General features: G+C 41.8%; 1 long non-coding RNA gene across 1 annotated transcript; it reads left to right on the top strand.

The window, feature by feature from the left end:
* The first annotated feature begins 55,159 nt into the window (after positions 1-55,159).
* Positions 55,160-66,736, top strand: LOC117519494. Its single transcript, XR_004563304.1, has 3 exons — positions 55,160-55,172; positions 66,455-66,464; positions 66,595-66,736. It is a non-coding gene; the product is annotated as an uncharacterized LOC117519494 (long non-coding RNA).
* The last annotated feature ends 5,353 nt before the right edge of the window (positions 66,737-72,089 follow it).

Here is a 72,089-nt window from a genome sequence, read left to right as displayed (position 1 = left end):
AACTCCATAATTAACTTTAGTCTGTGAAGAAGATTCCCCATTTACATGAACAAACTGTAATCTATTAGACAATATGATTCAAACCACCGCAGCGCAGTGCCTTTAATACCTATGACATGCTCTAACCTCTGTAATAAAATTTTATGGTCAACAGTATCAAAAGCAGCACTGAGGTCCAACAGAACAAGCACAGAGATAAGTCCACTGTCCGAAGCCATAAGAAGATCATTTGTAACCTTCACTAATGCTGTTTTCTGTACTATGATGAATTCTAAAACCTGACTGAAACTCTTCAAATAGACCATTCCTCTGCAGGTGATCAGTTAGCTGTTTTACAACTACCCTCTCAAGAATCTTTGAGAGAAAAGGAAGGTTGGAAATTGGCCTATAATTAGCTAAGATAGCTGGGTCAAGTGATGGCTTTTTAAGTAATGGTTTAATACTGCCACCTTAAAGGCCTGTGGTACATAACCAACTAACAAAGATAGATTGATCATATTTAAGATTGAGCATTAAATAATGGTAGGACTTCCTTGAGCAGCCTGGCAGGAATGGGGTCCAATAAACATGCCGATGGTTTGGACGAAGCACCAATGAAAATAACTCAGACAGAACAACCGGAGAGAAAGAGTCTAACCAAATACCGGCATCACTGAAAGCAGCCAAAGATAACGATACATCTTTGGGATGGTTATGAGTAATTTTTTCTCTAATAGTCAAAATTTTGTTAGCAAAGAAAGTCATGAAGTCATTACTAGTTAAGTTAATGGAATACTCCAGCTCAATAGAGCTCTGACTCTTTGTCAGCCTAGCTACAGTGCTGAAAAGAAACCTGAGGTTATACTTATTTGTCTTCAATTAGTGATGAGTAGAAAGATGTCCTAGCTTTACGGAGGGCTTTTTTATAGAGCAACAAACTCTTTTCCAGGCTAAGTGAAGATCTTCTAATTAGTGAGACGCCATTTCCTCTCCAACTACGGGTTATCTGCTTTAAGCTACGAGTTTGTGAGTTATACCACGGAGTCAGACACTTCTGATTTAAAGCTCTCTTTTTCAGAGGAGCTACAGCATCCAAAGTTGTCTTCAAAGAGGATGTAAAACTATGGACGAGATACTCTAACTCCCTTACAGAGTTTAGGTAGCTACTCTGCTCTGTGTTGGTATATGACATTAGAGAACATAACGAAGGAATCATATCCTTAAACCTAGTTACAGCGCTTTCTGAAAGACTTCTAGTGTAATGAAACTTATTCCCCACTGCAGGTAGTCCATCAGGGTAAATGTAAATGTTATTAAAAATGATCAGACAGAAGGGAGTTTTCAGGGGAATACTGTTAAGTCTTCTATTTCCATACCATAAGTCAGACAAGATCTAAGATATGATTAAAGTGGGGGTGGACTCATTTACTTTTGAGCAAAGCCGATAGAGTCTAATAATAGATTAAATGCAGTGTTGAGGCTGTCATTCTCAGCATCTGTGTGGATATTAAAATCGCCCACTATAATTATCTTATCTGAGCTAAGCACTAAGTCAGACAAAAGGTCTGAAAATTCACAGAGAAACTCACAGTAACGACCAGGTGGACGATAGATAATAACAAATAAAACTGGTTTTTGGGACTTCCAATTTGGATGGACAAGACTAAGAGTCAAGCTTTCAAATGAATTAAAGCTCTGTCTAGGTTTTGATTAATTAATAAGCTGGAATGGAAGATTGCTGCTAATCCTCCGCCACGGCCCGTGCTACGAGCATTCTGACAGTTAGTGTGACTCGGGGGTGTTGACTCATTTAAACTAACATATTCATCCTGCTGTAACCAGGTTTCTGTTAGGCAGAATAAATCAATACGTTGATCAATTATTATATCATTACCAACAGGGACTTAGAAGAGAGAGACCTAATGTTTAATAGACCACATTTAACTGTTTTAGTCTGTGGTGCAATTGAAGGTGCTATATTATTTTTTCTTTTGAATTTTTATGCTTAAATAGATTTTTGCTGGTTATTGGTGGTCTGGGAGCAGGCACCGTCTCTACGGGGATGGGTAATGAGGGGATGGCAGGGGAGAGAAGCTGCAGAGAGGTGTATAAGACCACAGCTCTGCCTCCTGGTCCCAACGCTGGACAGTCACAGTTTGGAGGATCCAAGAAAATTGGCCAGATTTCTAGAAATGAGAGCTGCTCCATCTAAAGTGGGATGGATGCCGTCTCTCCTAACAAGACCAGGTTTTCCCCAGAAGCTTTGCCAATTATCAATGAAGCCCACCTCATTTTTTGGACACCACTCAGTCAGCCAGCATTCAAGGAGAACATGCGGCTAAACATGTCACTCCGGTCTGATTGGGGAGGGGCCCAGAGAAACCAACAGAGTCCGACATTGTTTTTGCAAAGTTACACACCGATTTAATGTTAATTTTAGTGACCTCCGATTGGCGTAACCGAGTGTCATTACTGCCGACGTGAATTACAATCTTACCAAATTTACGCTTAGCCTTAGCCAGCAATTTCAAATGTCCTTCGATGTCGCCTGCTCTGGCCCCCGGAAGACAATTGACAATGGTTGCTGGTGTCGCTAACTTCACATTTCTCAAAACAGAGTCGCCAATAACCAGAGTTTGATCCTCGGCGAGTGTATCGTCGAGTGGGGAAAAATGGTTAGAGATGTGAACGGGTTGACGGTGTACACGGGGCTTCTGTTTAGGGCTACGCTTCCTCCTCACAGTCACCCAGTCAGCCTGCTTTCCCGACTGCCCGGGATCTGCCAGGGGGGAACTAGCGGCAGCTAAGCTACCTTGGTCCGCACCGACAACAGGGGCCTGGCTAGCTGTAGAATTTTCCACGGTGCGGAGCCGAGTCTCCAATTCGCCCAGCCTGGCCTCCAAAGCTACGAATAAGTTGCACTTATTACAAGTACCGTTACTGCTAAAGGAGGCCGAGGAATAACTAAACATTTCACACCCAGAGCAGAAAAGTGCGGGAGAGACAGGAGAAGCCGCCATGCTAAATCGGCTAAGAGCTAGTAGCTACGCAACCTAGCGGATTCCTAAAAACACACAAAGTGAATAATGTGTAAATAATTTAAAGGTGATTCAGCAGAAGGAGTGCCCCAATCAAGGCACCAAACAGGCCATGAAGCAGCACAGGCAACGCACGACAACAGCGAACGCACGACAACGGTGCTAAAATAAAATAAAAATCAACTAAACACGCTGTGGAGCAGCACAGATACTGATTCAGACACTTTAGTGTCTGAAACAACAAAATACAACTACAGCAATGGCCCAATTTTAAATGAGTTGTTTACATTTCAAAACTTTATAGCGTCTGATTAACATTTTGAAAAATACCTTTATGTATGTACAGTGTGTGTAAGCACTTTCATCATCAGATGGAGCAGCACATGACTTTGTAGTTATGAAAGATCTGCATCTTTACTTGGATCCAATCTAAAAAAAAAAAAAAAAAAAAAAATATGTATATATATATATATATATATATATATATGTATATATATATATATGTATATATATATATATAATATTTGATAATGCTCTATAGAAGTTGACATTTTCAAAGAAGCTAGACCAAGTTAGAGGCAGAAAATTTCAAAAGTTATATTACTGAATCTGGCCTGTCAACTACATGGAAAACTCATAATAATAAAGCAAAACTGAAAAATCAAGGTTCGGGTTTGTTGATGTGAATGTTGAAAGATTCAGAAAATGATGGTATCGACATTTATCTACTCAAGGATCAAGCTCTACCACAACACCAATGTACAACCAATTCCTGAGACTTTTATGGGAAAAAATTATACAGGCGACTCCCGTTATAACAAAGTCCTCGGGACCGGTGGTTTTCTTTCGTTGTATCAAAATTTCATAATAACCAAACAGTTAATGTACATAAAGATATATAGATAGTAATTTTGAAACCTGAATTTTTACTTTGTCAACAGGAAATTCATTATAACCGTGTTTGTTTTAACGGGGGGGGGGGGGGGGCTGTATTAAACTTAAGTGTGGAAAGCCTGTTTGATAATTATCTTTATGTAACTTTACCTACCTGTGAAATGTATGTCCATTCCCACGATGTTCACGAGTATCACGATTCGTGTGAAAGACACCATCTTGAACTTCTATCAGCTCATTTCCCACACGTAGATGTAAAACAAAGCTAAAATCAGTTAATATCATCAGCAACGAACTTGTGCGTGTGCTACAAGTGTCTTTTGCAATCAGCGTTCGATGTTTTGGGAGAAGCAAGATGGTGTTTTCTGTACCTCCGACGGCTTCACGCCTCAACGGCCAATCAACGTGCAGCGATCGATCAGGCCCATTCCACATAGTGTAGAGTTCAGTGCATTGGCTCCCCCTAGAATTTGATTCACCATTCCAGGTGCTGCCCTATTGTCATGACAGGCTATCTGCCCAGTCAGGGGCGGGACTTACAGTAGTGTTCAGAATAACAGTAGTGTTATGTGACTAAAAAGATCAATCCAGGTTTTGAGTAAATTTCTTATTGTTACATGGGAAACAAGGTACCAGTAGATTCTCACAAATCCAACAAGACCAAGCATTCATGATAAGCACACTCTTGAGGCTATGAAATTGGGCTATTAGTAAAAAAAGTAGAAAAGGGGGTGTTCACAATAATAGTAGCATCTGCTGTTCACATTACAAACTATTATGTTCAAACTGCTTTTTTAGCAATCCTGTGAATCACTAAACTAGTATTTAGTTGTATAACCACAGTTTTTCATGATTTCTTCACATCTGCGAGGCATTAATTTTGTTGGTTTGGAACCAACATTTTGCTCATTTATTAGTGTGCTTGGGGTCATTGTCTTGTTGAAACACCCATTTCAAGGGCATTGCCCTCTTCAGCATAAGGAACATGACCTCTTCAAGTATTTTGACATATCCAAACTGATCCATGATACCTGGTATGCGATATATAGGCCCAACGCCATAGTAGGAGAAACATGTCCATATCATGATGCTTGCACCACCATGCTTCACTGTGAACTGTGGCTTGAATTCAGAGTTTGGGGGTCGTCTCACAAACTGCCTGTGGCCCTTGGACCCAAAAGAACAATTTTACTCTCATCAGTCCACAAATATTCCTCCATTTCTCTTTAGGCCAGTTGATGTGTTCTTTGGCAAATTGTAACCTCTTCTGCACATGTCTTTTATTTAACAGAGGGACTTTGCGGGGGATTCTTGCAAATAAATTAGCTTCACACAGGCGTCTTCTAACTGTCACAGCACTTACAGGTAACTCCAGACTGTCTTTGATCATCCTGGAGCTGATCAATGGGTGAGCCTTTGCAATTCTGGTTATTCTATCCATTTTGATGGTTGTTTTCCGTTTCCTTCCACATGTCTCTTTTTTTTTTTTGTCCATTTTAAAGCATTGGAGATCATTGTAGATGAACAGCCTATAATTTTTTGCACCTGCGTATAAGTTTTCCCCTCTCCAATCAACTTTTTAATCAAACTATGCTGTTCTTCTGAACAATGTCTTGAACGTCCCATTTTCCTCAGGCTTTCAAAGAGAAAAGCATGTTCAACAGGTGCTGGCTTCATCCTTAAATAGGGGACACCTGATTCACACCTGTTTGTTCCACAAAATTGACGAACTCACTGACTGAATGCCACACTGCTATTATTGTGAACACCCCCTTTTCTTCTATTTTTTACTAATAGCCCAATTTCATAGCCTTAAGAGTGTGCATATCGTGAATGCTTGGTCTTGTTGGATTTGTGAGAATCTACTGGTACCTTGTTTCCCATGTAACAATAAGAAATATACTCAAAACCTGGATTAATCTTTTTAGTCACATAGCACTAGTATTATTCTGAACACTACTGTACATTTAACTCTTTGAAGACAAATTTATCAACTGTATATGTAGCAGCTCAAAAGCCACTATGTAATTTTGGTCATCTGGGATGGCTACTCTACTTAGAAAAAGTAACATACTTAGAAAATGATTAATTTTATCATCACTCTGATGACAAGACAATCTGACTTATGTCATGGTTACACTTGTTGTGTTTGACTCTTTGGGCTCTGATTCTGTTTTTATAATTATTACTTTCCTTCTTTTCACGTTCTTTGGTATTTCTCCTACATGATAATTAAATCCTTGGTCATTATTCTGTGTTATTCCTGGTGTGGATTATTCCTCGTGCTGTGCAGCATGTGCTTTCAATGGGATGTCCTCTTCGGATGCTCTTGGTGTAATTCTTCTCTGTGCTTTTACTTTCACAATTGCTTTTTATACATTTTTGGTTTCCTCTGTTTCCTGTTCAGTTTTCTGGGTTTTCATGTGTTCTGGTTTCCTCACTATTTTTTTCCCCAAACACTATTTAACTGTCATATTGTCTTGTTTTCGTGCCTACTTTCTCACATTCTTTCCTAGTGTTTGTCTTACAGTTGCTGACCCATGCTGCCTCTTTGTGTTTCCTGAGTTTAGCCTGCTGTGTCTTGGTTTGTTCACCTGGTATGTACATTTATTGTGTAGTGACCCTCAGCTTCTTTCTCTGGATAACTCCTTTGATGGTAAGTCTGGTAGTCTTCACCGCATGCTGGGGAGCGCTTGCTGGATGGTAGAAGGGTGAACTGTTCATGTGCTGGGTGTGGTGGTGGTGGTGGTGAGGTCTTTCATAATACTGATGGCTGTGTTGCAGCAGCGGGACGGGTGTAAGTTCTGAATGTATGGTTGGGCTGATCTGGTGATCTTCTCTGCTGCCATCACCACCCTCTGCAGGGCATTCTGTTCACCAACAGGGCAGCTCCCAGACTGGGAGGCTTAAGAGATGCACGTCAGGCTATGGAGAGGAGCTCTGAGAGGGTACTGCGTCACCACGAAGCAGCGAAGATGGAGAAGAATAAATCATGCTTCAGAGTTTAAGTAAACACTCATTTGACCCCAAGTCATTCCAGAGGTCCTCAAGGATCCTCTGAAGAACCAGAGTGCTAAAACCATCTAATCCTCATCTTAAGTCACTGGTTAACATCCAAGTTTCACAACCATACAGCATGACAGGAAGCACCAGGACCCTGAAGACTTGACCTTCATTCTCTTACAAAGATATTGGTATCACCAAACACTTCTGATCAGTGATCTCATTACTCCACAAGGTCTCCCCAGGTATCTCCCAATCTCAGAGCTCAAGGACCCAGACACATGAATGTCACTTGCTGCTGTGATACTGAATATAATATGGGAGGTGCACCTTCACCCAGATAAGCCTAAAAAAAAAAAAAAACAACAACAACAACAACCACACACACCAAGTTGTTTTGCTGATAAGTGGAAAAACACACACATTAACATACTTGTTTTTGGGTGGCATCTTAAAATCAGTGCAACTCCTAAGGTAGAGCACAGCGTTCGACAGCACCAACACTAATTTCCAATTCCACAAATTTTTACTTAGGAAAAATTTCAAGGTCAGCAGCCTGTTAGAAGTGACTTTCATAAACTAAATTAGATGTGATCAAATGTCAGGAGTATGTAGTTAGTTCATACACTTGCATCAAAGTTTTTTTTTTTTTTTGTCATCACGTTGTTTTTATTCTCAACTTTTTCTGAATTCTTTTTCAAATAATTTTCACAGAACATTGGTTATCTCTGCTATGCACAATTTGTTATTGCTTTGTGGCACTTGGTTTCCAACTGATAACTGGAAGATCGACAAACAGGCATAAAATTGGAACCTCCATCCAATTTGGTGGTGTAGGTAAATTCATAACAGAAAAATGAGAGTGAATGAGACAGTTCAGAGATATAATGCAAAATGTACACCAAATGGGCTTTTCAATATGAAATTCAAACGTCCATAAAATCCATAATCCGAATCAGATCCAGATCAAACTTTGTCAGGTGATAGTGAGTGCCAGCCTGCACCTCACTTTCAAATATGAGAGTGATTGGGGCAGGTTTGATTAAGATATAATGTAAAATATTCCTTAAAATGTATTTGTCAATGTTAAATTTAAATAGCCACAAAATCTGCAATCTGGATCAGATTCAAATCAAACTTTGCCAGTTGATAAAAGGATACCATCCTACATAACTCTCTCAATTATGAAATAAAATTTATCTATTTTAACAGAGTTATAAATTTTTTTAATTTGTTCAGTGTTAAAGATAGGGATTTAAATAGATAGTGATGAAAAATTCCAGGCTGTTCACAAACAGACAGACAAACAGGAGTGAAAACATAGCCTTATCCCATCCAATGTTGGTGGTGTAGGAAAATTCATAACAGAAAAAATGAGAGTGACTGGGGCATTTCTGATTGAGATATAATGCAAAATGTACACCAAATAGTGTCAGAAACCTGCACCCAAAAAGGCTGGACACAACTGTGAGACTCACACAGAAGCTTAGTGTGTAAAAATGGATTTACTGAGAAGACGGGCAAGGTTGTACACAGGTAGGCAAGCAAAATTAGTAATGGCATCCAAAAAAATGAGACTGAGTTGAGTTCAAAAACAGGCAAAAGGTTCAGTACATGGCTAGGCAAAAACAATAACTACAAGCAAAGGCTGGAACAAAGACACAAGGACCAACGACTTAATCAAGACAAGAGGGAAAACAGAGTGTTTAAATAACATGTGAGATTAGGGGAAATGAGACACAGGTGTGGGAGAACAACCAGGAAGAGGGTGTGGCAAACAAAAAGGGACCAGACACACCCAGACCAAACCCCAAACACAAGACAAGAGCTTGCAGTAAGAAAAACACAAAGCAGACAAAACCTGAATAGAAAGAAAAATTCAAACATGACTACAATGAAAATAGATTAGATTAGATATACTTTATTGATCTCACAATGGAGAAATTCCATTTACACTCCAGTTACCTCAGACAGCAATTAGTCCACAATTATTACTTGTTTACCGTAATAATGGCACACATCAGAATTAAAGACAGCACATAGAGATTTGACATTGTTTATGTGCACTAAGTTTGAAGAAGTCCATTATCCGAATTGAGGCAAGTGGGTGAACTTAGGCCACGCAGTAACCCTGAGTTGCGACGCCACACATGAAATGACAAATAGGCTTTTCAATATTAAATTCAAATATCCACAAAATCCACAATCTGGATCAGATCCGGATCAAATTTTGTCAGGTGAGTGCCAGTCTACACCTCACTTCAAATTTAAGAGTGACTGGAGCATGTTTGATAAAACACACATTAAATGGGGTTTTCAATGTTAAGTTAAATAGCCATAAAATTTGCAATCTGGATCACATCCGGATCACTCTCTGTTAGTTGACAAAGGATTACCATCCTACATAAGGCTATCAAATATGAAAGAAATTGTATGTTTTTTGATAGAGTTATGAATTTTTGAAAATTCATTCAATGTTAAAGATAGGGATTTTTCCCATTTTCCCCTCGATTTTTCCTGACTTTGCCCTTTAACCTATGACCTTGAAAATTGAATCAGTTCTTGCCTATTTGGATATGAATCCTCTGTAAAAATTGACGAATGATATATGAAGAATTGTGGGCTCCAGGCTGTTCACAAACAAACAGACAAACGAACAGGGGTGAAAACATCACCTCTGCCCAGCTTTGTTGGTGGAGGTAAATGTGGGAATCAGCTGGCAGACTTTGAGCATCCAAACTCTGGTTTAAAATCTTTGCTCTAGATCATTAACACTTGTTAATGAGCAGCTTCACTGAGCTGCCTGTTTGCACAGTGTACTCATCACATCGCACACACACCGTCCCAAATATCCAAACCACTGCCACTGCAGCCCACCAGATCACAGTGTTTACCCTGTGTTGTTTTTAGTCACAGCAAGCCTAAACTCGAGATGTAATTTTCCACTCTGCACACACCTAAACACAAACACAGACACATACAAAGACACACATACACATGTCCACACATACATACAGTACGGTACACTCAGATACAATTACCAACCCAATTAGAGATAATAACATGACCACTTCCTGACCCATCACCTGCAGCCTCGCCGTGACTCACTCAGCGTGGCTTTAGTCTCACAAACACGTGTGACCAGATGGTTTGTAAAGTCAGCGGTGGCTGCAAAAATCATTGGTTATTTTGTCTGGCTGTCACGCTTTGTGATCTTCTCTGTATCAAGCAGCAGGGGGGAAAAAAAACATTTCCCTCATTTTATGGAGATAAATATTGGCTTATTGCGGTTTCCTCGACATGTATGCTGCTGTCAAGGTGCACACGTGTGTACAATATGCACACGTTTCCTGGTAAGAAGTGTAATACGCTTTTCTGCCTCTTCCCACGTGGATACAGTCCTTACCCACGCTGCCCCAGTGCACTGGATTGGCACTGGATACACTTAAGTCTTTCCTTTTCCCCTGTTTGTCTTCCAAACCGAGCAGCCATGGTTGGATTTTATTTTCCACATCTCAGGCATCAGGACATTTACATTTAACACGGTGGATCTCATATTGTTAAATATCAGGATTGCAACCTGAGCCCGGGAATTAAATTTTATTCCTGCTGCAGCCATTTTCAACTTCAGTAACACTCAAGCTGAGAAGTTTGACCTAGAAGCAAAACTGGCATTACCATCTAAATAAAGCTAGATTAAACTGTTATTAAAATGCTTCCAGCAATAAAACATGTGTTTCTACACTGGTCCAAAATGTGGCTCTGTACAAATGAAATCCAGTGCATGTGATGCTATTTTAGTGACTCTCATATTTACCAGGGGGCACAGTGCCTTAGTGGCTGGTACTGTTGCCTCACAGCAAGAAATTCCTGGGATTGTTTCTCACCTCTTCCTTTCTGAGTGGAGTTTACATGTTAGATAAGATAAGATTAGCTAAAACTTTATTGATCCCTTGGGAAGACTCCGTCAGGGAAATTGAGGTTCCAGCAGCATTGCATAGCAGCACACAGAGTAAGAAATAGAGGTGGGCGGATCGATCCTAATATCAATAATATTGATACCAATGTTTGTATTGATATTGAACGATCATCATGTAAAAAGATTGATAGTCAAGCTTTTTTCTCTCCCGCACGCACTGACTGCTGCACATGCAGATTCTTCAAAGTCTACTCTCTGTCTGTAAGAGCAGCGCTGCGCTGTGTCACAAAACACGGAGCAGCGCACCCTTGTATTGTGGCTTGTCAGCCCTCTACCTCAGGAGATTTTGTTTTAAGGTGTGTTGAGTGATATTTTTTTAAACAAAAATGTTGATTGTGATAATAAAGTATTTTGTTGTCACGTACAATGTATGGTGAAATTCTATCCTAGGTCTTTTGGATCCTTTGGATCTATGAAGCTTAAATATGAAAAAGTATCGGTATCGATATCTATATCGATATCGGCGATACTGGGCCTGTATTTACTTGGTATCGGATCAATACCAAAATTCCCGGTATCACCCACCTCTAGTAAGAAGCACACAAGGTATCAAAAGTAAAAGTAAAAAACAATTTGACAATATAAATACACAAATATAAAAATACCAGAAATACTGCTCGCTACTGGTTTACTGGCTACTACTGTTCCTCTCTTTCCCCTCGTCTGTCTTCCTGTTACCCCTCCTTCCCTGAGGGACAAAGGAGTTTTTCAGTCTGTTGGTTCTGCACTTGGGAAGGAGCTGTCTGTGTCTGAAGAGGCTCCTCTGGCTGAGAATGACAGTGTGCAGAGGGTGATTGGCATCGTCCATAATGTCCAGCAGTTTGTCCAGTGTTCTCTTCTCTGCCACCATCACCAGAGAGTCCAGCTTCATGCCAACCACAGAGCCAGGCCACCTGATCACTTTGTTCAACCTGGATGTTTCCTTCTTGGATGTGCTGCCCCCCAGGACACCATGGTGTAAAAGAGGACAGTGGCTACCATGGACTGGTAGTACATCTACAGGAGTTTCCTGCAGATGTTAAACAACTAGAGCCTTCTCAGAAAGTACAGCCTGCTCCATCCCTTTCTGTACAGGTGGTTGGTGTAGGTTGTCCAGTCTAGTTTGCTGTCCAGCCACAGTGTGAGGTACTTGTAGGAATTATCCACAGCCTCCACCTCAACTCCCTCGATCAGAACTGGTCGCGGTGTTGGTCTTGTCTTCCCGAAGTCAGTCCTCCCCGTGTCTGCATGGGTTTCCTCTGATTGCTTCCTCACACTTCCAAGGACATGCAAGTGAATGTGTTTCTCTGTCTATATGTGACCCTGCGGTGGACTGGCATCCTGTCCAAGGTGTGTGCCTTGTAGAAGAATTTTTAGGTCCATATTTGAACTGTGATGAACTATCAAGTGTCCTGATCCGAACTGTATGTCCTCTGGTTGAACTAGCAGGTGTTCAACCCAAAAAAAGGGCTCTATTAGTCATTTAGTCTGTCAGGGGCTTTCCAAGGCCTTTTAGGTGCTTTCCCCGCAGGCCGCGGTGCAGGGGCCTCAGGCCAGCTGCACGTGTGGCTGAGGCCACGTGCGGAGGGGGCCTCAGGCCAGCTGCACCTGTGGCTGAAGGTCTTTTAAAAAAATCAGTTGTAAATCCTTCACGTTTTAATGGGAGCGTTTGTCACATTGAAATAATGGCCTAACACCTGCTTAGGGTTCACTAGAGGACGCTTCCAATAGAAACCATGTCTTAGGAATGAAATAAATAAAAAAGTTGAAGGAGGAGCGATGCCCGCGGGTCTCCAATAAATAGATGAGCGCGGTTGTCACTTATTCAGTCTCTCTAGAGGACTCAGTTTGTCTAAGCTTTGTGTCGAAGGCTTAAATAAACTTAAAAACTCTGTGCATTTTATCTTGCTTAAGGCTGAATTATTCTAAAGTGTTGTGTCATTTTCTAGCATATCACTTGCAATTAGTTTGTGTTATCTAAAAGACGACATCCTGAGAAGACTAAAGACGAGCCGCGACAGAACTTGGCGAGCCAGCTTCAGGAGGGTCCAGGGGCATTCCGGCAGCCTGGGGCAGTCCAGCTCATCCCTCCAGACCGTAAATAACAGTGATCACGACTAAAAGGTAAGCAGAAACCTTTTATAATTTCTGCACGATCTGGAGGAGTGAGTCGGGATTTCCGCCCAAGTTGACAGGTGATATTTTTTTTAATTGCCTCTTACCCAAAAGAACCTGGACTAAGAAAATTGATAAGAGACCAAAAAAAAAAAAAAAAAGATAAGATTGAAAATTATCAGGCCTTGTAGATAAAATGCTCAGAAGGTGTGTGTGTTCCCGGGAAAAAGAATGTCTGTGTGAGTGAAAGGTCAGGAATGTTCATGAACTCTGGTGCGGAAAGAGTGCGTGAAGAACTAACCTGGATGCTTGGAGAATAATTGGTGTTGAAATTCGTTACTAACGTGCCGGCTGATAGCATGCGCTGTAGGGGTTAATTTAGGGGAGTATACTGACAAATAGATACAAGGTAATACAAGGTTATTTAAAGAGTTTAACAGAGACTGAAGTGAAATAAGTGAGAAAAAAGAGTTTAACAGAGAATACGTGCAGAGGAAGCACAAGATAAGCGCCTGAGGGGGCGCAGTAGAAATACCGTACGTGATAAAGAGATTTAAAAGTGCAAAGTGGCACAGCTGATAGTAAGTAAAAGAGCTCAATAAAGGACGTCATTTTTTAAGAAAAGAGAAAAACTATAAAAAATAAAATAAATGAAGAGTTAATGCAGAATACATGAGAATTAATGAAGCAGAAAATAGTGCAGTAAGGCACCAGATACACGCTTGTGGGGCGTGGGAGAAGAATAAGTAATTAAGTACACAGTAATATGAGTTTTTTTATAAGAAAAGAAAAAGAGAATATTTTCAGTGCAAAGGCACATTAAGCTCACGAGGAGCTCAGTAAGTGAAAAAAGGTAGAAGAAAGTGCAGAAAGGCACAGGATACGCACGCGAGGCGCGGTAAGGCGTAGAAATAAATGAAATATTGTATGCTCAGAAAGGAGCTGGTGAAAAATAATATATTAAGCACAGGATACGCACGCGAGGCGCGGTAAGGCGTAGAAGTAAATGAAATATTGTACGCTCAAAGAGGGCTTGTAAAAAAGTAATATATGAAGTTGCTGACAGCGCCGGAGAAGCTGTCTAACGTGAAGAAGAGATACATGCTTAAACAGAACACATTGGTGTTAAGTGAATAAAAAGGTTGTTTAAAGCCGCGGAGTGAAAAGTGGCAGAAGTCTAGATAGAGATATATAGAAAGTTGTTTTTAATAATTTTTGTGTATAAAGCTGTTGAAAATTGTGTGTGGGAGAGTGGAGAGTAAGCGGGGAGGTGCAAGCAAAAAGCTGTGGGCTTGCAAGCTGGCTGACATACAAGATTAATGTGAAAGAGTACGAGGGGGAGGTATTTAGACCCAACAGGAGGACTTGGGAGGGGCATGACAGGCAGAGAGTAAAGTGTGAAACAGAGACAGTGAAGAAAAAGACAGGAGAAGAGTGCTATGTAAATACAGAAAAGGTAGATATTATTTCAAAGAGAGAAAACTAATAAACAAACATAGCAGAAAAAGAAAGAAGAAGCAGAAAGTTAAAAAATTAGAAGGAAAATAGAAGAAAGTCGGGAGCAAAGACATTAGGAAGTGTTAGGGTTGTAAGAGGATTAAATAAATAAAGTTGGTTATAAATCAAAAGAGTTAAAGCTTAGATTATAGTGAAAAAGCTGACAGACTGATCAATGCTTGGGACAGTCTTTGATGGGAGACTTAAGTGATGATGAAATAATACTCCCAGAACATTACTTGACTGACGGAGACATCGAAACCCAGGGAATCAGGACACATTTTGGCTGGAAAGGACCTATTTTGACAGGGTAGGAGCAGAACATTGGCAGGACGAACAAGAGATCAATCAGAAATTATGGCAGATTACTAAGGTAATCAATCTGAAGCAAAAGAAAGAACAATTCCCTCTAATTAATTGGGAGCTGCTGATAAGACGTCTGTGGCATCAGGGTTTAACCCCGTGGCTGGAGCTGCTTTGTGCTGACCCTAATAGAGAACTTAGCATACCATTAAATCATTTAGTAACACTACCAACCGATCCAGGTGAAGAACTGTTTCCTAGGTTGACTCTGACTGTGGTCCCAAGGAAGGTTCGGTGGGAAACAGGTAAATTTTCATATTTAGTTAAAGAAAAAGAAGACGGGCATAACAGTTGGAAATTTAATCCTTTTAAGGGTTTAAAATACAAAACAGGTGTTACAGCCAGCAAGTTATTGGTCTGGATCAGGACAGCCCCTGAGGGACTACCAGAACACCATAGAAACACCTCACATAGCGTTTGTCAGGGTTACATGGGTAACTCTCAAGGTCAAGGTCGGGAAAGTACCCCGCTAGACTTAGTACTAAGAAAATATCCAGGAAAACGCACTAAGGCCAACCAATGTATGAGAAAGTGGCACAAAAGGTCACATGGGGGCAGGCAATGGCCTTTGGTGGGATCATTTGATCCGGTGATGTGTGAAGCAGTTGCGGTAGAAATACAGAAAAAAGAAATTAAAGATCAGCAGAAGAACGTGAAAAACAACAAAAAACGCACTGAAGAAAAAGAAGTTTTGGCCTTGTTCAAGCAGGAAGCACAGAGGCTACAGCAGAAAAGAGAAAAAATGACAGAGGAAAGATCCAAAGAGACTAAAGCCAGTGCACCGAGCTGGGAAGCAGAGCCACCCCCATATAAACGTCATGATATGGGGAAGACAGCTGGACAATTTGTATTAGGAACTCGTGAAGAGGACCAAGGCATGGATGTGGAGGGCAAATTCACACTGACACTATGTACATCTAGTTTACCTTTACATGTCACCCTGATGTTCGATGCCAAACAAGAACAAACTGACTATGCATGCTGCTGGGATGCATTGATGAATCAACGGCTGTTTCACATAACCACCACAGAAATTTATTTAGGCCCCCAAGGGGCCGCAGCTTCTGTCAAGCTAACTTCAGCTGAACGACAATGGTATCAAGTGCCGAATGCCACACCTCATGTGACCCTTTTAGTCTCAGAAAAATACGAATCCCATGACCTAGGTCCAATGGTAAAGACAGCCTCAGAAGTTGAAGAATGGCAAAACATGGAAAGTCCACAAGTACATCTGTCAAAAGACCAGCAGTTTATACGAATTAATTTAAAAGTAAATGATGAGGCTATAGCTCAAAAAGTGGAGCTCAGTCCTAGACCAGAGGGACAGATCGGCCCAACAAGAGAAATTGTTAGAGCAAATACCACCAGTGGTGTGGTCCAAAAGCAAAACAGATGTAGGACTAGTAAAAACAGCCTTACCAGTAAAAATAAAAGTAAAACCGGGAGCAAAACTGCCTCACCAAAGGCAGTATCCATTAAAACCTCAGGCTATTGAAGGCATAAAACCAGTAATTAAGGGACTAATGGCAGCTGGAGTTTTAATAAAAACTGCAAGCCCATGCAATACTCCTATCTATCCTATCCCTAAAAACAATACCAAAGAGTATCGGCTGGTACATGATCTGCGTCCTATCAATGCAATAATAGAAATGGATGCACCTATAGTACCTGACCCGCATACTATACTATCAAGCATCCCTGCTGGAGCAAAATGGTACACAGTAATAGATCTGTGTTCAGCCTATTTCAGTGTGCCTGTGCACCCAGACTCACAACATTTGTTTGCATTCACATTTCTGGGACAACAGCTAACGTATACACGGCTACCTCAGGGACTGAACCTGTCCCCAGCCATCTTTAACAAAGTCCTGGCTGAAGATTTACAACACCTTGACATACCCAGTACATTGGTGCAATATATGGATGATCTCCTTATTGCATCAGAGACTCAAGAACAGTGTGAAAAAGATGCATTAATTGTATTGCATGCATTGGCAGATGGAGGTCATAAAGTAAGTAAGGACAAATTGCAGTTCTGCAAACAACAAGTAGAATACTTGGGAAGACAGTTGTGTGGGACCACGCGATGTATAGCCCCAAGCCAAGTGGAGGCTATAATCAAGGCTCCCAAACCCCAAACAGTGGGACAGATGCTTTCATTCCTTGGGATGGCAGGGTACAGTCGGCCGTGGATTTGTGATTATGCTATAAAAACTGCACCTTTGCGTGCCATGATTAGAGCAGTGGGGCAAACAAGCAATGCAGCTCTCCTCGTCTGGACAGATCAGGCAACGGGAGCTTTTGAGGCCCTAAAAACAGACATGCAATCTGCTCCCGCGTTAGGTAACCCAGATTATGGGAAACCTTTCCATTTGTATGTTAAAAAAAACTGGATATGCTTGTGCTGTACTAATGCAGGAAACAAATGAAGGAAAACAACCATTGGCCTATTATAGTACAAAGCTTGACAACATTGAAACAGGATTGCCACCATGCTATCAGGGTCTAGCAGCAGCTGCCTTTGCATTTCAAAAAGCATCATCCATAATCATGGGACATGCAGTAACGTTGTACACGTCGCATCAGTTACATGTCCTGCTAACCAGTCAACGTTTTGTCTTAACACAAGCTAGACGCACTGGATATGAAGTTGTGTTGTCCGCTCCAGAAATAACAATACAACGTTGTCACACGGTGAATCCCGCCACCAAATTGACCACACCGTTAGATGGTACTCCACATAACTGTGTGGCAGAGACAGAGAAATTTTTGAGAGCCAGAGAACATTTGTATAATCACGCCATAGATGCAGATCTAACCCTGTTCGTGGATGGCTCATGCTTTCGGGATGCTGCGGGATTGCATGCGGGTATGGGGATTGTTAGATTAAACACGGATGGCGAGACCTTTGAATTACTGGAGTCCCAAGGAATTGATCAGCCTTGTTCAGCCCAACTGGCAGAAATCAAAGCCTTAACTATGGCTTGCCAGATAGCTAAGGATCAACGTGTTAATATCTACACAGACTCAGCCTACGCTTATGGCGTATGTCATGTACATGCAAACATTTGGAAACAAAGGGGATTCCTGAGAGCAGATGGCACCCCTGTCACTCATGGAGAAGCGATTTCCCAACTGTTACAAGCTCTCCAATTACCGTCTGAGGTAGCCATCATTAAATGTGCAGCTCATCAAAAGAATAATAACATCATAGTTCAAGGTAACAATCTAGCAGATGATGCAGCTCGCAAAGGAGCACAAGGAGAAAATATGTTTCCCCTGCTAACCATCCAAGATTGTGCCCCACTGGTTTCACTTGACGCACTGATAGTGGCTCAATGTAGGGCCAGTGGAGAAGAAAAACGAATGTGGGTTAAACGAGGCGCTATTGAGACACGCAGTCAGGGGCCAGCGGACAAGCTGTGGCGCAGTAGTCATGGACATTTTGTGTTACCCACCAATTTATTACGACATGCAATCATTTGGGCCCACGGACCCGATCATTGTTCGCGAGTCCAAATTATGAACAAACTAAAAGCTGTCTGGTGGTCACCATATATGGCAGCTACAGTGGACCGTTTGTTGAATGAGTGTGAGGTATGTGCACAGTACAATGTCCGGAAATCATTCACAGCCCCTTTAGCCCACATTCCGGTCCCTGATGGGCCATTCAGACATCTTATGATGGATTTCATAGACATGGGAGCTGAAAATCGAGTTAAACGAATGAGATATGTTTTGGTAGTGATATGCAGATTCAGCCGATGGATTGAGGCAGTAGCCTCTGCAAATCAAGACCATAAAACGGTAGCCAAATTCTTGTGCCGAGACGTCTTTCCAAGATTTGGCATTCCAGATACTATCTCATCTGACAACGGTAGGGCTTTTGTAGCCAAGGTTACACAAGAAACATTCAAACAATTGGGTATCAAACAGAAGTTTGGGTGTGTTTATCACCCTCAATCAAATGGGGCAGTGGAACGGGCTAATGGCATTTTAAAGAACAAACTAGCAAAAATCATAGCAGACAGCAATGGCAAACTAACCTGGCTGGATGCGTTGCCGCTTGCTTTATTGTCAATGCGCTCACAAACTAACCGACTAACCCATTTGACACCATTTGAAGCTCTTACAGGTCGGCCAATGCCTATTCCATACCTGAGAGGACCCTACGAAGGACCATCGCTGGAGCAGCTACAAGACGAATGGCATAATTATCTGAGACAGTTAACCCAAATACACAAAACTATCTTTTTGCAGGTCAAAGGTGCTACAGAAGACAGAGAAGCAGAGATTCCACTCGAAAATCAGAGCATCCAGCCTGGTGATCTGGTTTACGTCAAGGTGTTCAAAAAGAAGTGGGACAGGCCCCGCCGAGAAGGTCCTTTCAAAGTTATTCTTGCCTCACGTACAGCAGTCAAAGTAGACGGTAAGGACACTTGGTTTCATTTAAACCACTGCTGTAGGGTTGGTGGCCCAGCGCCCCTGCGGCCTCGGCAAGCTCGTCTTGGCAGAGCCGCCGGGCCAAGGGGGGAAGCAGGAGAAGCCAGAGACCCTACAGCAGCACCGAGGGACGGCCACGCCTCCCTGCAGCCAGAAGAAGCACCGAGGGAAGGCCACGCCTCCCTGCAGCCAGGCGAACACTGGCCAAGGCGCTCACAGAGACTGATTGAACAAAGACGACGCACAGCTTCAGAGAGTAGTGGATCCCTGCCAGATAGAGCAGCGACAGACTCAGATGCAGACTCAGAGACAACTGGAGACGCAGGCCAACAGACAGACAGAAATACAGACCGACAGATAGACAGGCCACAGGAGACATCAGACTCTGACAGCAACTCAGTAGATTTACCGACAGAAGAACCGCAGGAAGTACAACCCAGACAAAGCACAGATACACCACACATCCCTAGTGACAGCTCATCTAGTGACGGCTCACTTAGTAGCACATCTAGTAGCACATCTCAACAGTCATCAGAGCAATGATTAAGGAATTATTCAAGGGATTGACAATACTACTGGTGGTCAGTATGGGAGAAAATAGACATCCAAAACATACAACGGACTGTGCCGTGGCCATGGCCGCAATAGCAGCTAAACAAGGCATTCTAAACACAGGAAAAACATATAATTTGGTATACATTAAATCAAAAGCCTACAAGAACATAGGAATACAGGGAAAGCTGGGGGATTACATATTAGGCGAAGCCATTAGCATCAAATGTGAAGAGGAGGGAACACTCAACATAGAGGTAATTTGTGATAAAAGAGGATGCAGGGAAACCAAGCAAGACGTAACTGTTACAGTACATGAAGCCACAAAATGGGTAAAAATCAAACCAAGGAAAAAGAGGACAATTAGAAGCCTAGAAACAAGCAGTCACTTAGGGAGATGGGATCCCAGTACAGACCTAGCCCGCACACAAGGGTTGAAGACCAATTTATTTTACCAATGGTTGAAATTTTCGGCTAGGCAGATCAGTGAAAAGCCTTGCATAGCCTGTCACCGGAAAGGTGTGATACCTCAGGCTAAACCCCTACCTGATATCAATAACTGTTATAGGAGTCCCCAACATAACTCAGACCAAGCAGAATGCTATACACAATGTGTTATGAAAATGGCAGTAGGTGATGAAAAATATGCTGCCGACAGTAAACTTTGTCCAGTGCCCCTAAGTACAGAAGGAACCGTTCCACCTATGATTAAAATAGAGAAAGGGATGATACACCCATTCTGTATAGCTAAAGGCTTAGTAGCACAATACATAAGCGATTGGCAGGTAGGGACGACCCAGCCAAAACACCACATACAGTGTATGCAAAAGCAGCAAGAATACAAACCGGCCAAAACAGCATGGAACATTACCGTCTGTCACACCCTGCCAGCAGCAGGCATACAGTGTGAACAAATAGTACCGGCCACAGGGGGGTCTGTAATTGGACTGAATCTCACCCATGCTTCATGGGTATCTACTCCAAATTTAGCTAAGGGAACGGTACCCTTAGCTGACATCTTTTGGATATGCGGACAAAAAAGGAAACTCCTGTCATCGCTGTCCCCGAATTGGAAAGGCCTTTGTGCTCCTGTGATGCTCACAGGAGCAATAACAGTAATTGAAATGCCGAATTCAATACAACCCATGCCACAGAAACTTCGTAAGAAAAGAGGAATAATGACGTTTAAAACAGACTACAACATCACAGTAAGAAACGGGATACCAGAAGGGATACCCCGACAGTTAGAAGCCATAGACAGTAGCAGAGTTAAAGCAGATGAAGACGCGGATAAATGGGGATGGGCATTGGCTCTGTTCGGGGTTACTCCAAAAATCCGTTCTAGGTTCCAGGAGGTGCAGTGGATTAATTACTTGTGGTATAATCAGCAAAGATACCTGAACTGGACATTGGCAGCAGTAGGAGCCTTAACCGAACAACTGCACGCCACCTCGCTAATGACAATGCAAAATAGATTAGCTATCGAGATGATGATGGCTGATGAACAAGGAGTTTGTATTATGATCAAAGCCACCGAATGTTGCACAGCTATTCCCATGCGTACAGGGGAAGACGGAAATTTGACAGAGCTCTTAATCACACTTGGAGAGATGCAACAGGAACTGTTAAGTAACTCCATAGGAGGGAGAAATGAAACTGACGATTCTGGATACATTGTAGGGAATGGAATGAATATTGGCCCACTATTTTCACTGTTTGGGACTCTAAGGAGAGGGTGGATATCATGGAAAGACTGGTTATACCAGATAGGTGTAATCTTGGCACTAACAGGGGTGACGGTCTTGCTGGTAATATGTTGTGGTATTCCCTAGATAAAATTTCTGGTCAATAAATTGATTTCATCCACAGTAGGACAGCTCCCACTGTTAGCCATCCGAGCCCTGGAAGAAAGCACAAACAAAACAGACAGAGAACCAGAATATATGGAAATGGATGAAATACCAATTATCCTCCCCGACAGCCCCCAGCTCCCTAATATTGTGGCGTACACCCCAGATAGGGAGGACTGGGATGGACCGTGCTTGGTGATATTGTAGACGAGGAAGAAGACATGCACGCACATTTACATTCACACTCATGCACCCACAAAAATGAGGGATAGGATAGACAATATCTGAAAGAATGACATGGAGCTGTAATAATGAACGTATATGTATATTACTAGGACACAGGAGTATGGCTGAGAGACCAGACTCCCCTGATCAGGGACCTATGCCTGATCTGCCTCTATCAAGTCTGATTGGACTCTCAGAACTGTTTGGAGAAGAGGATATACAGGAGGGATGGTCGAGACATGATTGGTCACCACAGCCGCCTTCCATCCAGCAGCTAAACCAGTTGGCAACAGAAGGATCTTCATCGTTCCAGCACCTGGCGATGACGGCTTCACAGAATCTGCCTGCAGCAAGAGTCGGCCCGAGGACTCCACCATCACCTGAAGGACCCTTTGGACTCAGGAACACACCCCTTCCGTAGATGCCATGGAGACAGTCACATGTGCCAGTGGCAACGATACCCTCCAGGGGAGGCAGCCAAGGTCGGCCATATGCAGCAACCGCCCGAGTGCATCCTAGACCCAATTCACTGCTAGGCCCTGTCCCCAGCTTTCCACCCCCAAGGCAGGAGAGATATTCTGATCAGCCCAGTACCTCTGGAGGAGGATCAGCAGGGGTGGACCTTAGTCGAACTCACCCACCAGGACAGAGGGGAGCTTTGTACAGGCTACTAAATGCCAAGAGTGTCCCAACCACTTGCCTGTGCGACATCAACAATACTCCCCCCACACACGAAATGCCTTCCCCCTTGTACTTCCTGTCCCCTGGACTGCACAACCTTAATCTGGTCATGGTCACCCCATAGGACATGGCAATCTTGGTTCGAGAGCTTCGTCTTCCACAAGAGTCTGTTCCAAAAACCTTGGAGCAGCTCCTGCCCCTCACAAATCACATTCCCCATGAGCTATTTGAGGAAATCATGCCACAACTAAGTCAGACAGCTGCATACCTGTTCAGGATACACCGTGACAATGCCAACATCTCTTGTGCTCAGGAGGGCCTCCATACTCAACTGTGTGGTCTTCAGTCTAGTATGGACATGCTAGCCTGCATGATGGAGCATATGGAAAGGGAACAGCTAGGGCTGGCCACCACCACCCTGAATGTGGGCAAGAATTCTCTGGGGGCCCTGTACAACCTGGCCAAGCAGCACAAGGAGCTGGAAAGATCCATCAGAGAACTGCACGACTGTCTGAAAGCCAGAATTCCTGATCCTTCCCCCACTACCCCTGAAAGGCCAACCTCCCCATGTTCCCCAACTTCTCCCAAAACTTCAGATGCTGAGTAAATGCTGAGGAGCGCGGACTGACGTAATGGCACTGAACACGGACTATGATCTTGGTTCTTGAGTTTGAATTGCGGACTGGTTTCAGAAATCTGAGTGTAAATAAAAACAAAGAAGGATATATGTTAGTAACGAAGGTTGGGTAAATGTCTGTCCTTACCATCATCTGCGTAACACAGATAAAGCTAAATGCATACACATAGATATCACATTGCAAAGTTATAAAAAGGGGACCCTTACACGGCGTGTTTGTAGATTTAGTAGTAAAGATGCACCATAGGGACCCCTTTTTCTTAAATTATAGCATGCCTCAAGAGACATGCATCGCCTAAATTTGGTGTCTGGCCAAAACGGGCATTAGAAAACAAGCTGAAAAAGAAGAAAAACAAAGTGGAAAATGTTGAGAAATGGCCTATAATGAAAACCATTATATGATTGACTAAGGCAAATGACTTAAGGACGGACATGAAGGGAAACCATTTATTGTGTTTTATCATTTAATTAGACATAGCTGCGCTAACCTTAGAATAGTTTCTTGATTGGTCGACTAAATAGTGGTAACGTAGGCGTTATTTGATGCATTTAAGTAATACATGTGTGACTCTTTAACAAAATAATATGTAGAACCAAGTATAATGGGTTGGAGCCTCTGGTTGAGTGAGTCAATAGATGCCAGAAGATGATTGGTTGCACTGATGTCAATGTAAAGCCTTTACTTTGCCATGATTAAGAAGTTGCTGTAACTTGTTTTATGTGGCCATTTTAAGTGCCTTGAATTACACCAAAACACATTGTTTGAATGTCACCTTGCGTTGATATAATCCGGCTAATTGCTCACCTTGTGCCTTAGTATGTAGGTTCACCTGCACTGCAATATATTTACCGTGTGAAGTATCACTGATATTCATATCCGCACCAGAGTTATCAGTAAGTCGAGTGATGTGTTTTTCTTTTTTATTGCAATGCACAAATGAGGATGTCTTGTCAGTAAACAACCCAAGAGTATAGTTGATGTAATGGGACTCTTTCGAGTCCCAGAGGAGGGACTGTAGAAGAATTTTTAGGTCCATATTTGAACTGTGATGAACTATCAAGTGTCCTGATCCGAACTGTATGTCCTCTGGTTGAACTAGCAGGTGTTCAACCCAAAAAAAGGGCTCTATTAGTCATTTAGTCTGTCAGGGGCTTTCCAAGGCCTTTTAGGTGCTTTCCCGCAGGCCGCGTGCAGGGGCCTCAGGCCAGCTGCACGTGTGGCTGAGGCCACGTGCGGAGGGGGCCTCAGGCCAGCTGCACCTGTGGCTGAAGGTCTTTAAAAAAAATCAGTTGTAAATCCTTCACGTTTTAATGGGAGCGTTTGTCACATTGAAATAATGGCCTAACACCTGCTTAGGGTTCACTAGAGGACGCTTCCAATAGAAAACCATGTCTTAGGAATGAAATAAATAAAAAAGTTGAAGGAGGAGCGATGCCCGCGGGTCTCCAATAAATAGATGAGCGCGGTTGTCACTTATTCAGTCTCTCTAGAGGACTCAGTTTGTCTAAGCTTTGTGTCGAAGGCTTAAATAAACTTAAAAACTCTGTGCATTTTATCTTGCTTAAGGCTGAATTATTCTAAAGTGTTGTGTCATTTTCTAGCATATCACTTGCAATTAGTTTGTGTTATCTAAAAGACGACATCCTGAGAAGACTAAAGACGAGCCGCGACAGCCTCCTCTCGTCCAATGACCACTGGCATAGGCTCCAGCCCTCTGTGACCCTTAACCAGAATATGAATACATGAATAATATTTATCTCTGCCAAAGAGGTTATGTTTCTATTATTGTATGTTTCATTATAAAACCTGACACTTTAGTCCAACTCAAACATTTTAACCCTCTGGGGCCGACGCCGTTGTATACGACGGCTAAGACCAAGCTTTACTAAATTATAAATAACTTTTTAATGATATGAGATAGAAACTTACTCTTTTTTTTTTGCAGAAAAGTTAACTCCACTGACTTTCGAGCCAGCCATCGGCCATCTTTGTACTCCTCATAGAAGCTGTGTGATGACGTGCGCAATGTGAGTGTCCAATTGGAATTGATTCACCGTCACATGGTTTTCCAAAATCCAATCGTAGGGCAGATTCACCTCACGTGAAAAGCCAAAGATCGTTTTCAGGAGTGATATGTTACTAGTTGGCCCATTTGAATAGCCCCCTGGGTGCTCCAATGAGTACATACTATTGGACTCCAAATGCACCCTGCGCCATTATGCACAGCGATCACTGAAAGCAGATGGAGCGTGCTCACGTGCTCAAACAAAGAGTGTGTAACTATCGGGATTGCTCCACTAGTTTGCATGTGAATGTTACTAGATAACTCTGTTGCTTTCTCGGCATAAAGCACTGTTTACTATATCAATGGACAACAAAACGCATAGACCATTTTGTATATATTGTTCAAAATGTGCATTTGTGTTTATTGTTTGAACCTTTTTGTTGTACAGTCTTTCACACAAGACCTCAAATTACCTTTATAAAGTGTCAAAACAGTTGTTTATTATAGTTTGCTGTGTGTTTTGAATAAATGTGTGTGGACAATTGTTTTTCGCTTTATTTTTACCTTGCCTATTTTTGATTGTAAACCTTTATTACACTTATAAAACACAACAAAACATATATATTCTGAAAGCACAGGTTGTCCTGAAAAAAAAGAGAGACATAAAACTTAATTGTGAGATGCAGGGAGAGCTGTTAACAGCAATAATAAAACATTTATGCCAGCCAAGTGAACTGTCCAAAAAAATGCCCTCAGACCCCAGAGGGTTAAGAGGTAAATGATTACTTCAAACGTATTAGTGAGTCTCTTTGGCTGCTCCCTTATTTTCACTTGGGGTCACCACAGCAGATCCAGGATGGAGTTCTACACCGGATGCCCTTCCTGCCACAAGTCCATATTATATGGAGAATGGGCAAGGGTGGGTATTGAACAGCGACCCTTTCCGCACTGAGAAAACAAGCACACTTAACCACTTGGCTTCCACCCCTACCTATGACCTCAAACCTATTAAGTAAAGTTAACTAAAGTTAATAATTTTCATTCTTTTTCTACACCTGTTTATTCCAATTAAGAATCCCAATGGGGCAGGAGCCTATCGCAGTAGTCATTAGGCATGAGGCAGGGTACACCCTGGACATGGCTCAGTGCTTAGTATTCAAGTCTTGCAACTATACAGTAAGACATGAAGCACCAGGACCCTAAATAGACCTTTGTTCTCCTGCATTGCCAAATACCTCCATCCCGCAAGCTCATGACTCCATAAGCTCTTCTCAGATGTCTCCTGATCTCAAAAGCCAAGGACCCAGATACATGAATGTCACTGCCAAGACAAGTGAATGCCTCTTCAAGGTCAACACTTTCGCAGCATACAGACAAATTTCTGATGGCTGAGCCTTAGTTTTGTTCCAGGACAATCTCAAACGCAAACACTCCAACGACAATAATAAATCTGATGTAAATTAATATAGGTTGGACAATTATGCACAAAGACACCCAATCTCACAAATAAAACAAATGTAAATTCCTTAAATTAATCCGTCAAAGATCTCTGTGCCATGCTTAGAAGATCAAATTGTCCCCTGCATACAAAACATTAGCAGATTGACACTGTCACACCGACTATCCGACTGGGCTCCTTTCACACATAATTGCAGGCTCTGATTTCACCCGCCGAGGGAACAGGTGCAAAGGGAGAACAGTCCAGGCCCAGTGTCTCCTCAGGCTTAAGACCTTTTCCTGACTCTGAGAGGCCTGTATTGACAGAGACAGAGGGGGGACGCCGGTGCCAATAAATCACTGCAAATGTGTAAATGCCGCTGCACCGCATTCCGTTAAAGAACAGGAGGCCAAACAGCTACAAGTTCCTTTCTCTTTCAGTTTCTGTTGTTTTAAGGCCTTCCCCCTTCTCCCATTCACATTACCCTCACCAGTTCTCCACTCCCCGCAGCCTGTCTACATCCCTCACTCTCTCTGCTTCCCCAAGCAGCTAATAGTATAATTTGAGGAGGAATGTTCCCAGAGTTTCCTGTGAATTCTGTCATTATTCATCCAAATGACCTCTGTGCTCCTCCCTGTTCCATTCTGTGTCACTAACACACTCTCCAGCCATGACTGGGTGAGGACGAAGAAGGAAAATACCAAGAATTGCTTAAGAAAAGAGACTGAAATCTTGCCTACATACTCAGGGCCCTTTCTCAACTTGCAATAACTCATGATCTATGTTGCATAACCCAAGTGTATTTGGTGCATGCCTAACTCCACTTGGTGATTTACTCACTCATCTTCAACCGCTTAGTCCAATTAAGGATCGTGGGGGGGCTGGAGCCTATCCCAGCAGCCATAGAACATGTGGCAGGGTACACTCTGGACAGGACGCCAGTCTGTCACAGACTTTGTGATTTACACGGTGCATATTCTGAGCACAAAGTAAGGCACAAGGTGCAATTAATTAGTCATGATGGGTCTGCTGTGAGATGGGCATTTTTTATCCACTTTAAGGGCTCAATGCAGATCTTCTCTAGATCTTTCAGGTTTTGAGGTTCAGCTCCCTGCAAAGATTTTCTATTGAGTTCAGGTCTGGAGACTGGCTAGGCCACTCTAGGACCTTGAAATGCTTCTTACGGAGCCCCTCCTTAGTTGCCCTGGCTGTGTGTGTCGGGGCATTGTGATGCTGGAAGACCCAGCCATGACCCATCTTCAATGCTCTTACTGAGGGAAGGAGGTTGTTTGCCAAAATCTCACGACACATGACCCCATCCATTCTCCCTTCAATACAGTGCAGTCGTCCTGTCCCATTTGCAGAAAAGCACCCCCAAAAATGATGTTTCCACCCCCATGCTTCACAGCTGGAGCAGTGTTCTTGGGGTTGTTCTCATCCTCCAAAAACGACGAGTGGAGTTGATACCAAAAAGCTCTATTCTGGTCTCATCTGACCACATGACCTTCTCCCATGCCTTCTCTGGATCATCCAGATGGTCACTGGTGAACTTCAAACGGGCCTGGACATGTGCTGGCTTGAGCAGGGGGACCTTGCTGCCCTGCAGGATTTTAAACCATGACAGCATCATGTGTTACTAATGTAATCTTTGTGACTGTGGTCCCAGCTCTCTTCAGGTCATTAACCAGGTCCTCCTGTGTAGCTCTGGGCTGATTCCTGACCTTTCTCAGAATCATCCTTACCCCACAGTGAGATCTTGCATGGAGCTCCGGACTGAGGAAGATTGACAGTCATCTTGTGTTTCTTCCATTTTCTAATAATTACACCAACAGCTGCTGCCTTCTCACCAAGCTGCTTGCCTGTTGTCCTGTAGCTCATTCCAGGCTTGTACAGGTCTACAGTTGAGTGTGTGGACAGGTGTCTTTTATGCAGGTAACGAGTTCAAACAGGTGCAATTAATACAGGTAATGAGTGCAGGGTTTCATAAAGAAAAACTAACAGGTCTGTGAGACAAACCCGGCACCACGAGGGGGCTTTTGGGGGTGATGCCCCTCACTTCATCCGCCCCCTCGGATGTGAGAGTTATCAAAAATAAAAATAAAAAAGAAAGAAAAAGAAATACTGGAAAATATAGCGCCTCACAGTTTCGCAAATTTTTTAGTCCAATTTTGCATGCATTTTTTTTTTTTTTTTTTACAGCGCATTGTGCTCTGTGTCCTCATCAAGCAGGCCGGTGTTCTGTCGAGATGACGGGACACCTGTTGCGGCACCGCGAAGGGAGAGTACGCGCATTGTGTTCTGCGTGACTGTTTATAAGAATCTTCTCGCCAACAGAGCGCCAACAACTACCCATAACTGTGTTCTTCACTCGGAAAAAGACACCTGCAGCGAGGTGTGACTCAGTGGAAAAAGATGTGGCGTCAAGACGAAGAGGCGCGATCAGAGGAACTGTGAAATACTGGTCAGTCACTATTAATAATTCTTATGTGTCCAACCTCGTAGGTTGATTATTAAAATTAAATTTGTTAGTTCTAAAAGCCATCATAATTATTTATAGGAAAACATTCTATTTTTATTTCTCAGACAAATGTTTGGGCCTGAAAACAGGTTCGTCTTATTTTTCTACTAAGGTTTGAACTTTGAGAGTGTTTACACACGAGAGAAAAGTAAGAAAATGTTAATGCCTGATTGAGAAAAGTGTATAAAGTGTGTAGTGAGGGGTTTTACAGCCTTAAAACGTCTATAATAATTGCAAAAAATAACGCTGTCTACTTCGCGGATTTTGCCTATTGCAGGCTATTTTTAGAACGTAACTCCCGCAATAAATGAGGGACCACTGTATATCTACATGAAAGGTTTATCTTTGACCCGTTGTGTGACTGCCCAATTGCGCTGTGTTTGTGCTTGTGATGGAGGGCTGTATGTGGGGTTAATCTACTGTCTCGTGTCGTTTCTCAGATCAGTTGTTGGTTTGGTTTTGTGGTATGCAGGAGATCACTTGACCGAGGGTCTATACGTTCAAATAATAATTAAAAAAATACTGTCATCACTCTTTACTCTTAGTCAGTCTCTTACAACGGTGTAGCCTAAATACATGAGCTTTCTAGGAGCGCACCCAATTCATTACGCACGCTCAGAGGCACGTACCCTCTGGTGCGCACTTTTTTTGGGGGGGGGCGACCCCGCCCCCTGTGATAAACTCATCACCCCCTTAATATTTTTGTTCTGGTGCCGGGCCTTCCTAGAACAGGTCCACAATGACGTGGATGATGACGCCATGAGGCCAAAGCGGCCTACTGCAACTGATGATGTCGTTGAAACTGCAGCAACTGACAACATGCAGCCCAGGTATTGTTATATTACGCTTTAATATCCTCCCGGGAATATCCTTAAGGATCATTTCCCTATAAAATAATGCAGATATTTCATACATTTGAAAATGAACATGCATTATGGTATTCAACGCTGCCCAGTATCTTGTCTGTAAGTTATATAACAGCAATTATCTGTTACAGCACAAGTACCAAAGACCAGGACGCCGGCGATACTTATGCGGACCCTCCGGTGCGCACTTTTTTTGGGTGGGGGGGGCGACCCCGCCCCCTGTGACAAACTCATCGCCCCCTTAATATTTTTTTTCTGACACCGGGTCTGCTGTGAGAGCCAGAATTCTTGCTGGTTGGTAGGTGATCAAATACTTATTTCATGCAATAAAGTGCAAGTTAATTATTTAAAAATCATGCAATGTGATTTTCTGATTTATTTATTTTTTAGCTTCTGTCTCTCACAGTTGAATTTTATCTATGATCAAAATTACAGACCTCTTCATTGTTTCTGTGAAGGCTCTCAGTTGTCCAGGTGGTTTCCATAGTGTAGAAGCTTGAATCTTCGACTGGACTGGGTTGCTTGACGCGAGGACGTTTCGCTTCAAATCACAGAAGCTTCCTCAGCTAAAATTCTTGCTCTGGTAGTCTGACTTCTGTCTGACCCTTGTTGAGAAAAACAAACAGAAGCCACAAAAGCTGGAGTTTTAAACCTGACCAGACGCCTCCTCCCGAGAGGCAGACTGCTATAGGCTAGTGACTAAACAATTGTTTTAATTAGCACCGATTGTGCTCTAGTTAGCACCCTCCTAATGACAGGGTAGGTGTACCTCTTAACGATGGGACTGACGCCTCTCCTGATGGCGTGAATGACTCATTACCATGAACAAAAGACTGAAATTGCTTTGACCTGAGTACCCCATTGTAAACAGAGGACAAAGCATGTCTCAGACCCCCTCCCCGGTTAAGGCTGGGTTTCAACTGTTTCACAAAGAATGCCTCCTTCACCCCTCTCTCAAACCATTTCTTCTCTCTGGTTAAGATTTTAACTTCCTTGTCCTCAAACGTGTGGTTAGTGTCTTTAAGGTGGAGATGAACTGCAGACTGAAGTCCACTGGCGCCCTCTCTGCGGTGCTGGTATAGCCTTTTGTGTAAAGGTTGCTTAGTCTCACCTATGTAGTGTTCGTTACAGTTTTCCTGACATCTTATAGAATACACTACATTGCTCTGTTTGTAACTAGGGATCCTGTCCTTAGGGTGAAGTAATTTCTGTCTCAGGCTGTTAACAGGTTTAAAGTAAACTGGGATTTTGTGCTGTCTGAAGATCCTCTGTTGTTTTTCCCCTACTCCTGCTAAATAAGGGAGAGCCACTCCTCTTCTTCTTGTCTCCGTCTCCTGTCTATCTGGTCTCTTTGTTCTCTGGGACTTCTGCACTTTGTCCAGGGACCATCGTGGGTACCCACATACCGTGAGGGCTTTTTGGACAAATTGTTGTTCTTTAGCCGTTCCCTCTGTAGTTGTGGGCACCTGTAGGGCTCTGTGTTGAAGAGTCCTGATCACCCCGAGTTTGTGTTCAAGGGGGTGGTTTGAGCCAAAGAGCAGATATTGGTCAGTGTGAGTGGGTTGAATTGTTCAGTCACTAGCCCATATCAGTCTGCCTCTCGGTAGGAAGAATCTGGTTAGGTTCAAAACTCCAGCTTTTGTGGCTTCTGTTTGTTCTTCTCGACAAGGGTCAGACAGAAGTCAGACTACCAGAGCAAGAATTTTAGCTGAGGAAGCTTCTGCGAGTTGAAGCGAAACGTCCTCGCGTCAAGCAACCCGGTCCAGTCGAAGATTCAAGCTTCTCTACTAAAGACCTCTCCATTCTTTGTAGGTGGGAAAACTTGCAAAACTGACTGTGGATCAAATACTTTATTGCCTCACTGTAGATTCATTGAGTGTACAAGCAGAATATGCATGCACAAGGCATATCTAAATGCCATGCACACACCAGGAAATCTCTTTTGACCACGGTTTCGCTGGTCCATGGCCTTGTGGTAGTAATGCCCCACCATTGCTCCTGACCACACCACATTTTAACACCAAGACATCCATTAACACACAAATGCACACAAGTCTATTTGCTATTCAAAAGAGAGCGGCCACTGGGCATGAAAATGATAACAATCAATGACAAATCCATGACAGTTGTGCGCTGCACAGTGTGCTGCTTTGCAGCCAGTGTAAGGCAGGGCCTTGTATTTATACACCATGTATTTGCCTGTATACATTCAAAAGTAATCATATTGTGTCTCTAAAGGTGTGCATATAAGACTAAGCCTATTTTCTTGTGTGCCTATGAAAATCTGAGCATAAATGCATGCCTGTGTGTCTGTGAGGTGGAAGCTCCCCCACTCATCAGGGTGCAGAGGTAGGCTCCCATTACTTACCCCCTGACACTGAGCTGTTAAGTGCAAGTGTGTCAGAGTAGATATGTTCAGGGTGGAGTGGGCAGAGGGTATGTGTGTGTGTGTGTGTGTGTGTAGTTATCACAGCTAAAATAAGTGATGTTCCTTTGGATGTGTAGGGAAGTTGTGATGCACCGACACAAGTTGTGGTATCTCATTTGGTCAGACTCATTTGTTTTCCTTGTTTTATCATTAGTTTTATTGTGTTATGATATGTTTTTATTGTGTTCTTTTATGGTTTTGTCTTTTTATTGTGTTTATAAATTTTTAATTCAGTTTTCTCTGTTTTATTAATGCTGTGTGAAGCGCCCTGAGGCGATCTCATTGCAAATTGGCACTATATAAATTAATAAATTTGAAATTTGATCATTGTAAAGTTAGAGAAAAACACTGCCTTGGTAAAAACAGTTCTTTGCAGTGTTCCAATTGTCTCAGAGGTTGTAAGTCGCAATGGAGAATGACATCACACCCAAGTTAAATGCGTTCCACTTTCCACATAACACTGCAAGGTTGGATGCCTCCATGAAAGCCTTTGCTGTGTTTGCTCCTTTGGACTAGAAAGAGTTACGGAACAAATATGCGGTTCACCAAAAACACCTCATGGAACAGAACATATGGCGCAGGTTTGTAGTGTGGTGTAGCCCGTCCTTAACCTCTACCAGGTTAGCCAGTATTCGCGGCATTAGTTGATAAAAAACAGATTACATGGTATTTCACACACACACAGCAGTAGGACTGTACTGTATGCACAACTGATTAAACCAGTGGTGTCCAAAGTATTCCAGAAAAGGCCGAGAGGGTGCAGGTTTTCTTTGCAGCCACTGACTCCAGCAGGTGATTTAACTGATGAATTGATCCCACCTGCTCAAAGTGATGTTAATCAGTGAAATCAGCTGCTGAAGTTAGTGGCTGCAAAGAAAACCTGCACCTTCTTGGCCCTTTCTGGAATACTTTGGACACCACTGGTTTAAATCAGTAGAACCTACAATTTTCACTCATTGTTAATGCTCAGAGCAGCCATCTTGGATTGTGAATTTAGGGTATGTTCTGTTCGAATAAGCCTTTGATTATGAATTATGACTTCAGAGGATATTCCAACTGAAACCTCCTACTTATAACCCCCAAATGCAGCTGGAACACACACACACAGTAAAGCCCAGGTTTTTTTTCTTCTGTGCTGTTTCTCTGGCCAATGCAGAGGAAAAATATTGGTAATCAACCAGTGCAGAAGGTTTTTGACTCTGAAATTCATTCTCCATTTTAACAGGCAAGCCAGGCCGTGTCACGCCGTAGACTGTATACATACTGGACGGAGTCTGCGTGACGTCACTCAGTGGTTTTCTATAGAGGCCCGGAACAGCCGAAATGACCCCCTTTTCTGGGCATCACCATGTTGTGAGCCCTGCCGGCACTGATTCACGTTGAACTTATTAATGCATAAAGGGATGGAGCATGGGTGGTTCTGTGACTGATGGAAAATGACAAAACACCAGAGTCTGGCAAGCAATGTGAGCGGACTCAGTGAGTTGGGGATGGCAGAGGATTACCTGAGATGGAGCGTATCAGGGCATTTTCCCCCAGACATTTCTCCCCTAGGTCATTACACACACAGACAAACCCGGCCCTTTTCCCCCATGGTCTTCCCCACTTCACTGTCTTTATTTCCCCCTGGTCTTGCCCCCTGCCCCCGTCTTTTCCCCCTTAGATCATTTCCCCCCAGAGCTCCCGCTGTTTAACCAATTAAAGCTATCACAATCAGCATTGAACTGCAATTAATCCTCCCAATCAAAGTGTTAGGGAGGGTAATCCATCTGTGTCTTCCTCAATTTTTTAAAGTAGTGAACCATAATTTAATTTATAAAGATTTTTTTAAATGATTGTCTACAACTATACCAAGATATTTTATTTAATTTGGGGCCAACTTGAATGCAGATGCACTTTGATACGCAGAATAACTGAATGTTGTTAATGACATTATTTCACTTTAATTTTAGTTAACCTGAGGCAGTACCGCAAGTGTCTAATAAATCCTGTAGTCGAACAAGAGAATTAGAAGGGTCCCTTAAATATAAGAGAACATCATCATCTAAGAGATTAATTTTATGGGCTGTCTGACCAACTTTAAAGCCCTTTATATCAGGTCGTCCCCCAGACTCCCCAACTACAGCTCTTTTAACCCCCCACCCTCTAAGCATTTTTCTTTATTTGCCTCTCACATGCCTGGAAAGTCCTCACCATCTAATTTATGTCCTTCAAACTTCATTTTCAGTAAATGCTTCTGGGGAGCATTAGCATGCTAAAACCTTCAGCTTCTGGGTTACAAAGTTCCCCCACACCCCCCTACTACAAGGTGCACACTGCCTCTCACTTTAGCATTCTCGGATTCAGTGTCAACTCACCATTTAGCATTTCCTGTTTCACTGTCAGTGGTGCACTGACGTCCTGCAAGATAAACAGGTTAATCTGCTGTACTGTTGGTCCAGGAATGTTCAACATTTGACATTTCTAGTTTCAGTGTCGACTTTCCACTGAATTCCCGTGAGATCTCCTCTATTCACGTGAGGTCTCCTCTTTGTCTTTTTAAATTTTATTTTACTTTTGTTGGTCCAGGAATTGTTCAACATTTGACAATTCCAGTTTCAGTGCCGACTGAAATTTGGCATTTCCGGTTTTAGTGTCAACTTTCCACTGAATTCCCACGAGATCTCCTCTATTCGCACAAGATCTTTCTTTTTTCAGATTTTCTTTGCTTTTTTTTTTTAAACTGAGACAAACAAACATTTACACAAAAACCTTACAGGGGATAACATACCACAGCAAAAACAACATAATGAAAAACAGGTTAATATCATCTGCTGTAGCTCCAGGACGCGAGTATTTTATTTGTAGGATCTTTCTGGTAGTATGTAAATTCTCAGTCAATCAGAAAGTCTGTACCCACTACGTCATTCACACGATTAGCATATGATTAACATACCAAGCTGAAACGTGAACAATCACTGACACCACCACTTCAAGGTGGACAAATGCAATGCATTCTGGGTAAAATGTACTGAAAAATAAATGTGTCCTTGTTCTGCAGATTGCAATGCTTTATGCTACTGCTGTGGTGAACATGCTGAGGTTTCTTAGAGCTTGTTAAAATTATGTCCGTACTTGCTTTTGATGTTTAAAGTATGAAACAAGTTGACACCATAAGTAAGTCGTTGGGTTGTATTATGTGCTTCAAAATGCCGAGCTTTGTGTCTCTGAAGTGTGAGGAGTGTGATGATGTTGGAATAATCCCAGAAATTTCTCCTGCTTGTTCACTAAAAGCAGACAACTTAACAATGGAATTTTTTTTCTGAAGTATGACTTGTTGTGTGTTTCAATCTAAACCAGAAATATCTCCTGCTTGGTAATATAAAAATCTGATATTTTAATAATTTAAATTTTTCTGGAGTCTGACTTGTGCGTTTCAACCTTCTAACTAACGTATCACTCCATAAAAAAATTTAACATTTTTATGCAGCAATACGTTAGTTTAAATTACTTCATGTTTTCATATAGTGTTTTTATGGAGTGATACATTAGTTTATGTTAGATTGAAGTTATTTAAACAAATGTATCATTGCATAAAAAAATTTAACATTTTTATGCAGTGATACGTTAGTTTAAATTACTTCGTGTTTTCATATTGTGTTTTTATGGAGTGATACATTAGTTTATGGTAGATTGAAGTTATTTAAATGAATGTATCGCTGCATAAAAAATTTTACTTTTTTATGCAGCGATACATTAGTGCTTTCATATATTGTTTTTATGGAGTGATACGCTAGTTTTAGTTTTTTAATATAACGTATTACTCCACAAAACAAATTAAAGCAAATTAAAGTGATATGTTAATTTAAATAACTTTAAGCTAATGTATCACTCCATAAAAGAAAACTTTTTATGGAGTGACACCTTAGTTTAAACTAAAGTATCACTCCATAAAAAAAGTGTCTGTACCATGAGTGAGCTCACGCCGCTTGCGCAGGTTACTTCCTACAAAGTGGGAATTTTTCATACTGTTGTGATGAAAATGGAGCTCTGCCAAAAGGTGAAGCTTTCAATCTACTGGTCAACCTTCATTCCTATTCTCACCTATGGTCGTGAGGGTTGGGTCATGACCAAAAGAACTAGATTGCGGGTACAAGTGGCCGAAATGGGTTTCCTCAGCAGGGTGGCTGGTATGTGGTCTGTCCATAAATTAACGGTCCTTTTTATTTTTTTTAAAAACTATATGGATTTCATTCATATGTTTTTACGTCAGACATGCTTGAACCCTCATGCGCATGCGTGAGTTTTTCCACGCCTGTCGGTGACGTCATTCGCCTGTGAGCACAACTTGTGGATGGAGTGGTCCCGCCCCCTCGTTGGATTTTCATTGTCTGCAAATGTCGGAATGAAAAGGAATTTTTTCAGAAGCTGTTAGAGACTGGCACCTAGAAACCATTCAAAAATTAATCTGGCTTTCAGTGAAAATTTTACGGGCTTCACAGAGAATAAGGACTTTTCAGACAATGAAAATCCGACGAGGGGGTGGGACCACTCCTTCCACAAGGAGTGCTCACAGGCGAATGACGTCACCAACAGGCGTGGAAAAACTCACGCATGCGCACGAGGGTTCAAACATGTCTGACGTAAAAACATATGAATGAAATCCATATAGTTTTTGAAAAAAAATTAAAAGGTACGATACTTTATGGACAGACCTCGTATATCCCTTAGAGATAGAGTGAGAAGCTCGGTCATTCATGAGGAGCTGGGAGTAGAACTGTTGCTCCTTCATGTTGAAAGGAGTCGGCTGAGGTGGATTGGGCATCTGATAAGGATTCCCTCAGTCCCCTCTCTAGGGGGGTAGTCCAAGTACGTCCAGCTGGCAGGAGACCCCGGGGAAGACCCAGGACTATGTGGAGAGATTATTTCTCCAGAGTGGTTTGGGACCACATCGATATCCCACATTCAGAGGTGGTTAATGTGGACCAGGAAAGGGAAGTTTTGGGTCCCCTACTGGATCTGTTGCCCCTGCAACCTGATCCCAGATAATCGCTGTATGTCTATATTATCTTTACAAACACACGGTGCATCCAGAAAGTATTCACGTCGCTGCACTTTTTCCACACTTTTTATGTTACAGCCTTATTCCAAAATGGATGAAATTCTTTTTTTTCTCTCAAAATTTTACACCTAATACTCCATAATGACAATGTGATTTTTTTTTTTTTTTTTTTAGATTTTTGAAAATTTATTTTAAAACAAACAAACAAAAAAAAAAAAAACCTAAGAAATCACATGTACGTAAGTATTCACACCCTTTGCCAGGAAGCTCAGAATTGAGCTCAGGTGCATCCTGTTTACACTGATCATCCTTGAGATGTTTCTACAGCTTAACTGGAGTCCACCTGGTGTAAATTCAGTTTATTGAACATAATTTGGAAAAACACACACCTGTGTACATATAAGCCCTCACAGTTGTCAGTGCATGTCAGAGCACAAACCATGCATGAAGTCAAAGGAATTGTCTGTAGACCTCTGAGACAGGATTGTCTTGAGGCACAAATCTGGGGAAGGGTACAGAAACATTTCTGCTGCTTTGAAGGTCCCAATGAGCACAGTGGCCTCTACCATCCCTAAATGGAAGAAGTTCAGCTCCACCAGGACTCTTCCTTGAGCTGGCCACCTGTCTAACCTCAGCGATCAGGGAGAAGGGCCTTAGTCAGGGAGGTGACCAAGAACATGATGATCACTCTGTCAGAGCTCCAGCATTCCTCTGTGGAGAGAGGAGAACCTTCCAGAAGGACAACCATCTCTGCAGAAATCGACCAGTCAGTCATTATGGGGTGTTGTGAGTATAATTTTGAGGGAAAAAATATAATTTATTCCATTTTGGAATAAGGCTGTATCATAACAAAATGTGGAAAAGGTGAAGCACTTTCCGGATGCACTGTAATAATGAGGACAAACGTTTTAAAACCCTGCTGTCTCAGAATTTTGCACTCAACACACACATATTACACATTTTTTATTTCTATTGTGCTTCTCCATTTGATGCAGAAGCTTGCTTCAGGGAAACCTTGTGTTGCCTGTCTGATAGGGAATCGAACTGAGGAACCTATGAGCTACCACCTCTGTATCCTGGTTAGTGGAGCTGGTGTGCCAGATATGTGGCTCCGTCCAACACCCCAAACCTCTGCACCTCCATCCTCCCATCACACCCCCACATCAAAGGCCATCAATCTCCCTCCGTACAGGGGGAAAGGCAAATATTTAGAGAAGGACTGAGTCCCCATAAATCTGTAGTAGGAGAGAGAAAGAGAACATGATACCTACACTACGCCTCCAGACCTCCACCCCCACCACCACTGTTCCAGCGTCTCAGCAGTCCTATGTCTTGACGGCTAGAGGAAGCCCTGGGAGGCCACAGGAACTTGACAGGAAGAGAGAAGGAGGTCTGTGGTAACACCAGCGAGGAAGAGGATGGAGCAGTGAGCAGATTAAGAAAGAGCAGAACACCATCCAGTCAAACAAAAACACAGTCTCATGCACAAGAAGCGACCTCACACCCACCCACACACACACACACACACACACACACACACACACACACACACACACACACACACATGAACACGGTATGTGCTGGTTGGACTCCTCTTCTCCTTTGATTTACTGCAGCTCTCAGTTCTGCTCAAGTGAGATTCTGGAATATTAGTTAGAATTTATGTACTTTTTAGTTTAAAGACTTTCGGTGATGGTGAAAGGAGCGCGACACTCAGGTCAGTGTTGGGAGGGCACTGTGACAGTAAACTGGGGGTCCTGAAAAAAGCAAAACTAGCTCATCTAAAGAATGCACAGGACAGAATGGACGCTGTTGCTGATCAACAGTCTAAGCATTTTAAGTATTACATCTTCAAAGAATAAAAGTGATTCCCTTCTGGAATCAGTTTCTTTGCTACTTGTGTTCAAGATTATGCTTTCTTGGTGATACATACATTTATGCTTAAAGGTTCATTTCCTTCTATGGTTGAATTTGAACCCACAAATTCCAATGAGGTTTGTGAAATCATTGCTGGTCTGCATCTATCTGCAGCTGGCCATGATGGAATAAGTACATCTGTCATTAAATCTGTTATATGTGAAATTTCTGAATCACTTACACATTTTTTCTTTGCCTTTGAAAACGGGCATAGTACCTTCTGATTTAAAGATCGCTAAAATCATACCTCTGTTTAAAAAAGGTGATTCTGCATCTTTTTCGAATTATTGTCCTATCTCAGTCTTGCCATGTTTTTCAAAGATCTTGGAGAAACTTGTTTATAAGAGATTCAATAATCATTTGCTTAAGAACTCAATTTTATGTAATTATCAATATGGTTTGCGGAAAAATCATTCAACTTATATGGCTTTGATTGAATTATTGGATAGAATTCATTTAGCTTTGGAAAATAATGAGTTTGGTATTGGTGTGTTTTTAGATCTTTCAAAAGCATTTGATACAGTAAATCATGAAATTTTGCTTTCAAAGTTAAACAAATATGGATTTAAGGCAACTGTATACACATGGCTTAGTAATTATTTATCTGAAAGAAAACAGTATGTTTCTCTAAACCTGGACTCGGATATTAATTGTATAGAGTGTGGAGTACCTCAAGGTTCAATTTTGGGACCGTTATTGTTTATAATATACATTAAAGATTTTGCATCTGTTTCTACTACTACATTGCCTTTGTTGTTCACTGATGATACTACTCTTTTTATTTCCAGCAAAGATATTGATAGTTTGGTTAGTACTTTAAATTATGATCTTTGTAATTATTCAACCTGGTTCAAAGCCAATAGATTATCGTTAAATATAAAAAAGTCAAATTTTATGTTATTTGTTGGCAATAAAAATTGTAATCATGGTGTAATGAGAAATTGCACTGATAATGAAATAATATCAAGGGTCTCATCTATATGTTTTTTGGGTGTGTGGATAGAAGAGAAACTGTCTTGGAGAGAACATATTGATCATGTTTGTAAAAAAAATAACCAAGTCAGTAGGAATCATAGGCAAAATAAGATATTTAATACATCACAAATGTCTTTTAACATTATATTATAGTTTAGTTTATCCATATTTAAGTTATTGTAATATTGTATGGGGAAGTACCTTTGCAACTTATTTAAACAAAATATTTCTACAGAAAAAAACTGCTCGAATAGCTACTCGTTCAAAACCTTGTGCTCCAAGTACACCTCTGTTTTTTAAATTGCAGCTCTTAAGTATTTTTCATATAAATATTTTTTTGACTTGTACGTTTGTCTTCAGAGCGCTCTATGATGTTAAATGGCCTTCCTTTATAAAATATTATTTTGTGGATAACCATCAAATTCATAGTAGAGAAGCTTGAATCTTTGACTGGACTGGGTTGCTTGATGCGAGGATGTTTCGCTTCAAATCGCAGAAGCTTCCTCAGCTAAAATTCTTGCTCTGGTGGTCTGACTTCTGTTTTGACTCTTGTAGAGAAGAATAATCAAGAAGTCACAAAAACTGGAGTTTTAAACCTAACCAGACCTCTCCTACCGAGAGGCAGACTGCTATAGGCTAGTGACTAAACAATAGCTCTAATTAGCACCTATTGTGCTCTAGTTAGCACCCTCCTAATGTCAGGGCAGCTGTCCCTCTCCTGATCGCTCCCTTGACGACTCTGCTGATGACGTGAATGACTCATTACCATGAACAAAAGACTGAAACTGCTTTGATCTGAGTACCCCATTGTAAACAGGGGATAAAGCATGCCTCAGACCCCCTCCCCAGTTAAGGCTAGGTTTCAAACATTTCACAAAGAATGCCTCCTTGACCCCTCTCTCAAACCATTTCTTCTCTCTGGCTAATATTTTAACTTCCTTGTCCTCAAACGTGTGGTTAGTGTCTTTAAGGTGGAGATGAACTGCAGACGGAGGTCCACTGGCGCCCTCTCTGCGGTGCTGGTATAGCCTTTTGTGTAAAGGTTGCTTAGTCTCACCTATGTAGTGTTCGTTACAGTTTTCCTGACATCTGACAGAATACACTACATTGCTCTGTTTGTAACTAGGGATCCTGTCCTTAGGGTGAACTAATTTCTGTCTCAAGGTGTTAACCGGTTTAAAGTAAACTGGGATTTTGTGCTGTCTGAAGATCCTCTGTAGTTTTTCCCCTACTCCTGCTAAATAAGGGAGAGCCACTCCTCTTCTTCTTGTCTCTGTCTCCTGTCTATCTGCTCTCTTTGTTCTCTGGGACTTCTGCACTTTGTCCAGGGACCATCATGGGTACCCACATACTGTGAGGGCTTTCTGGACAAGTTGTTGTTCTTTAGCCCTTCCCTCTGCAGTTGTGGGCACCAGTAGGGCTCTGTGTTGAAGCGTCCTGATCACCCCGAGCTTGTGTTCAAGGGGGTGGTTTGAGCCAAAGAGCAGATATTGGTCAGTATGAGTTGGTTTTCTGTAAACCCCTGTCTGGAGCTGCCTGTTCTCTCCAATCATAACATCACAGTCCAAGAAGGCTAAATGGGTGTTTCTGGCATCCTCACGTGTGAACTTGATATTCGCGTCCACCGAGTTGATGTGTTCTGTAAAGTCCTCAACTTCCTGTTGCTTGATCTCCAAGAGTTGGCAGATGTGGTCTGGTGTGAGTTTGGTCCTTTCAAGTAGAGACACATCATCCAGCAGTCTCTGCCTCACAACTGAGACAGCCTCAGCAGTGGGGATGCAGGTGAACAACGAAGTCACATCAAATGACACGATTGTTTCATCTGCCTCCAGCTGCAGGTCCTTGATCTTGTTCACAAAATCTTGTGTGTTCTCCACATGGTGTTCTGAGTTACCCACTAGAGGAGCCAAAATCCACTTGAGGTGCTTGGCCAAATTGTACGTGATGGAATCTGTGCTACATACAATAGGCCTGAGTGGCACGCCCTGTTTGTGGATTTTGGGCAGTCCATAGATGCACGGAGTGGCGTCCCCAGGGTACAGTCTGTAGTATGTCTGCCTGTCGATGAGTCCCTCTTTCTCCAGGTTTTGGAGGTAGCTAATGATTTTCTTCTTATAGCCGCTCGTGGGGTCTCTCTTCAGACGTTCGTATGTATTGGAGTCACTGGGCAAGTTGTTTACTTTAAACCGGTTAACACCTTGAGACAGAAATTAGTTCACCCTAAGGACAGGATCCCTAGTTACAAACAGAGCAATGTAATGTATTCTATCAGATGTCAGGAAAACTGTAACGAACACTACATAGGTGAGACTAAGCAACCTTTACACAAAAGGCTATACCAGCACTGCAGAGAGGGCGCCAGTGGACCTCAGTCTGCAGTTCATCTCCACCTTAAAGACACTAACCACACGTTTGAGGACAAGGAAGTTAAAATATTAGCCAGAGAGAAGAAATGGTTTGAGAGAGGGGTCAAGGAGGCATTCTTTGTGAAACGTTTGAAACCCAGCCTTAACCGGGGAGGGGGGTCTGAGACACACTTTATCCCCTGTTTACAATGGGGTACTCAGATCAAAGCAGTTTCAGTCTTTTGTTCATGGTAATGAGTCATTCACATCAGCAGCAGAGTCGTCAAGGGAGCCATCAGGAGAGGGACAGCTGCCCTGTCATTAGGAGGGTGTTAACAAGAGCACAATAGGTGCTAATTAGAGCTATTGTTTAGTCACTAGCCTATAGCAGTCTGCCTCTCGGTAGGAGGGGTCTGGTTAGGTTTAAAACTCCAGTTTTTGTGAATTCTTGATTATTCTTCTCTACAAGAGTTAAGACAGGAGTCAGACCATCAGAGCAAGAATTTTAGCTGAGGAAGCTTCTGCGATTTGAAGTGAAACGTCCTCACGTCAAGCAACCCAGTCCAGTCGAAGATTCAAGCTTCTCTACTATGGAAACCACCTGGACAACTGAGAGCCTACACAGAAACATCAAATTCATAATTATCAGACCAGGCAGGCTGCACATTTGCATTTACCTTTGCATAGAGCGACTCGTTATCAGCGTAACATCAGATATCATGGTGTTAAATCTTGGAATGATAATGTACACCTCGTGAATCCACATATCACCTAAAATCAAAAATCTTGCAGGAGTATTTACAGTGATTTGTTTTAGTCTTGAAAAAATGGTGTAATTCTGTTGTATTCTGTTATGTTTGCTTTGTTTGGGAGTGGATTTTCTATAAGCCTTTTGGCTTCCACCACTCCCTTGCACTTTATTTATATTGTATTTTTTTCTCTCATTCTCTCTCTCTCTCTTTGGTTGTTTTATGTATGTATTTTTTATTTTGTGCTAAATAAACAAATCAAATCAATCAAATGCTAGTGATGCTGAGGACCTGGATCACTACCGTGCAGAAGGTTTTACCCTGCTAGTTACAAAAAAGGCCTTACTGCCAAATATGACCTCATTATCTCCTAGAAGACAATACTAAGAGATTTATATGGAAGTACAATGGTGCCATATCAGGAGAGTATTATAAGGATTGCATTTCTACAGGCCTTTCCATTTAGTAGATGCTCAAAGTGCTTTACAATGATGCCTCATATTTACCTCACATTTACTTCCTCAGCCAAGGCTGGTATCCATTTTCACAGCTGTGTAGACTGAGACTATGTAGACTGTGTCCAATTACCCAGACCGGTAGCATGAGTGGGATTTGAACCCAGGTAAACATACAGGTGAACCTTGTTAACTCGCGCAAGTTGTGGCCCACAAAATTGGTCCTGAACTGTGAGTTAATAAGGTTGACCAAAAAAGTTATAATTAGCTTACCTTGCCGTATTACAATCGTTTCAACCATTTGAAGTGTGATTCTTTCACGGATGGTGATGATTTCTTCATGTGGAGTGGGTTCGGGATTTTCTTCTTCCTCCTTGGGCTGCTGCACTTCAGCGATGAGGGCTTTCTTAGTGCAGATTATTCTGGACAATGATTTCTTCCACTAGAGTGGGTTTGGGATCTTCTTCTTTCTCCTCTGGCTGTTGCACTTCGACGATGAGGGCTTCATCAGTGCAGACGATTCTGGACGATCCAAAGTTTTTCCATTTACAGATCTAAATGTGACATTCCTCTTTAGATCCTTCCCGCCAGTTCAGATTGGGCTGGAATTTATACACGCGCCTGCCCCTCCTAAAAATGGTCAAATTTGATGAAAATATTGACTTTCATACAGTAGTCTAAATTTTTGAGGTCCACAAATCAACTGCGTGTAAAGCCGAAATGGGAGTTACGCATCCGTGAGTTACCAGAGTTCATCTGTATTGGCAGACCAGCACTGAATGAATTTTAAGCCACAGTCACACAAGATGTCCATGACTTGTGACACTGGTAGCCTTATCTTCAAAATCTATAGCACGTGATCTGTAACTTGGGGCATGTCCTACCACACATTGCCATTTATACAATGCAAACAATGGTGCTGGACACAAAGAGGTTGGATAAAGTCTCCATACCATAAAATCAACCAATCAGAGCATCACGTTTCATCCCTTTTAAGACAGACGCATGTCAGTGTTAGGAGCACTGATATCCAGACAAATACAAAGGTTTTCTGGTGAGGAAACGAATTTGCGCATGCTGACAAGTGAGCATGACATGACATTCAGATTAAAAGTTGTTGCATCCATTGCTACTTCTGAACATTGTTCACTGGCCAAGCAAGCCATGTACATAACAAGCAGCTGTTTCATCTGACTCCACACAAATTTCTAAATTGAATAGAAGTACATGGCCTGCAGGTCTCGGCTAAGACCCTTTTAAGCTCTTTCATAGAGTTTTTATTTTATTTTATTTTTTGATTGTGGGAGGAAACCAGGGAACTGGATGAAAGTCAAGCAGGCACAGGGACAACATACAAACTTCACACTGAAAAGCCTAGGCAGGAAGTGATCCCAGGACCATCTTGCTGTAAGGCAGCCACTATGCCACTGCAGAATTTTTTTAAGGTATGATAAAAACTGTTCACTCTAACTCAAACTGGAAATGTGCTGTGGTTCAGTGTATCTGTCTGTATATTCTGATGCAGATAAAATTCATGAGCTTTCTTTCTCTGTTAAGGTTTGAGTATGAAGTTTATGTTTTATTATAAGTATTATTGTAAATCAAAGCACTGGTTGCTAAGCATCCTAATGATATATTGTCAGGTGTCTTTGTTTATATTTCAAACCATGGGTAAAGTCCAGACCCACTGTGAAAACTGAAGCCCCCTTTTAATACACCCAATCCCCAGACACCTGCAGGCATGACCAACGTTATAGAAGAAGATGAGCTTTAAAATATGGTACAAAACAGAGTTATTAAAGTTTTGCATTATTTCATTAGCTTTTACTTTTATTTTATTTTGTTTTAAGTTCATTTGTGCTGAAGCACTAATATACATCCCTTCCTACACAAATGTAATTTATTTGTAAACCCATATATGCGAAACAACCTTGGCTTAATTCAAAGTGGTGTTGCAACGGCAAAGATTATTTCTATACCTATGGTTCAGTAATGATACGTAATATAGGACACATACTTCATCACGATAGAATACAAATGTCTTGAAAATATGAAAATACACACAAAGAGTGCTCATCATTTTTATGAACTGCTTTGCTATATTGAAGGTGCAACAGAACATTTGCACATGGATACAACAACCACACATAGGATCAGACATACACATACATACACACATGTCCCCTGCAATCAGCTGTCAGAGCAGCAAAAGGGATTTAAGGAGATTTTACGGGGCTCCATGTGTCCTTATGCGTAAGCAACAGTCACAGGGGGTGAAGGGTATTGATCCCTGGGCACAATGTGCATCAGGAATCCCTGACAGAGTGGTAGATTGACCAACTGGGAGCAAACACACTGACAGAGGCCTAGAAATGCCTATATCCAAACATGCATAATGCACAATTTGTATATAGTAGATAAAAGAGGGGACACACAGAGCTGATGGTTAGCGCAATGTGTACAGTAGTGTCTGAATGTCTGTACTCATCCACAGCAACTTTTTGACAAACTCAGCATGTTGAAAAGGTATTGGTGCTCACTGGTGAGAGAGCGCACTCTGATTGGCTGTCCAGCTTTAGTGAATCAGTGCAATGGAAATGACAAAAGCAAGTAAAAAAAGAGGACAACACCAAACCAAGAAACATAACCGAACAAATGTGAAGGTTGACAATAAAGAGTGTGTACTCCTACTATATTTCAATAAAGAAAACCAAGAATGACCACTGTTATTTTTATTTTATGTTGCTCACGATGCATCTGTGGCTCATTCTGTCCTGCTAGCTAGTACCATTAGCAAGCTAGCATTCTGATGCTAGCTTGCTAATAGACAAAACATTATGAAACTAAAAAAAGACAAACTATTTTCACCTTGTGTTTGTGTGTGACATTTGGTAGTTAGTAGGATTGGTTTTAATAATGGGTTCTTGGTATAGTGTGTAATATTTTACATTGAGGCCATTCTCCGTCAGAAATTCAGTAGAGGAAGTGAGGGAGCTAAGTTGGAGTGAAAATGTTTCAAATGTGCAAGCAATAGGTCTAAAACATATGTAATAAAGTATAATATAGTACTACATTATCAACGTGCCATATATTTATCATTAGTTTTGTATTTCATACTACAAATACAGAAACTGCAGTTGTGCTGAAAAATCTCACACCCTTTCCTAAGTTATTTCTTATTAATACTTGTTTTATGAACAGTTGTTCACCACATCAAAATTATGTCTGTTAATATTGCTTATAACATATATACAGAGTAATAGTGCCTGGAGCACATGAAGTCAGAGTCCATCTGTGTGTTTGTATGTGCCACCCCAAGTAAACTATAGCTTTGGGATTCATGATTATTTTGAGTCTGTTTAGAACTATAGTACCATGCACATGTAGAAAGGGTTGTTATTATATTTATTGTATTTATATTGCAGAAGGTGGTTCTCCATAAGTTGCTGGCCCTCACTGAGACATTAGAAGAATCTGGAGAGTGGTGGACCCAGAGGACGTTCCATGAAAGGTTGATGTGCTTCATTTTCTTCTTTTTATGTGGTGTACAGTAGCTCTGCGGGAGCACCCCAATGTCATTGTACTCCCCTGTACAATGACAATAAAAATTATTAGCTGGAGACCAGACTGAAGAACACAGATCATAGGATGTCACTACTATATAAGCAAAATAAATTGAATTAAAAATATTAACTACAAAACATTTATTGTTGTTGACTCTAAGCTCTGTCATGTAAACAAGATAATGTGCACCATATACACCAGTTTGACGTATATTCATGATCCTGCACAGAGTTCCATTGTCATGGCCTTTGTTCTGCCCTTTGCTGGCTTTCCTTCCTGCATTCTCCTCGTTCAAATGTCACGTCTCTGCAGACTCTGCAGTTTTGAGCATGCAGTGTCAATAATTTAACATCCAACTATTATGGGTCCCTCCACCGTTTTTGTACAAGCTACATTTTCATGTGTTGTGCTTTGTTTCCCCCTTTCTCCTTCCTGCATCTCAGTGCATCTTTACGTAAAAGGTTGCATTTGTTTGTTTGTTTTTCTTTTTGGGAGGGGTGGTAACATTTGTAAATGTTAAGTGACACAAGACTTTTATTGGGACCCCTTTTGCTGACATACACGAACTTAAAGCTGCAGGGTGTAGGATACCCTGCCATCTTCTTGATGAGGGATGCAGATTGTATTATGGCCGTTGCTGGTCACAATTTTGTTTCCCTTCACATTTTGCATCTTTGGTGACAGGGACTCATGCTACTTGCCTTCTCTTCTGATGAGCAACATGTATAATTCTCCATTTTACAAATTCTCAATTTGTTAGCTTGCACTAGCAACCAGTAGAAGGTGTATAGCAAAGCACCACTGATTCCTCTTGTATGCTTCAGTCTTCCAGCCATGCTGGCAATATGCAAACAGGAGTAAGGGTGTCCATTTTGGCTACTGTATCAACATAGTGGTGCAACATGGCGGCCTCCATGTAGGCGGGCCCGCTCACATGTAGATATGAAGGGCTCAATCTAAGCTTATGAACACACATAAATGAATGCACATTCCATTTCTGCTAATAAACACCTCATCCCACCAACCCTACACACTGTAGCATTAAGGTATAGCCTGCTTTTTGTTTTAAAAGGTTAGTGATCTTGTTTTGGGTAATGTACAAATGACATATTACACCAACACCACACACAACACACAATGAGCATTGTTAGGGGCATGAAAGGTATTTGATATGTCCTGGGATTGGGCACCTAATTGCGTCGAACTGATCCAAATAGGACATCAGAGGCAAAGACACTTCAGCGGACTTTCGAAGAGGTCTACTTGGTTGGGTCCGTTCATTACCCTGCTGACCCCCCAGCTCGACCTCTCATGCATGCACATATTACATGTACACATCCACCCTTCACCTACCCCACTTCATTGTCTCTGGGGTTTAATTGGAGCGATGTTCTCCATTGTGAGCAGGCTCAATAGCAGTGGAGGACTCCATTGTTGGTCTGAATGAGGGCAGGAGTGTTCATTAGGTGAGTCTCTGAATAAGGGCAACTGGAGGTATAGCACTAAGAGCGGGGGGCTGCCGTGGACCTCCGTGGCGGGTAAAACCGCATGCTCTCTTCTCTCCTCTTCTTCCTGTCTTATGGTCTCTTTTTCTCAACAGCCTGACGCTTGGCCCTGAAAAGCAGCGGCTGCGTTTGTTGGGAGGCCTGGCTTTGTCTGTACCAGTAGGATGAATCATACGAAAGGAGAAAAAGGTGGATCAAAGACAGGCTATAGAGAATGCAAGGACCACCTCCTCTGATGGAGAGAGAAAAGGAACCAATGAGCCCTTATGTGAGAGAATCTTCAACAGTCCTTTGCTGGTCTACTTTAGGGATATACTTCACTCGGGGTTTGTACCAAAACTACTTGGTCCTTAATGAAACAGTGAAATAAATGCGATACAACCCCAATTCCAATGAAGTTGGGACGTTGAGTAAAATGTAAATAAAAACAGAATATAATGATTTGCAAATCCTCTTCAACCTATATTCAGTTGAATACACCACAAAGACAAGATTTTTAATGTTCAAACTGATAAACTTTATTGTTTTTGTGCAAAAGGTTTGCTCATTTTGAAATGGATGCCTGCAACACGTTTCAAAAAAGCTGGGACGGGGCAACGAAAAAACTGCAAGTTGATGGATGCTCAAAGAACACCTGTTTGGAACATTGACAGGAGAACAGGTTAATTGGAAACAGGTGAGTGTCCTGATTGGGTATAAAAGGAGCATCACCAAAAGGCTCAGCCATTCACAAGCAAAGATAGGGCGAGGATCACTACTTTATGAACAACTGCGTGGAAAAATAAGTTTAAGAACAATGTTTCTCAATGTTCAATTTCAAGGAATTTAGGGATTCCATCAAAGAGTCCATAATATAATCAGAAGATTCAGAGAATCTGGAGAACTTTCTACATGTAAGCGGCAAGGCCGAAAACTACACTGAATTGCCCGTGACCTTTTGATCCCTCAGGCAGCACTGCATTAAAAACCGACATCATTGTGTAAAGGATCTTACCACGTGGGCTCAGGAACACTTCAGAAATCATTGTCAGTTAACACAATTTGTCACTACATCTACAAGTGCAAGTTAAACTCTACCATGCAAAGCGAAAGCCATACATCAACAACATCCAGAAACGCCGCCACCTTCTCTGGGCCCGAGCTCATTTGAAATGGACAGACGCAAAGTGGAAAAGTGTGTTGTGGTCTGATGAGTCCACATTTCAAATTGTTTTTGGAAATCATGGAGGTCGTGTCCTCCGGACAAAAGAGGAAAATTACCATCCAGATTGTTACCAGCACAAAGTTCAAAAGCCAGCATCTGTGTTGGTATGGGGTGTGTTAGTGCCCATGGCATGGGCGACTTACACATCTGTGATGGCACCATCAATGCTGAAAGGTACATCCAGGTTTTGGAGCAACACATGCTGCCATCCAAGCAATGTCTTTTTCAGGGACATCCCTGCTTATTTCAGCAAGACAATGCCAAGCCACATTCTGCACGTGTTACAACAGCGTGGCTTCGTAGTAAAAGAGTGCGGGTACTAGACTGGCCTGCCTGCAGTCCAGACCTGTCACCCAGGGCCGGCCCAAGCCTTTATGGGGCCTTAAGCAGAATTTCATTTGGGGGCCCCCTACCATCACTCGCACCAGATGCCTCATTATTCCATAGGCTGCACTGTTATATGTGAAGTTTGTCCGCCTGTGAGTGCTTTGTGACGGTGGAGGAGCTCAGCAGCACCCGCTGCTCGGTAGGGACAGAAACTGCGATAGAAGCAGCTACAAAAAAAAAAAAAAACACCAGAAATAGAAGGCTCGATTTGTCGCTAGTCGCTTTTAACAAAGAAAATGCCGCTAAGAGGATAAGAAAGTCTCCGGTTCAACTCAGAACAGAATGAAAATTTAAAAATGCTCCACGATGTTTTACACCAAAAGATCGCTGATTCGCTCATTTCGTGTCAATCAAAAAAGGATTCAGCCTAAGACAGATCATCCAATCATCATGCAGAAGCTGAGCATCCGGGCCAGCCGAGGCCAGCCCACTGCCCCATAGACCCCCAGACACGCTGAGCGTCCGATGGGCGGGACAAAGCCCAGCATTTATCCAATGACTCGTCTCGTTTCGCTACATGCTTTGTGTTGCTATTGAACTCTTTTGACTGTTTAAAGCACTGTGAAGCTGCGGGTTTGAGTGAGAGGAAAGCCGCGTCGTTACCAGTGATAAGAAGCTGATTCTGAACAAAAGTTGAGTGCGTTGTAACGCATATTTAGTCAGTGACATGTACACACAACAGTATATATTTGATCACTTATTTTTTGACATTTTTGGGGAAGCTGAGCTTCCCTTGCAGTCTTAGAGCAATCGCCTCTGACTTTAAGACACCTAAAGCACTTTACACTAAACGAACGGAGCATTTCGCAAATAATGACAACAAAAATTGTAATATTGGACATGCAAACCTACCTTTGTCTTGTTGTTTTTTTCTCGTCTTCCAACTTCTTCTTTTTTCTGCTCCAGAGGGATAATTTCTTTTCTGAGACATGACTTTGCACTCACTTTGTTCCTCATGATTAGTCATCGACCACCTGACCCAAGCGGTGCATCTAAATTTGCCCAACGGTGGCAGGGTATTTTGTCAAAATTTTTTTTTTTTTTTTTCGGGTGTAATACAGTTTCGTTTAAATTATTCAATGTTATTTTAATTTCATGTATATATTTACTTTATCACAACATCTCAGTGCTCTCGGGGCCCCCTGGTGGTGTGGAGGCCCTAAGCGACCGCGTAGTTGGCGTATGCCTTGGGCTGGGTCACCCATTGAAAATGTGTGGCACATTATGAAGCGCAAAATACGACAACAGAGACCCCGGACTGTTAAACGACTGAAGTCGTACATCAAGCAAGAATGGGAAGAATTCCACCTACAAAGCTTCAACAATTAGTGTCCTCAGTTCCAAAACGCTAAGGTAGATGTAACACACCACTGTCCCAGATCTTTTGAAACGTATTGCAGGCATCCATTTCAAAATGAGCAAATATTTGCACAAAAACAATAAGTTTATCAGTTGAACATTAACTATCTTGTATTTGTGGTGTATTCTATTGATATAGGTTGAAGAGGATTTGCAAATCATTGTATTCTGTTTTATTTACATTTTACACAACATCCCAACTTCATTGGAATTGGAGTTGTACTTCATTGATCAGTGCAGAAAACATTTTATGCATTTCATCACTGGGAGTTCTGGATGCGACAGTGTAGCTGTACTGTAGGATTTAGTGCATCAGATAACAGAATATTTACAGAGGAATTGTGAAAATTGTGATAGAAGCACCAAATTCATCAAAAATACACCATAGACATTACTCTTTTGAAAAAGCGATTGGCCATTTGAATTATCAGTAGGCAGCCAGGTAGGGGTCAATTGAAAAATTACACAGGGGTCAAAATTAAAAGATGCTCCAATCATATTGAAAACTATACCATATTATTTGCCTGAACACAAAGATTCCAAACAGGTATAGTTTGGACTATCTGTGACTGAATGTTATCAATCAATCAATTTTATTTATATAGCGCCAAATCACAACAAACAGTTGCCCCAAGGCGCTTTATATTGTAAGGCAAGGCCATACAATAATTACGTAAAAACCCCAACGGTACAAAACGACCCCCTGTGAGCAAGCACGTGGCGACAGTGGAAGGAAAAAACTCCCCTTTTAACAGGAAGAAACCTCCAGCAGAACCAGGCTCAGGGAGGGACAGTCTTCTGCTGGGACTGGTGGGGCCGAGGGAGAGAACAGGAAAAAGACATGCTGTGGAAGAGAGCAGAGATCAATCACTAATGATTAAATGCAGAGTGGTGCATACAGAGCAAAAAGAGAAAGAAACACTCAGTGCATCCATGGGAACCTCCCAGCAGTCTAAGTCTATAGCAGCAATAACTAAGGGATGGTTCAGGGTCAACTGATCCAGCCCTAACTATAAGCTTTAGCAAAAAGGAAAGTTTTAAGCCTAATCTTAAAAGTAGAGAGGGTGTCTGTCTCCCTGATCCGAATTGGGAGCTGGTTCCACAGGAGAGGAGCCTGAAAGCTGAAGGCTCTGCCTCCCATTCTACTCTTACAAACCCTAGGAACTACAAGTAAGCCTGCAGTCTGAGAGCGAAGCGCTCTATTGGGGTGATATGGTACTAGAGGTCCCTAAGATAAGATGGGACCTGATTATTCAAAACCTTATAAGTAAGAAGAAGAATTTTAAATTCTATTCTAGAATTAACAGGAAGCCAATGAAGAGAGGCCAATATGGGTGAGATATGCTCTCTCCTTCTAGTCCCCGTTAGTACTCTAGCTGCAGCATTTTGAATTAACTGAAGGACTTTTCAGGGAACTTTTAGGACAACCTGATAATAATGAATTACAATAGTCCAGCCTAGAGGAAAATAAATGCATGAATTAGTTTTTCAGCATCACTCTGAGACAGACCTTCTAATTTTAGAGATATTGCGTAACTGCAAAAAAGCAGTCCTACATATTGTTTAATATGCGCTTTTGAATGCCTATCCTGATCAAAAATGACTCCAAGATTTCTCACAGTATTACTAGAGGTCAGGGTAATGCCATCCAGAGTAAGGATCTGGTTAGACACCATGTTTCTAAGATTTGTGGGGCCAAGTACAATAACTTCAGTTTTATCTGAGTTTAAAAGCAGGAAATTAGAGGTCATCCATGTCTTTATGTCTGTAAGACAATCCTGCAGTTTAGCTAATTAGTGTGTGTCCTCTGGCTTCATGGATAGATAAAGCTGGGTATCATCTGCGTACAAATGAAAATTTAAGCAATGCCGTCTAATAATACTGCCTAAGGGAAGCATGTATAAAGTGAATAAAATTGGTCCTAGCACAGAACCTTGCGGAACTCCATAATTAACCTTAGTCTGTGAAGAAGATTCCCCATTTACATGAACAAATTGTAATCTATTAGATAAATATGATTCAAACCACCACAGCGCAGTGCCTTTAATACCTATGGCATGGGGTTAAAAAGCAAGAATGGTGACAAAGGTTAATTTCAGTTTGCACAGGGGTCAAAAGTTAAAGTTGCTCTAATTTTGGTAAAAAGTGATGCAAATTATTGGTTGAGTTAATAGGGTTTTAAAAAGGAATAATTTGCACCATGGGTCATGCTTAGTTATCATGTTACGAGTTAAGATATGTCACATATCATAGCATCCAATGGCCGTCGACACTGTTTGATCTTTACTTTGCAGACCAACCATTCAACACAGTCAAAACTATTCCATTTATTAATCCTATTATGAAAGTGCAATATAAATGCAGTCCATTTACCATTTACTGGAGTATGATTTAAACAAGGGGTGGCAAAGGTATGGTCCATTGAATTGCACTTGTCTGTGAGCCCTTGAAACCTCAGTATAATCACACACTAAAACATGGCAAAAAGCACTGTCAACCACTTGAAGTACTTTTAAAAATATTTAGAAATAGGTCAAAATATAAGCTGAAATACATTTAAAAACTGTTCTGGGTATACATGTTTCAAATTGAGAAACATAAGAAAATTATATTATTTGGAGACATTCCGGTCATGTGCAACCAGTGCACATATTTAGGGCCCGAGTAGAAAAAAGTCCTACGAGGACCCTATTGTAATTGCGCTGTTTATTAAATCTTGTTTCCTTATTTTTCACTGTGGCAGACTGCATTTCTATTCCTGTAGCATTTTTTCCATCTACTTCACACACATGCTCACAGATTACAATAGTGCATTCCAGCATACTGACACCATGCAAGAAGCTCAGCTGCACACGCACACAACCCATGGATTAAGGCCACTGTATTGGTGATAATTCTGCTCTATCACTTTTCCCACCAACATTTATATCTGTCAAGTGAGGGTATCAAACATGCAACCCTCTGGTCACAACCTTCTCTACTCCGAACCTTCAGACCACCATTTCCTCAGTAAAACACTTTCTTAGTGAGGGTCACGAAACATTACCCGATTTGTAATTTTTGCTCTAATAAACAAATATATTGTCCTGACATGCCTCAGTTCCCATCATGCTATGGGATAGTGTGTTGCAATTACTAAAATAATAATTAGTTTTGTATAAAATTATTTGTGTTCCTTGTGTTGCTTTGTAAATATTATGCATGGGAATTTATTTTGCACACATATACTGTTAGCTATAGCAAAGAGTGCTTGTGACAAGACGGCATTTCTGATGTGCATGTGGTAATTTTGATGTAGTGTCTAAAAAAGGGCAACAGTGATGGCAGATGAGATGGGTGAAGAGCACACTGCTTTCCTGCCCATTTGTTTATCTATATATTAAAAGTGAAGTTAAAATACAGTGAACAATGGATGTTAATATCACCATTAATCAGCCCTGGTAACCAGAGCTCTGAACAAAGAAAATATCTCAACCTTGTCAGTTGTAAAACATGACAACTAAATGTGCCAAATAATAAATACAGTTATTCACAAAACGTTTTCATTTTAATTTCCTGCACCTTTAGTTAAAATCATTACAGAAACTTTGCTTACTTGATTACCACCCTAGAAAAATGTCAGCTACCTATTTTATAAATACTACCCAATCTAGAACCCATGGATCCCCAAGGGCAACACACTAGTATTATTATATTTTAACAATGCAAACAAAGTCCATGCGTACAGTATGGTGGCTGATAGGGACCACAACACTTCCAATTAAAACAACATCAGCAAAATTCGAAGACAAGCTATCAGTTCAACAACAGGTAATTGCATCAATAACATCTTGCAAGCTGAGAAGATGTTTGCAGACACAGAAATTAGAAACAAACATAACCTGCTGCAAATGCAACAAATAATTAGTTTGGTAACATCCATCCAATGTTTTTGTCACAGGTTCTTTTTTCTTTTTTTTTTGTCCTGTTTCTGTTTTGTGTTTCTTCTGCTTGTAAAAAATGGTAAAAGTTTGTAAAAACCTTGTAACTGTTAGAATGGCCTAAGCAGTGGTTCACCCCTCTGGGTCTGGTCTGCTTTAGGTTTCTTCCTCATTATCACCAGAGTTTTTTCTTACCACTGTCACCTGTCTGCTTGCTCAAGGGGATTGGTAAGGTTTGACATTACTTGTGTAAAGCTCCTGAGGCAGCTTTGTTGTGATTTGGCACTATATAAATGAAATAAAATTGTAATTGAGGCTACCACTAACACCACTGCACTGCCACTGAAGCATTTTTAATGTAAGATAAAACTGTTCACTGACTCAAACTGGAAATGTGTTCAGTCTATCTGTCTGTGATTTCTGATGCAGATGAAGTTCATGAGCTTTCTTTCTCTGAGGTTTGAGTGTGACATTTATGTTTTCTCATCATTATTATTATTATTATTATTGTAAATTGTTGTGATTTTAGCATGATACAAATAAATTAAATTGAATCCATCCATTTTCTATACCAGTTTATTCCAGTTGAGGAGACTATCCCAGCAGTCATAGGGCAAGAGGTGGGGAAAGGGTCAGCTATTTCATGTCAAGAAATCAAACCCCTGTCTTCTGCATGACAAACAGACTAGCCAATACACTAAAAAGGAAGTGGCAATTTGGTAATATGTCTGCTGGAAATTCATACAGCACAGCCAAACACAGACACACTTTGCAAAGTACTTTCACTGACAGACCGTTCATTACATCACAGTGCCCCTGATCAGGAGTGATCAGAGGGCCTGATTTACCTGATCAGCAGTGAGTTTATTTTACTTTATTCATGATATTTTCACATTTTATTCTTTTATTGCAATGCACAGAAGAGCAGAAGTCAGTTAAGTCCTCTGGGCACAAACATCTTTCTGTTTTGTTTGTACGTTCATTGTGTGGTGAAGCTTTGTGAAGTGTTTTCATGTTTGCATACAATACGTAGTCTGAATTCAGAGCAGACGCATTATAAAATTAAACTGTTACATACGCTGTAGGTTATGTTTTGTTCTGTACATCTGCAAGCGTTTTCAACCTGCAAGACTGTATTATTTATTTACTTAGTTATTTAATGAAGTCGCTTGTTGACTTGACACAGATGTTTTTTTGTTTTTTTTTGGTAGTTGTAAATGTTTTCTGCATTTGCTAAAGTGGTCTTAATTTGGAAGTGATGTACATAGTACATCTGCCAGTGTATGGAAGCATTTTGTCTGGGTGGTTATCTTGACAAAATTACCTTCCTAACTGATGTAAACTGTTTTTATCAAGTCAAAACACGCGGGCTAAATTCATTCATTTTCTATACCCACTTGCTCCAATCAAGGGTCATGGGGGAGTGTGTGTGTGTGTGTGGGGGGGGGGGGGGGGGGGGGTGGAGCTGGAGCTTATCCTAGCAGTCATCTGGCAAAAGGCAGGGTACACTCTGGTGCCAGTATAGACAGACAAACTCAGTCACACCTATGGTCAATTTAAAGATTCAAATCCACCTAACCTGCATGTCTTTGAAAGTGGGAAGAAGACAGAGCACCAGGAGGAAACCCACACATACTCCACACAGAAAGGACCAGGAGGGAAACAATCCCAGGACCTTCTTGTGTGAGGGAACATTGCTAACCACTAATCCACCATGCTACTACCAAAGTCTAAATTATGAGAAACAATACATGTACCAAGTTGGTTTTAGCCGGTATGAACAAAGTTCTAAGGGTACTACCTAACTGGACTATTACAGCTTGCGAACTGCATTTCTGATGGCTTTTGTAAGGTTTCTTGCGACATTCGCTGAGTAGCACCATCCCAGGGTGTCACTCAGGTGTCGCCTGAATTTTGAACAGTAAAAAGTCGGTGAGGGTAATAAAGGTCTTCACCAAGTATATTGATATTAGGATCGATCTGCCCACCTCTATTAACAGGGGATGTAGTGAGTGGAGATAGATGGAGAAACCAGCACACTGCTTTTTCTTTTGCTTATGTGTATTGCATGAAGGAGTGCAGTTCCCCCCACTGCAATGCCAAGGCATTACCAAATGCTTAACACACAACTAGGCTTTTCTCAGTTCTCTCTGGTGGGTTCAAATCAAGGTTAAAAAAAACTGTGGCAGGTGATGTTTACTTGGGACAACCTGTATTCTGATTTCACTTCCATCCTGATCAACGCCATTGCTACGGTTCTGTGACTAGTTAGGATAGTTAATGCTCAGAAAATACGACACAGGTGATCACATAAAAGTACATGCTGGAATTTGTTTTTTATTGAAAGGACAATGGAAAATTTCACCACTTCTGGCTGTGAGTGAGACAGCCAAACACCCATTCCATTCAAAGTCTTTCATCTTTTTGCACTTGCCACAGCAGCAAAGAAAACCTAAATAAAGGTCTATGCCAATGCATTATTGCTGCTGCCAGATTCAAGAATGTCAGTTGGAAACGTCAGTTCCTTTCTCTCCTGCATGTCGTATGGGAGAAGCAGCACATCGATACACGGACAAGTGTTTCTCCCAATGTCTGGCAATTTTCTACATCCTTCATTAGATAAATATGGATCTTAGAAGAGATCAATTAAACTACAACACACACAGACAAGGATCTGGATCAGATATCTACTGTTCTTAACCATATGACATTTGACATTTTTGTGTATAACATATGACACAAAAATGGAATCACTTGTGTTGCATTCTAAGTCAGAACTATGACCAACTGTTTTGTTTGAAAATAAATATCTGGTGTACGCAACCTGTCCCACAAAGAACTGTTCCTGTATATTTGAAAATTTGGTTCTTCTTCCTGTAAGTCATCACAGTGTTTTACAGCAAGAAAAAAATTGGACTCTGTGCAAGTTAAGGTGCTAGAATCCAGCTCAAGCTAAGCCATACATTCATCTGGCCATGGGGTATTAATATCTTCAGGGCATTCAAAGAGCACATGCCTCCACCAAGGTCCAACAGTCCTCTGTTCATATATCCTCAGCTGAGTTGAAGTGTAGCTGGTGGTGGTGTTTCGCTAAAGTACCAACGCGACACCTTGTGGCTAAGCAGCAACTGCGAACAGTAACTAAAACATTCATATATGAAACAAACTCATAATCCAGAAAAGTATGGATGTGTGCACACACGGATAGAGTGCAATGCTATATGGGCCAAAAGCTCACAGAGAGGGGAAACATCAATATATGATTCTGAGTTTCAATTTTGGAATCAGTTGGACAGAGGTTTTTGACATTATTCAACAATGATATAATGTAGAGAGTACACTGTTTTTAAAGTGGCACTGGTGCAAAAACCCTGACTGATAAATGGGCCAGAGGTTCATAGATAAACATCATATAGGATCAATTTTGGTATAAATTGGATGGGGTGTTCAATCCTGCTGACAAACAGACAGGTCAGATCTCAAGTGTGGGATCATGCAATGGTACCATGGTTTGCTACCCCAAAGCACCATTGAACCACTCTGGGTACTGGAAGGCAACTACCCAGGTAGGCAACTGATCCATTCCCACATCTCAAAAGGAATCTTCTCTCTTCTGCAGCGAAATGACACAAAGGCTGTCCTTCAGCTACTGGATCCTCAAAACTGAGACATGGATCATGCACAGAGAAGCAAAACACATGATAAAATGTTGTAGTTGACACTCTCACACAATGCAAGTAATATTACTACTCATCAGCACCAGGACCCACTTGGATTTTGTTCCCCTACACAGATACTGACATTACCAAACCTCTCTATCCAGTGATCCCATGACTCCATTACTCATCACAGGTGTTTCCCTCTTGAAGGGCAAAGACTCAGAGACATAAATGTTACTGCCGAGATAAGTGAATGTCTATACAAGTTTAACAATTTCACCACATACAAGTACATTTCCGATGGCCATGTCTAGGAAGTCATTAAAAAACAGACAACAATGAAAAACATGATCTTCTCAGCAGAATTAAATACAAAACTGAAAGAATATGGACATTAAAGCATATGTTGTTACAGTTGAAAGCCCAGAGCGTGACCCAGATAGGACCAAATGGCAAGGAACAGACTGTGTAAAGAATAGCAATTTATTGTAATAATGAATGGTGCAATGGTGGTAGTCGCTGAAGCAGCACTGGAGAGCGGAGGCACGATAGGAGCTCAGAGCAGGATTGCAGTCCAGGATGTAGAGAGAGACAGAGAGTTTGGAATGAGGAACCGTGACTGGTTGGACAGGACCAGACGGCCACAACGGAGCTGACGAGGAATGACAGTAGAACAGTTAGTTAGGCTAGGAGTCGAAGGAACAGAGGAATATGAGCGGAGGCCAGGTACCCTGCAGGTAAACTGAGTTTCTGGCATTTGATCAGTGGAAAACTCCGGGTATAAATACAGGTGCTGCTGATGAGGAACAGGTGAGACCAATCAGCTCCGTAACATGGCGCCTGGAAGGCACAGGAGGGAAGAGGGGAGAGAGCAGACCAAGACAGCATGACATACGTTACTGCTGTAGGTGGTTCCATCCACACATACAGGTGTAATTATAAATTGCATTTATTTATACCTTTCAGTTGTGAAAAGATGGCAGCAGGGGTGGTGGCCAAGTGGTTAGTGCGCTTGATTTGATAGTGATTTGATAGTGCACAGAAGGTTCCCAGTTCAAATCCCACCCCTGCCACATTTCTCCATGTGAAGTGGAGTTGCGTCAGGAAGGGCATCCGGCGTAAAACCTGTGCCAATTCAACATGCAGATCCACCTTGGATTTGCTGTGGCAACCCCGAGTGCAAAACAAGGGAGCAGCTGAAGGAACTTACTAGTTGTGAAAAGATGGCAAAAGCATCACTATAATGACACCTCGGGAGGATAGTGTGCTGCATTTTCATCGAACTGTAGTTTGAAATGAAGCAAATTCAAACTCTGCATCATATAGACCATTCTAACCATTTCACCAAAGAAAATTATGCAGCGATCACTTTCTATATGGCCACAAAGTGAAGGCGAAAACCTTTTAAAATAGAACTCCGATGCTGTAGGCTGGCTGTCTGATTCCAGACTGTTGCAGTGAAACGTTTAAGCTGCTGTGGAGCTGACAGCTTCTGGGAGTCCGCCGTCAGCCAGTCGTCAAGGCTCTGACATTGGCTGAGTGCTCTGCTGTGAGCGTGGCGTGCAGTCGCACAACGTCTGTGTGACAGACCCGGCTTCACACTGACCAGAGCTCCTTCAACTGCTCCCTGCCCAGCCGCTGATGTCATTCCCACTGACGCACACACACACACACACACACTCCTGCTCTTCCACTACCTTCCACTGTTTACATTTCTCATCCCCAAAAAACAATACCAGACATCTCATTGAATTTGCACACTGGCACATTCACACACAAATAAACACAGACCCAAACTGACGCTTAATGCTAATCTGACATCATCAGAGAGGTGTGTAGGGTTACACAGGCTTATGTGTACACACGGAGCCAAGTCCTGGAACTGTGTTATTGCTGCCGCATATTACTGCCCCTTAACAAGGGTACGTTCAGGTTTCTGAAACAAAAATCGTCCATCTGTCTTCCAGCTCCACTCTGCGGCTCCCTGACTTCAAACAGACTCACTTTCTTCTTTTCTCTTTCTTCGACAGTATTTATTTTTCTGCCTGAACAGCTCACTTAAAGCCTTGCATGGACACTATTGCGTCTGCCTTCTACCAGCGATTTGCCTGGATACAGATCCTGGCACATATTAATATGTGCAGTACTGTCGTGGTGCACACATACTGCACAAATTCATACACACAAGTGCAAAAATTTCAATTAAAAGTTTGTTTTTACAGTGCAAAAATCACAGAACTCTTCACACTTCACATTGTCCAGAACAAATGGCACAGTATGTCCCCAGACACCTCATTTCAGATGAGGTAAAACCAATAATAGGTGTGCCACAGTGTAGTAACACACTTTTGCCACCCACAATGCATCAGCCTCAGTCACTTAGAGGTGTTTGGGCTGTGGTAATGTTTGTGATTTTCACTTAAACGAGTTATGGCAAATGTCTTCCACACTGAGAGGGTCTGCTGATGTGGGTCCACATACAGAGTCCACAGTGATGGTCTCCTGTCACTTCCTGTTTAGCCTGGGCGTCTGCCACACATAAACACTCTGGGGCCTTGTCTGCACCAAGATGTGGGGATATAGGGGGTGGTGGGCAAGACTCATGGTTTCAATCCCCCTGAAAAGCCACCTGAGGGACTGCCGGCATCCAGACTGACAGTTTGTGGTACTGTGGAGGATGTTTGTTAGCTGAAATTCATGCCAAAAACTGTGCAATTTTCTTATATTTGGTAAGAATACAGTTGGACAAGTCTAGTTCAAGGACACTGATGGATTAGCTGCTTTTTTTTGAAAAGTAGAAGAAGTTAGTACGATAGAGGCTCTGAGGCCCTACATGCTGGTGCGTATCCCTGGATTCTGTCACACGAAGCGGATGACAGTTTGACTCCTGGTCAGGATGCCAGTCCTCTTAGGTTATTATCCCTAGCCAAAACTGCTACCCATTTACAACCGGGTGAACTATGATGTAGATCAGGGGTGCCCAAGTTCAGTCCTTGAGATCTACCTTCCTGACACTCTTAGTTGTCTCCTTGCTCCAATACACCTGAATCCAATGAAAGGCTCATTAAAAGCCTGCTAACAAGTCTTTCAATGCATTCAGGTGTGTTGGAACAGGGAGACAACTAAGAGTGTCAGGAAGGTAGATCTCGAGGACCGAACTTGGGCACCCCTGATGTAGATGGAGTGACTTGTCCAAGGACACATACATAGAATCTGAAACACAGCTCTGAAACTGAAATATCATGTACATATAGGTAGTGCAAATCCTAACCCATAGAGCCATGAGCTACACATATGAAAAGTACAAGAAAGGACAGGTCAGGAAAGGCAGGATGCAAGTATGCCATGAAGCCACCTTGGGTCCTAGATGGCCACCACCCAAGCAGACAACCATCTATTCCCACCACTTGAAAGTAACCATCTATCTTCTGCAGCCAGAGGAAACACAGGTGTCCCTTTGGCCTTCCCCAGCCACCGCAATGATCAGCACTGAGGCACCTCTCTGCTGGATCATACCTAAAGAAGCACACCACACAGCCAAAATGTCATATCTGACAATCCCTCACAATGCAAGTGATAGTCTTCATTTTGGTCTCCCAAAGTAAATGTCCATTTGACAATACCATTTCAACAATACCCAAGGGTTCTCCAAAGAAACCTAGTACAAAAGACATCTAGTAATTGAGTTCAATCACTAGTTATGTCCAAGTCTGGCAACCATACAGTAAGACATGCAGCACCAGGATTCTAAAGACCTGGATCTTGGTTCTCTTGCATTCTCTGCTTGAGATTTCTTCCTATAATCAAAAAATGTCTGACAGAGTTTTCCTTACCATTGTTCCCAATGTACTTGCTCAGGAGGTGGGTAAGGTTTAAACTTTACTCATGTGCAGTGCCTTTGGGCAATGCCTTTTGTGATTTGGCATTCTATAGGGGCTGGGCCTGTTAAGAAGCTGCAGATGTGTATATTTTATGATGCAATATGGTGTCTATTCCTAAAAGTAAAATCATGTTGTATCTTTTGCTTTTGACTTGATAGTACAAAACTCTTTAATTTAATACTTCAAGGCAAAAAAATTCCTGATGAATTTCCAGGCAACATCTATAAGCAGCTCTATAACAATAGTTTGATGCTTTCTTTATTCTCTCCCCATTCAAAGCTCCATAGATTTACCTGGATTCAGACAGATTATAAGCACCAGCAGTAGGTTCTGCGAAGTGCTTATGGTCTCCAGTCTGCAGAGCACAGAGTGAGATGGAAATGATTGATCTGCTGTGGAAACCCCTAACACGAAGAGCTGAAAGAAGAAGTAGAAGATATAACTGTGTAATCCAGGGATGGCCAAGTTCGGTCCTCGAGAGCTACCTTCCTGACACTCTTAGTTGTCTCCCTGCTCCAACACACCTGAATCCAATGAAAGGCTCATTAAAAGTCTGCTAACGAGTCTTTCATTGGATTCAGGTGTGTAAGAGTGTCAGGAAGGTAGCTCTCGAGGACCAAACCTGGCCACCCCTGGTGTAATCTACAAAATGTTTGGATTTTTTATTTATTTATTTAATCATCACTGCTGCTGTAGACAAGCATAGTGGTTCATATGATTTCTGCATGAACATTTACCCAGGAGGGCATCCTAATTTTAGTACCTCAGCAGCCTTTTGCCCAGCATGTGTCTCATCCTCAGCTAATCACCTCTGATGTTCAAGGGTCTTCACACCATTACAAACTACTATGCTCCACACCTGATGGGACTGTGGCTCAGTTATCCATCTCACAGTCTTTGAAGGTCCTACTGAGGACAACTTTGAATCTCGTGTAAGTAAGTAAGTAAGTAAGTAAATTTTATTTATATAGCACTTTTCACAGGCAGAGAGAGCCACAAAGTAAAGTAAAGTAAGTCCCTTCGGCTGCTCCCTTGTTTGCACTCGGGGTCGCCACAGCAAATCCAAGGTGGATCTACATGTTGAATTGGCACAGATTTTACGCCGGATGCTCTTCCTGACGCAACTCCACATTACATGGAGAAATGTGGCAGGGGTGGGATTTGAACCCAGAACCTTCTGCACTGAAACCAAGCGCATTAACCACTTGGCCACCACCCCTAAAGAGCGACAAAGTGCTGCACAAAAAAAAGGTAGTTAAAGATAAAATACATAAAAGCACACATACAATCACTGCAACAAAGCAAATATAATGGTCATAAACAGCTCCCTCCACTGTAGATTAAAACACTTTGAGAAACAAGTGCGTCTTGAGCCTACTCTTGAATGCATCAACAGAAGCAAGTGTGCAAACAGAGAGTGGGAGATCATTCCAGAGCCTTTGCGTGATGGCCTGGATAGAGAAATCCCCTCTGGTAGGCGTGGATAATTAACTGAAAATCATCATTTGACACAATCTAAGTGTTGTATGGCTGGGGGGGGCCTGGCTGCCTTTTTGTTTCTGTCTTTTGTCCTGTCTTTTGTTTTTCCTTCCAGGTGGCTTGCATTTGGGACTGAGTGGCTGTGTAGCTGAGTTTATCAGGACCTCACCCTGATCACCTGAGGCTGATCACCTGCGGCTCGTCAGGACTCACAGCTGTGGTGCATCTACATGGATTGGAACATGGTGCATTTAAGACTGGAGTACACAGTGTGTATTTGCCAGAGACTCGACCTTGTGACCAGACGGGTGAGATCGTCGTCTCGGGAGCCATCTCATCATCAGTGGATGCAGAGAACGTCCAGGTTTGATGCATGGTCTGTGAAAGAGGAGGGGGTGAGGTCTCACGCTCGTCAGCACACTTCCTGAGGTACGTTAGATTTTGTGACTAACATTTATACAGTCAGTAAATGTGGTGTCCCTCACACCTTATTATATTGAGCTGTATGTTGGTCGTGTAATCAGCTTCCACTGCAGTGGAGTTTTGTGAACTGGGTGTTCCATGCCTGCAGGGTGGGAAGCTGATTAGTAATTAAGCCAGGAAGTGTTTGCTGTTTGTGCACCTTTGAGCGTTCTCTCTGTGTGTTGAGTGTGGACTCACATAATAATTCCTTCTTTCACAGACTCGGTTTGTCGCGGCCACCTGGGGGGTGTCGGCGGGGTCCTTGGGTCCGAATTGGTTCTGGCTCCGGACCGTTAGCGCTGCTGGGAGCGCACCGCAAAACCACCACGCCAGACCGCGCACTTTTTTCACAGCACTGTTATGTTCATTAAACTCTGTTATCTTTTGTACCGTGCTCTGCTTATTTTATACTGGGTCCTTCAAACGCTGGTCGGTTCTCCGGGCTGCATCCGACACATAACACTAAGTTTCGATATTTTTCGCAGCTGATAGAAACAATTCCTTGTGAACTGTTTCAAGTGATGCTCAAGTGACATTTCCTTGTCAGAGATAGCACAGAGGTTTCTAAGACTTGATTTAACAAACAAGCTCAGGTCACTTAGATGCTGAGTGATCCCTGGGATTGCCTCATCAGGGGCAATGACCAGCACTTCAGTTTTTGCTGAATTTAGCTGCAAAGAGTTGGCCCCAAGCCATTGTTTTATCTGCACGAGACAATTAGAAGTCGGTTTGTGAATCTCAGAGACATTAAAAGAGCAGTACAGCTGGATGTCATCAGCAAATAAATGATAAGAGACATCATCAAATCCCTTGAATTAGCTTTCCTAAGGAAAGAACATAAAGCAAAAATAGAATGGGGCCCAAAACCAATCATTGGGGTACTCCGCACAACAGATCAGAAGAGTCAGACAGGATCTGATTAGCCGAGACACACAAACTCCTGCCCGACAAATAGGAAGAGAACCACGCTAGGACAGGTCCTGACATTCCGACTAAGTCCTCAATCTTGTTAATAACATGTTATGATCAACCGTGTTAAAGGCTGCAGAAAGATCTAACAGAACAAGGACAGTGCATTTCCCAGAATCCGCAGACATCATAATGTCACTAGACACTTTAAGCAGGGCAGTTTCCGTTGAGTGATGCTTGCGGAAATCGGACTGAAAAGCATCACAAATATTAAACATCTCTAAAAAAGAAGTGAGTTGCTCAGAGACCACCCTATCTAAGACTTTAGACAAGAATGGAAGTTTTGATATTGGTCTAAAGTTTTTAGGATCTGTAGGGTCCAGGTTTGGTTTTTTGAGAAGAGGTTCCACAAAAGCATGTTTAAAAAAGCTGGGGAAAACACCAGTAGAGAGAGAGGCATGAATCATATTTGTAACCCAGGGGCAAATGTCACTAAAAACTCTTGAAAAAACTTTACAGGGAAAAGGATCCGAAGGACAGGTGGACAACCTTATTTTCGACACCACAGCAGCAACATCAACCTGCTTTACAGGTTTGAAAAATGACCACTTCAATGCAGGCTCAAACGCTGAGTCACAAAAAGAAGAAGGCACTGGTAATTTTCCCTTAATGTCCAAAATTTTATCAATAAAATACTTAAGAAATGTATTCCTGTCAGCTTTGCAGACAACAGGTATAGGAGCTGTGGCAGGACAAACAATAGAATTGATAGTATCAAACAGAACTTGAGGTTTTTTCTTATTCATGATTATCAGCTGACAAAAGTACTCTGATCTGGCCCTTTTTATTGAATCATTTAACGAAGACATCAGCTCCTTGTAAGAAGTGCTTACACTTCTGGATCCTGTAGAAACCTGACTGAAGAGAAGCTGTTTAGGTAGACGATGTGCATCCATTTTAGCTATATGTCCACAGCATCATAATCTTTTCTGTTGTAACATAGCATCGGTGGGTGTCATAGATCACCAATCAACCTTCTTGCTAATCCTTCCCTCCGCAGGGAATCTGGTTTCTTGTTATTCTGCAACATCGATATCTAGTCTTCTCAGTTTGAATCCAACCAGTGCTGTACATTGTTCAGGCTGAGTATCCAAATCCCAGGCAGTGGTGAGCACCGCTAACGAAAAAGTTAGCTTTGATAACCATTAATCCGCTAACTGAAAAGTTATCTTTTATGATGCTAAACCGATAAACTGCTAAAAAAAAAAACATATATCTGTACAGATAACCGATAACTTGCAGTATTGATTCGGATGCGGCCACATCAGATTACACTGTCGGCTTCTGATAAACCAGTTTCACTTTCACTTTTCACTGCTGGGTAAATTCAAGGATCACAAACAGATAAGAATGCACAAAAAATGAATGGATGAAAAAATAAAACCCGAAACACTGTCATCTTTCAAAAGCAGTAAAACACAGTATTAGAAGTCACAGTTTATCTCGGTATTATATATACACGAACTAAAAAGCTGCTGCTTTTTTCACTGGCTTTGAACCCTGCAACATAAACAACCGAAATACATCCATTAATGCATTGATTGGCAGAGAAAACAACACGTTAGTAAATATAAATTCTTACCTGTTAGTTTCAGTGGGATTCATCTGAAGAAATAAAGCATCTTTTTTTTTATCCAAAACAGTGTCTAAACAGTGTCTAAACGGTGAAGAAAATCCCTACACAGTTGCGCCGTGAAAGCTCCTCTCACGGTGAGAGTCTCTTCACCCAAAGCAATCAAATGGATTAATGTGATTATTAACCATCAGATGACAAGATAAAACCTCTTAAATTATTCTAAAGTCAGTTTTAAGCAGAAACGCTACAAAATTCCGTGACATTTTGAAATGACCGACACGCAGTGAAGGCATCGAGTAGCTCATTTAGCTGTAGCGCTCTGATCGCTTCCTCTGTCTTTTATGATGAAATAATGCTGCATTTACGTGCAAATGATTGTTGTACAAAAGCTTCAGATATCTGTTGCTGAGATAGATGATGACTGGAGTGAAGTTTTTAGCAGAAACGAGGCGATAATCCGTGAACTGCGGCTAATGAAGCAAGGCGGACCAGTTTTTAGGGGGAGACTGTTCAGTCTGTGACAGCAAGCTTTATGGATTGAACACTGCTGCCAGAGGAGGAGGCATGTTGACTACCCCAGATGCGGTAGTCTTTCCTGGTCTATGCCTATTTTTTTGCCACTGCTGGTGGGGGGGCAGCGTGCTGGTTACCTTGAATGTTATAACATCATCCAAGGGCAAATGTCTGAGCATCATTCATAGGACAGTGTGTGCTAAGAAGTTGCGGATTCGGGTACACAGTCCGAGGCCACTTGGCTGTCCCAGGACCTTGATTCCGTGGCAAGACATAAGTCAAGAAGACGAGTTACCAGCAGAGAGAACATAGAGAGGGCCGACTTCCTATATGCTGCATTGTAATTGGCTGAGCGTCGGCTGCCATTTTGAATGTCTGCATTTAAAATGGCAGCCAGGTGTTTGTTACCAAGTATTGACTGGGTATCGAGAACCAGTTCCTTTCGGGTATTGTTAAGAAATGATTCGATCCACCGACATCAATAACCTTTTTGCTTAACAATTCCCTTATCGGTCCTTCAGTGTGGCCGTTGTTTTTTGGGGTGTTTGTCAGGAAAATGATCATTTCTCTACATTGATTACAGACCCTGCAGCGTAGCTTTGCTTTGAACCTTGAACCAGTCGAAGCAGTGATTCGCAGATTGAAGCAGTGCTTCGATCTACTGCTTCAATGATTCATAGTTTTATTTCGCTTTATCTTAATTTTCCCCCGATAAAACCCTAAAGAGCTGTCTGTGAGTAATATTTACCTTTTTATGTTAAATTGACCTGTTATGGTCTTCTGAAACAGTTGATAGATGTATTTTATAACTTAAAAACGGGACTGATGCTAATGCATTAGCATGTCTATGGCATTTTCAATGTTAAAGTTAGCATTAAGCTATTGCAGCTGTCAGCACATTTGTGTGCATTTGTTTTCTGTATAATAACACTATGTAACTATTGTTCCTGGGTACACAGTGTGTTTTCCTAACCTGTTATGCCTTAAATAAATAGAAAATAGCTGTTATTCCACAGAAACTTTGCTTCTGTGATCAGGACAATGATATTTTGAAATTTGTCTGTTTTCAAGAATATTCTTGATTTGCCTTCACTACTACTGAGTAGTCTTCTAGAATATTCTTTAACTGCTAGAACTGTCCAGAATTATCTAGAAATTTCAAGAAACTTTTAGAACTTTCTAGAATGTTAAAAAAATAAAATCAAAGTTTGTGCTGAATGTAGTCATTTTTCCATAGACTTTAGACATAAGCAGTTCAAATATAACACTTAGAAGCCAGAAACAAAAATTGTGTTACATAGTGTTACTAATGGCTCAGCGTTTGTTGTCATAAAAGAGTCAAATGTATTACAAATTGTAGTATTTTTAAAATTATTTTTGTTTATATATTAATAATAATAGCAACAACAACAATAGTAGTAATAACTAATAATGCTACAATACAGTTTTAGAGAAAGAGACAAAAAGAACCTGATTAAAAACACAACAGAAAATATAAAACTAAAAATAAAATATAAAACTAAAGATCAGGCTGCCTACTTACAGCACCTTATTTTCTACTCTATACACTCCACAATCATAACAGCTGTTTAAATAAACGTTTGTCATAGTAGTTCCTTGTGTTCGAAAGTCAAATAGTGCATTACAGTAGCTTGTAGTACACTCAAGAGAAGTTTTGTGTTGGGAAAATGTAGGTACACGGACCCACAACAGGGGGCGCAAATGAACGGACAATGGAGTAGGTCAAATAACAACACTTTACTGTTGTGAATGTGCACAACAAATACAACAAATACAACAAATACAACAATGGACAAAAGTCAATTCACAAAGATGTCGTGTGGGCAGGCTCGAAGATAGGAGACGCCTGTCCAAAGCAGAACCGGAACCACACGATTTCCTCCGCCACCAGACCCCAGGAATACTGGAACCGCCAAGTCCCGAACTCCCAGGTGGCCACTGCCTCCGCGTGTCGGACCTGGTACTGCTGGCGAGGAACAAAAAGCAATTAAATGAGGGCGCGTTTGCACCCAGGAATCCGTATAGCAGGAATGCTACCTCCACCTCTCGTTGGAAAAGTAGTCCACACTAACAACGCACAAGTCACAAAAAATACTGTCAAAACAGTCAGCTGAGGTACGTTACCTTCCAGGTAGAACGATATCTCGGCAAAGAGGTGGAGATGACGTCTTGCTGATATACCGATGCTGATCCGATGAGTGGTGACAGCTGTCATAGGTGATGAGTGTCAGCTGTCACCCCGGCTACTCCTGTGAGGTGGCAGCGCCCTCTGGTGCCTGGAGCCCGCACTCCAGGCAGGGTGCCCTCTGGTGGTGGTGGGCCAGCAGTACCTCCTCTTCAGCGGCCCACACAACATTTTGTTTACAAAACATCACTCCATTGCAGCAGCCAAGCTGCCCCAGTTACACACAATCAAAATGGCGTCCAGATTATATCATTTTGTGGGAGTCGGCCCTCTCTATGTTCTCTCGGGCACCAGGCAGTTGCAGATTGGTAGATGGCTGTTGACTCACTAAGAGTTTTTTTTTTTTAGTTCTACAAGGTGTCTACCCACTCACCTACACTATTTGCAAGCAAACATAGGCTGAGCCAGTTTAGTGGCCGGCCACCCGACTATGAACAGGTAGTACCAGATTACATGTTTACTGGTAGCAGCCAGTCTTACTGACCATGATGTCTAAGAGATCAACCTGGCTGTATTTTTATATTTTTACTTATTTATTTTTGACTAAATGTGTCTGTAATCACACTACATTTTCTCTCTCACTACAACTCTAATGGAATATCATTATGTTGATTTTCTTTCCTAAGTTGTTGCTTCCGAAGCCTGATGATTGCTTAGTCTTGCAGGCTTCCCACAGTAATTCCTCCACCATTGAAAAGTGCCAACTGGGACCAAAAAAGTCCAAAATAAGTGAAGATCAAAAGTGCTTAGCAGATTGTAAACTGGATTATCACATTACAAATTAATGAATAAAACTCTTTCATGTCATTGCATCTATTGGAAATTAAGAGTCTAAATATGAGTTATGATGGTGATCAGTCAGCGATACCAAAAAAAAAAAAAATGGGTGAATGTTGGAGCACTTCCCTTTGTAAATGGAGACACTGTACCATCTTATTGAACATGAGTGCACAGTACCACACAAGTAAGGGAGACTTCCACATCCTGTTCCACCACCACCACGATTTCTTTGAGGGATCTGGTCAAAGATAATGAATTCAAGAGCACAAACTCAATGCTGTTGCACCCAGCAGTCTCTCATCTTTGACATGGAGGAGAACCACAGTGACACCATCTGCACAGGCCACAGAGGACCACACAGCATTCAGCAGCTTGAACGTGCACTGCTGGTCGGACAGTGACACGATGATGTGGTAAATTGTACACAGTGTTTGATGTATCCGTGCTGCAAAAGGAAATATTTTCCATCTTGTCACGTTTAAAACGTGAAATATGGCAGTCATGTAGTAAGAGCGATTCAAGCCTAGAAATCATTGCATCCCAAAGTTTATTTATTGCATGTTGGAGGTAATGTTTTTAGTGCTGTTTATATTATATGTAATACTTTCAGGCAGAAAATGTAAAAAGTGTTGTACATAACAGATAATCAGAT

Source organism: Thalassophryne amazonica, chromosome 10 (genome assembly GCF_902500255.1).
Source record: "Thalassophryne amazonica chromosome 10, fThaAma1.1, whole genome shotgun sequence".
Taxonomy (NCBI): Eukaryota; Metazoa; Chordata; class Actinopteri; order Batrachoidiformes; family Batrachoididae; genus Thalassophryne; species Thalassophryne amazonica.
Note: the sequence above shows the minus strand (reverse complement) of the source record. Positions and strands in the feature narration are given on the sequence as shown.